Consider the following 72089-nt stretch of genomic DNA (forward strand, 5'->3'; position numbering starts at 1 on the left):
AATTGAAACAGACTATATGGCCTGCAAAGCCTAAAATATTTACTATCTGACTCTTTACAGAAAAAGTTTGCCAGCCCCTGTTCTAGAGTAAAGCCATAAATTTTACTTTGAATCTTGGCTTCCAGGGAAATAGAAGAATGATGGTTTGTAAATCAGTTTTCCATAACTAACATACAAACCAACAAAATCCTTATAGGTCATACAGCTCCTCTTGAGGATATTTTCTCCTGATCCTCTTATAGAAAACCCTGTATAATGTAGTGAATAACCTCCTCATCTCTCTCCTATTCTAAAATTATACTCAAGATTTAATATATAGAGGTATGATTGAGTGACAACATGGAGAGGCCAATGTCATTGAAGGAAGAATCTGTTACTTATATTTCCCAAGAGAAGGGGACACACCACGTCATGCAGAGTCTCAGAGGAAGCATTAGGTTTTGGTAGGAAGCAGAAGGAGGAGCTGGAAGAAAACTTAGGCCAGAGTTTTGTTTGGAAGCCAGGGCAGAATAAACACTTTAGAATTGGCTAGTGTTAATAATTATGGTCTTACATCAATAGAACTTATTTTTCCTAATAAGCTGTTTTGTGTCCACTTATAATTAACATAATTATTGCATGTTATTAAATGACTAGAAGAGAGGAGATCAAACGTCCTCAACACAAACAAATGATTACATTTTGTAATAATAAATATGCTAATTATCCTGACTTGATGTATACATGTTGTACACAGGTATTGATATTCAACTCTGTACCCCACAAATATGTATAATCAATTACATTTCAATAAAAAAAATAATTATTATGGTGGGCTTTGGGCTAGGGTGGTCTCCAGTTGCCCAGTTTGCCTGGTACCTGGCCTGGAGATCATTTAGGATGGGAACTTTGGCCCGGTGTGTAAGAGATTGATGAAAAGGTCCTTGGAGTCATAGTCTCAGGTTTGATTGATTTGCAATAATAGACTTGCTCCTGGCTAAACCCTATTATGTCTAAGAATTGACTAGCCCTGGGAAGGGCAGTCTCTCTCTGATCCAGTGATGATTTAGAATTTTACATTTGGGAGCTCTATGAAAAGGTTTTTAAGGGGTTCACAAACCCCCAGAAGTTATACACAAATTTGCATGCATATATATATATATATATACACACATATATGCATATTTTCATAGTGGTGGGCACATAGGATTTTATGTGTTGCAAAGTATTCATGAATAATCCAAACAAGTTTAAGAAGAAAAAAGAAAGGAAAAGCTATTTTAGAGTAGCAACATTCATGTTCTTTGCTTCAAGAGTCCTTTTACACTCTTAACAAGGTGTTAAGAATATGGGTAAGCTTTTATTTTTATGTATTTTTATATTTACTATATTAGAAATTAAAACTGATAAATGTTGAATTGCTTACTTATTAATTCATTAAAAATAATAGTAAACCAATTACATATTAACATAAAATAACATATTTTTATAAAAACAAAATTTTCAAAACCAAAGAAAATATTAATGAGAAGAGTTGCAGTGTTTTACAATTTTGCAAGTATTTTTAGTGCCTGATTTTCTGACTCATTTTTAAATATCTTCTCCAGCATCTATGTTTTCTTTTTTTTTTTTTTTTTTTTTTTTTTATGTTTTCAATATCACACATTATGTAGCCTCGGAAAGATGCTGCTGTACACTTGTAGGAGAATGACAGGAAAAAAGGCAAATAATATGTTAGTATTACTTTAAAAAATACTTCTGGACTCATGAACTTACAGAAAAGATTCCTGGAACCTCTAGGAGTCTCCAGACCACACCCTGAGAAATGCTCTTTAGCATTTTGTACGTTTTGCAGCTTTTGAGTCATTAAACAATTGTATTCCACACCTAGTTGTGATAAATGTAGGTAGTGGTAATATCAAGATTATATATTTTATGGTTTCTGATAAATCTCTGGAGAACACATTATCTCTCTCATAGGTTGGGTACAGTTAGCAATAAGTAACATTGCTATAACCACTCATGAGATCATTTTCACCTGCAATATTCACTGGATGAAATTGCTACTCATTCCTGTACTTCTGTATCAGGGCTACTTAAGATCACTGAGGGGCTTTGTGGTTTGGCTTTGATTAGATCTTTGAAGGGGTCATGGTCTCTGAGGCATTGCTATTATCCCACAAAGTAGGCAAGCTCTCCTGAGATCTTACCTCTGCCTGCCCCAAAGGAATCAAATAAGTATTATGAGGCTGGCCCAGGGCATCCAAAAGTCAGAGTTTAGGTGACCAAGAGTGAGGGCAGAAGTGCTTTATGGCTGGAAGTGGGGACACTCAAAGTTGGGCCTGGGCAGCTAAGACATAAGTTCACAAAAGTGGGAAGTCAGGATTAGAGCAATACAGCATCACAGAAGCTGGACCCAGAACCCATGCTCATGAGCAGGAGAATAGATTTAAAAATTATATTAAAGCTGTACAATGAGATATTATAAACCAGGAATATCAATTACCTATAGCATAGGAAACACTGTGGGTGAATCTCAGTAACAGAATGTTGAGTAAAAAAAGCGAATCCCAGAATGCTACATGTAGTATGATACCTTATGATAAAACACAAAACCCCCCAAAACCAAACCAAAACAAAACAAAACAAAAATTGTTTTAGATTAAATATATACATAAGAAAACTATAAATAAAAAAGCAAGAGAATTATAAACACATGAAGTTACCTTGCAAGGAAGGCATGAAAATGAGACAAGGAAGAATACTGGATAGATTTAAATAATTGATAATGAGCTAGTCTCAAGTTGTGTTCATTTATTATACAAAATAAAACAAGGTCATGAAAGAGCAAAAGAATCACAAATAACAATTAATCCAACTCTATGCACCTGGGGATCAAAAGATTAAATTACCTCTCAAATAGGAAATTTTTATTGAATGGTAATTGGTTCCTAAACTTAAAAAAATATATTATTGATCTGAATATTAATTCCTGTGGTATTCTTGCAGCCCAATAAAATGTTAACACGCAAACCAATTTTTAACTTGAAGAGTATAACCAAAGGAATTTTCAGAGCCTTAGTTCTCTATTGAAACAATTAAAAAGTGAAAAATGCCTGCCTACCTTTTATTTTCTGCTTCATTGAAAAATGGATTTGTTGAGATAAGTAATATTTAAAAAGTATGCTTTTAATCTTTGTTTGAATAAAATTAGTACTATTCTCTAAAGAGTAGCTATGTATTAGTTATTTTGCTATTGCAAGGGCCAAGGCAAGACATCTCCTTCAACCCCCTGAAGGTTCTCTGAAAAATCATCTGATAAACACAATTAATATGAAGAAAAGGCATAACAAATTTTGTTATATCATAATTTTACATGACACGAGAGCCTTCAGAATGAAGACCCAAAGATATAACAAAAATTGTCCATATTTATACTTAGGTTCTATGAGGCAGGCAAAGCCATGTAGAAATGTAATTGGACAAGAAAAGCATGCTCTAATGCTGACAAACTCAGCGGGGAAACCCAGCAAGGCCTGTCTGTTCAGATTTTTCAGTCTCTCTGTGTAGCATCCCTTCCTCCAGGGTGTGAGGAAGGACCCTTCCTGGAATGGGGGGTCTATGACCTACAGTCAGACAAGGTAGGTCAGAGAATGTTTTTATGGTTAGCTCCAAGACAAAGAGGCAGAAGGGGAGATTAGAGTATATTTATGACCTGCCATTGGGAACAGGGATTCTAGTTTCTATTGCTTGCCTCCAGAGAGAATGAGGTTGAGAAACTGGAGAGCAGGAGAAGGTCGCAGGAAAACTGCTTTAAAAAAAAATTATTCTTATTTATACATATTTATGGAGCATAGAGTTGACTATCAGTATTTGTGTATAGTACATGATGATCAAATCAATATTATTAGCATGTTCATCATTACAAATTGTAATTACTTTTTTTGTCCCTTACCCAATTATTCCTTATTCTCCTTCCCCCTCCCCCTTTCCCACCTCTAGTCACTATAAGTCTGTTCTCTCCTTCTGAAAGTTCAATGTTTCATTATGGTCTTTCTTTCTTCATATCTTAGCTCCCACTTATGAGTGAGAACATGTGGTATTTTTCTTTCTGTGTCTGGCTTATTTCACTTATAATTTTCTCGAAGCTTATCCATGTTGCTGTGAATGACAGAATTTCATTCTTCATTCTTTTTTTATGGCTGAGTAGTATTCCATTGTGCATATAAACCACATTTTCCTTAACCAGTCATCAGCTGATGCACATTCAGGTTGGTTCCATTCTTAGCTACTATAAACAGAGCTGCAATGAACATGGAATTGCAGGTATCCCTTCAATATGATGATTTCCATTCCTTTGGGCATACACCAAGAAGTGGGATTGCTGGATCGTATGGTAGTTCTACCTGTAGTTGTTTGAGAAACCCCCACACAGTTTTACATAATGCCTAATGTAATCCCATTTGTTTATTTCTTCTTGTGTTGCTTTTGCTTTTGGGGTCTAAATTCATAAGGCCTTTGCCCAGTCCTATGTCCTGAAGTGTTTCCTCTATGTTTTCTTCTAGGAGGAAACTTTGCATTTGAGGTTGCTTCTGAAATCTTCACTTTGGTTAATTGTGTTCTGATCCCCCAAACTATTTTGCTTTTTATTTCCCATGATGGCTAAGTTGCCAGAGACTCTAAATGATATTGATAAATAGATAGATAGATAGATGCAAACAAACACACATGCACACACATGAGAGACCTTCAAAATGTTCATGAAAAGATACATAATATCTTTTATCCTACTTTTCTATGAATGTTTTGAAGTATCTTCATATATACCTAGCATAAATATATTAATTCTCATAATATAATATTCAGTTAAAATATCTATTATCTAGTTAGGTAACTGGCCAAATAATTGACTATTTTGGATGATAAATAACTGGATTTTTCAATACAGGAAAGAAGAATGCATTGTCCAGGTAAAAAGGATAGTGACTGGGAATGAACCTGTGTAAAGATGGCAAATTAAATATCTACATCTACTTTTGTTGCCTCTAATAAACCCACTATAATGGCAGAAAAGTAGTTTTCGTGAGACAGAAACCCATAAAAAATGGGGAAGAAAAGAGAGGAGAAAATAGCAGCAAAATTTTGTAAGCTGAAAAGCAGAACAGTATTGATATAAAAAATTTGAAAAAAGGGATCCCTGTTAGCAGTTGGGAAAATTGAGAATTATATGATTGATTCCACAGAATCTCTAAGAGTTTTAAAAATATGTGACATTGTGTTCATTTGGCAGTAGGAATAAAAGGAGATGAAGGGATTTATATAAGGAGTACTCATTAAAAACCTATTTTAGCCTCAGAAGTCCTCTTTTATCTGGGCAGCCAGAAAACTGCCTGTCTTCCAGCAAAAAATTCTGAAAGTGCATTATCTGGGGAGAGTTAAACATGAGAACTCTAGGCTGGAAGACAGCAGGCACATTTAAGAACAAATGTGTTCGTGCACTGAAAACTTCTCATCCCATTTTGTTCCTAACCCACAAAGTCACTAAACAACCAATTATTAATAGATACCTGAAAAAAGCCTCTAACAAAAACACACAAAAAAATCAAGACAAACACAGAGAGAAAAGCACTTAAAAAATCAAGACAAACACAGAGAGAAAAGCACTTAATAAAAAAAAAACAGAGAGAGAAAGAGAGACTGCTTGGTGCTCAAAACTTTCGGAAAATTGTAATAAATATCCTCAGTGAACTAGGAGAAACTTCTCAGCAGTGAGCATTATGAATTTCTAAATGAAAAGAATCTACTGAACAAAACATCATAAAATTTTCAGAAGCTGAAAACAGAAGATTCTAAATGCTTTGAGACAGAAGAAAAGGAAAAATGGTGGGGGTTAGGCTGTGGACAGGAAACAGACTAAAGATGAGAAATCAGATAGGCTTCAAACTTCTTATTTCAAGCAATGGAAAGCAGAAAAACAGTTGTGCTATGTCTTTTTCTGATGGAAGGTAATTTCCAAACTAGAATCGTATAAAGACATACAATCAATGAAGTTTTAGAGTAAAATGCGGATCTTTTAATAACAACATGCATTGATTCACAATATCTGTCCGGCTCCTTCTTTCAAGAAAATATTTCATTAAAGTGCAGTAGGAGACCAAAAAAAAGAAAAAGAAAAAGAAAAAGGAACACATGGGATATAGGAAAGAGGAGCTTCAGCACCAAAGAATGGTACAAAGAATGCCCAGAATGAGAATAAAGAAAGGAGGACATATGTGACCTAGACATGCAGAACCAACCAGCCTTAAGATATTGCTGCCAGAAAGATGTTTGAAAACCAGGTGGTCTTCCATGTCTAGATGTCTTAAGGATGATGAAATAGATAAAATACAATATCTGCCACATTTGAATGTCCTTTAGAGGTGATTTAAATATTGGTAAAGCATTTGAAGCTGAATTAGTTATAATGCATAGGATCATGAATCAGGAAACAAATAAATGAAAAAATCAAGGGCAAAGGAAATATTTACAAGAAAAGTAATCATAGTTTACTACATGACTAGTTGGGAACACTGTTTACATATTGCTAAGAATTGAATTGTGTTCCCCCCAAATTTATATGTTGAAACCACATCTGCATTGTGACTGTATTTGGAAATGGGGCTTTCAGAAAGAAATTAAGGTTAAATGACGTCATAAGGGTAGGGTTCTAACCCAATAGGACAGGTCCCCTTAGAGAAAGAGTAAGAGACCCTAGACCTCTTTCTCTATATTCAGCGTGTGAGGACACAGGAAGATGGCAAATGTCTGCAAGTCAGGAACAGAACCCTTGCCAGAACTTAGACATGCTGTATCACCCTGATCTTGAACTTTCAACTTTCAGCCTCCAGAAGTGTGAGAAATTTCTGTTATTTAAGCTGCCCACTCTATGGTATTCTGTTATGTTGACTGAACTGACTAATACACATATTAATAATAATTTAAACGTTACATATCTATTCAACTGAAATTATATGAAAAGAGAATGCTTTTTTTGTAGTGACAGAAAGAAGGAAAAGAGCTAAATCATCATTTAATAATGGTGATAAATCAATAGACATTGCTTACTAGTGTGAAATCAAGAATTAATAATCTAATTATTTAAAGACATTGAAGTTGATTTCAAAACAAAATCAGAGAAGGGAGCCAAAAATGTTGCCTCTGGGGAGATGGAAATGAGTAAGGAGATGAGAATGGAATTGTATTCCATAAGCATATGCAATTATCATGGGTTAATTAAGAAAAATAAATTAGAAAGAGAAATAGAGCATAGAATAGTGGTTACCAGAGGCAGGGAAAGGTAGGGGCGGGGGGTATGGGAAAATGTTGATAGACCTGTACAAAGTTTCAAAGTTACAGTTAGGTAGGAGGACAAAGTTCTGGTACTCTAGGGTGACAATAGTTAATAATATTGTGTTGTATATTTCAAGATAGCCAGAAAAGAGGAACTTGAATGTTATAACCATGAAGAAATGATAAATAGATGATAGATGATAGATATGCTAACTACTCTGAATGGATCATTATACAATATATGCATGTACTGAAACAACGAACGTAAACATACACAATGAAAAAAATAAATTAAAAAAAATGCTTCATAGAAAAACAATTTTTTCCTAAAATTTAATTTATGAAATATGAAATGCATGAAACTGAATCCGGAAGCACTGTGACCTACTTTCTTAAATGAATCTGCTTCTCAATGGACTCCAATTGGCCTGCCATCTTTGTAGAAAGAGAATGGTAAAAACTACTTATTTCAGAATAATACTTTTTTTAGACCTGTGTATGACTTCAGCCTCACTAGGAATTAAGCATCAAGAGTGAGGAGAAAATGTTATCTCTGAAAGAAAACTGAAGTGAATGGATATGGGTGGACAAGACATACACAAAAATATAAAAAGAAAAAAGAAAAACAAATGTCAATTATAAAAGCCAAACTCAGCTTGTTCACAGTGAAATGTCAACTGGCTCTTTTTCCCAACTTTTTCATTATAGTAGTGTTCTCACTCTGAGCATGGAGGCTTGACATTTCCAAATTATCTTCAACTGATTTCTGTTTTTCACTCTCATATTTAAACATTTGCTAAGTTCAATCAAGTCTACTGCTTCAGTGACTCTAATTTATTTTAGCATCGTTATAGTTTAGTATATCATTGCTGCTTGCTTTAATTATTGAATTACTGGTTTAACTCGTATTTTTTTTTTTTACTTCACTCCAAAATCACATAGATCTGATCATTTACTGTTTTTCTTAACTATTTCAAATATTAAATATTTTTCCAACACTACAATAGGATAAAGCTAAAAACAAGATAAGTATTTAGATTTAATAAACTTCAGAACTTTAATATGATGACATATCATAAAGCTTTTAGAATTATAATTGTAAAGAATGCATATTATGGTATAATACCAAAGAGATAAAGAAGTATGAAATATAATTGTCAAACCATTACACATGGTGCACTGTGTGCGCCTGAATGAACAACAACAAAAAAAAGTCACAAAACAGACAAAATGTCTTAGGTGTGAAGCTAGAATTAAGACAAATGTTTTTGGGCCAGCCCGTGGCTCACTAAGGAGAGTGTGGTGCTGATAACACCAAGATCACAGGTTCGGATCCTATATCGGGATGGCTAGTTGGCTCACTGGCTGAGCGTGGTGCTGATAACACCAAGCCAGGGGTTGAGATCCCCTTTCCGGCCATCTTTAAAAAAAAAAAAAAAAAGACAACTGTTTTCTTCATATATTTCTTCAATACCAATGATAACACATTTGTGGTAGAGATGCCTAGTGCTCACACATATTGATTATCTGCTCCTATAGACATTTGAGAGGTTTATATTTCTCAGTTCTTTTGTAGCTAGGTGGGATCATATGATTGGTTCTGGCAAATGGCTTGTGATAGAAGTGATATGGAACATTTCCATGCTGAAGCATTTGTTTGCTGGGATAAGCCCCTCCAGTTCTTTCTTCCCTTATCACAATAATCAGAGAGTAATTCTCATGTTGAGATAATGGAGCCACAGGATCTAAGCTTCTTGGGTCACACAGTTACATTATGGAGGACAGTTGAGCCACCCAGACTCACTGTGCACTATGCACGCATAATAAATAAATCCTTGTTGTATTAAGGTAATGATTGTATGTGTTTATTTGTTTAAGCAGCATTACTTAGCCTATCCTGATTAATACATCTCTTAAAAGAGAAAAGAGATAAAGACAAAAATATTTGATAACCAAATGATGAAAAATTCTTTTACATGCTTAACTCAAGTAAATAGAAATCACAATTACAATTGTCCTGAGGTTTAAAATACATTTAGAAATGAAGTTTTCTAATTTGCTGATGAATAATATTAATTTTGATTTATTTAGTAGCTTCTCCAGTTCCCTAGTATACTTTATGTTTGTACCAGCCAATCTATGACTTATAGGATTATCATAAAAGACAGCTATAATTTCATTCAATTTTATCAATAATTCAGTTTTGGTGGTTTTTTTTTTTTTTTCATTAATTGATTTTTTTCTTAATTTATTCAATATGTCATAATTGAAAACCTTCCATGTGTCAGACACTGTTCTAAGTACTCATGATACAAATGATAGCAATAACCAAGGTAGCTGCACTAAACAAGTATCTTTTATTATTGATCCAGGCATTATTTGAAGCATTTTGTCTAATTTAATTCTCATATATTACCATAAGCCTGGTTATTTGAATTTTACATAAAGAATATGAAGCTCAGAGAGTTCAAGTAACTTGCATGAGGTCACACACCCAAAAAAAGGGCGGAACTAGGATTCAAGTCCACATCTGAACCCAACATCTGTCTTTGCATCATGCTATGTATTACCAAAAATCTCAGGTTTCAGTTTACATATATTGTCCTATTGTAATTATAAATAAAACATCCTGTCACTCTCCAAAATGTCCTGGTTTGGAAGAAAAAATATATGGTCACCTTACTCATACCACACAGCTTTGCATGGTCACTGCTCACAGGATAAGGAAAATTAACTCCATCAAGAGGTATTTTATTTTTTGTGACCAGTAAGGGGATCATAACCCTTTGCTTGGAGTCGCCCACACTACGCTCAGCCAGTGAGCTAACTGGCCATCCCTATATAGGACCTGAACCCGTGGCCTTGGCGCTCCCAGCGCTGCACTCTCCCGAGTGAGCCATGGGGCTGGCCCCGTCAAGAGGTATTTTAAAGAGTGATCAAATATGAAGGTGAAATTGCAAATCCAATAAATCTTCCTACATCATTATTATTCTATGTAGTGGATAGAGTCTCTACAGAAAAGAGTATTTTAGGAAAAAACAAAATGGAATTGGGAAATGACATGTAAGGAAATTCAGTGACAGTCAAGTAATGTCAACAAAAAGGAAAAATCGATCTACTTTGCTGTTAAAAAGGCACACAACTGTACTCCATAATGTTAAATTATTTGTAATTTTTCCCAGCTTGTTTATACACTGGATTATGCAAGAGTACCCAGATGGCCAGTCAAGGTCATATAGATAAGTAGGAAAGTACAACACTTCAATTGAAGAGAGAACTATCACTGCTACATAAGGATAATCAGTCTTTGAACATCATGGTCAGTGCATTTGTGAGCTAATGTGTAGATCAAGAATGAAAGCTTTGGAAGTTTATTTTGTAGTTACAGACATCAGTCATGGTGGACCTCTTTGTCACATTATGAATCAATCTCATAGCACTACCTTGAAATTAATGACTGTTTCATTGAAAAGTACTGGATTTACACAGATTTAATAAATATTGGAATCTATTTTGAAGTAATTTATTTTACATGGTCATTCCTTCCTCTTTGGAGAACCAAAATAAAGGTAGAACTTCATAGAAAGTGTTCTAATCCAGGAACAATCCATTTAAAAGTCATTTTGATATAAAACAACTATCCCGTGCCTTTCAGATGCAGTTCATTTTTGTAGGGCATTATGTAGAAAAAATATATAACAATGTGTCTGATTGCATACTGATTTTTAAAACTCAGAAACTCTTTGTATCATTTAAAGACTTCGAATCTCTTTTCTTTTGAGACTTCAGAATGAAAAACACTATGCTACTTTATGAGAACAAATTATTTTATCAGGCAATATTTGAAAATGTGAGATAACTCATGCTTAAAATTGGTGAATTAAACATAAATAGCATTTTTCTACACTATTTGTAATTACACTATTCATTCAAAAAATAAATGCATTCACTGTAATTAAAGAGGAGAAAGACATATCTTAAGGTCATATAGCTTATTCTTCTATCTTTGGACTACTGACAGCAATTCTTATATCTATAAATATATATAAATAAGAAAACTGCATAGCTTTCATTTCAGAAACTTGGACAGTTATCTTATTTTACTGGAATGAACAGTAGTCATGATCTAGTTTATGCTCACAATTGTTCTAGGTAAATGAATGAAAGAAGGAAGGGACGAAGGGAGGAAGGGAGTAAAGAATTGTAAGACAGTTTCTAGGGTGAAGACAAACTTGGTGTCAAATCTTGGATCTTAGCAGTTATGGTACATGGGGAAAATGCTTACCATCATAAATTGTCAGTTTTCTCATTTTGTCAGAGCAGTTGGGAGGATGGTAGGTGCATATGTGAAAAATTACACAAATTTTCAGAATGAGTCAACAATGCAATAAATTCATATAAGAATTTAATATTACTTGGGTTGAGTACAGTTTTTTATTAATATATTTATAGTACATACTATGGCATACAGAGTGATATTTCCATGCATGTATCACAATGAATGATGCTTCAAATCAGGGTAATTAGCATATCCATCATTGCGAACAGGTATCATTTCTTTGTGTTGACAACATTGGAACTCCTCTCTTTTAGCCATTTTGAAATATACAATAAAATGTAGTTAATTTTAGTTACCAAGCAATGCCATAGAATAGCAGAACTTATTCTTCCTATGTAGCTGTGTGTATCCATTGACTAACCTTTCTGTATCATTTATTTAACACATTTATTTATTGAATACTCATGGATTGAACTTGAGATGTGAGAAAAAGTGAGGAGTCAAGTATAATTCCAATGTTTTTGGCTTGACCAAATGAAAAGATAGTCACCATTAACAGAGAACCTGGACCCACCAGAAATCATGGTGCTACATGCATATTGCATACTTCAAAAATGATCAGTTCTACAATTTTTATACCATTTTGAGGAATTATGCAATTTTTTACCTTTCTCACACATGCCCTCCATTAGGAGAGGCACCAAAATTTGGAGGCATATCTAAAAGACACATCTTCAATTATTTAAGACAATGGAGGCAATCACTCTATCAATGCATGGAGGAGGGGATGTAAATATTTAAAGTTCACCTGTTCCTCTTTCATTGCTACTGCTGTTTTAGTGTTTTACCTTTTATTGTGAATAGTATTATAACCTAACCACCATGACATTTAGAGTTCCTCAAGGTTCACTGTGTTCCCTCACATTAAGCTAACATTGCGAATATGACACTTCTCTTTGTCAGCAATGGTGCTAAAGGGTCTCATTTTACATTGAGGGGACAGCTAGGTGAGGTTATTTCCAAAGTTCATCCTGTACTGAGCTTTTATTATTTCATGAATCATTGCAATTTCTCTATATTATTCTGAACCAATAAATTCAATTTTTGAATTATCTTTGAAAGATGTCTAGGGCTTTCTAAGAGCTTGCATGGAGGTATGTCCAAATGTTTACAAGTGGGTACATGGCATCCTGAAAAACACCGTGTGTTTAATCTGTTTTCAGCAGTTACAGAAAAATCAATTGTCAAAATGTCAGATAGATTTAAAAAACGAAAAAAGAAAGAAAAAATCCAACCAACTGAATAGGATCAAGTTCCCCTCTACTCATGTCACAGAGGAGATCTAATTCTTTTGTTTCTCATTTCTGCAAGAAACGTAGAATCTAATATAGAGCCAGATCAGTTGTGCTTGTGTTGAAATAGGTATTAAAATTAGCTTCCCAGTAGCAATGACAAAGGATGTTCAGTAAAATATCTAATCATTTGATGCCGGTTGTGCGATAGCCACCATACATTAGTTGGTTCAGGGCAGGAGTAAGAACCCAATTGACATTTGGCAAATTTTCTACACTGAGATCAACAGAAAAAAAGATCTTCACAGAGAACTCTCAGCTGTTTTGGTTCATTGTACAGAACACCTTACTTCGCTCCTGTCACTCCCAGCTTGAAAACAAACCTTAGTGGCTGCACAATGCTTACTGAATTGCATGCATATACTTTAACATAAACCCATTCTCTCCCACACTCTGGTTCCCATCTAGACTACATTTCCAAGCCTCTTTTTAATTAGGCAGGGCCATCTGTCTCAGTTCTGACTAATGGAATGTGAGTGGGAGTGACAAGCTCTGAGTTTTCAGGGAGTCACACATCCCTGAATAAACACATGAAGAATGACCTTGTTGATCTGAATCATAACTGTTCAGAACAGCAATGTAAGTAAAAAATAAATTTCCATTCTACTGAAACATTAAATATTGGGCTAATGTTTTAGCAGCTGAGCTATAACAAGTCCACATGGCATTCAAGGCTGCTTACATGTCAGACTAGTATCATCTCTCAATACATTTTGCTTTGCGGCATATTTTCTAGCCATAATAGTGTGCTCTTTATTCTTAATTCTCCAAAGTGATTTAATTCTCCCTTGTTTATACTGTTGCCTTTTGTTAAGAATACATTTTCTTGGATTCTGCTTAACTGCCCAAAAAACTCCTACTTGGCCTTTTCTAGAAACATTCCAGTGTTAGTAACAAAAATAATTATATCTCACAAATACTCCCACAGCACCTTTTGCACACCTCCTATGAATCTTATATCTTATCAAAACTTCCCAGTTGAAGAATTCACCAACAGTTCTCAGCTGAAAGACTAGCACTTAGTTAAGTGTCCATTAAAACCTGATGAATGCCTTAAAGAAGGTACCCGCATCTCTATTCTCTTATATTTCAATAATAAGCCTATCCATTGGTTTTCTGTTGTTTGAAATTTCATCTATTGATATTCTGATACTGTGCAAAAGCACATTCAATAGTTATAAATAAACCAAGAGGTTCTATGTACTTATGTGAATGAATGTGCTGGATTCATTCCTAAGGATAAGTTTATATGACAGAGAGTGAGAACAGAGCATAATATTTAGGACGGGAGGGGTGGATATAGGAGAAAGGATGGTGGGGCAGAAATAAGAAAGAATTGCCTAGAAAAGGCTATTTAAAAAATATTTTATTGCTGGTTTTTATACACTATTCTATTACTTGTTGCAAGTTGAACATTACAGCGTGTTCTGGATACCACATTTTAAATATGACTTTCGTGTCAAAAGACCTTTACTGAGTTCCCACTACATGTTGATGATGACAGAAACAAAAAATGAGTACAAAAATGTCTTTTGCCCTCAGTGATCAATTTAGCTAGTCAGGAAAATGAAGTTCAGGAAATTAGTGAACTGGGTATGGTTGAAGGACCTGTAGATACTCATTTTAAGAATGCAAGATGAAGGGAAGACCACACGTGATACTCAAGAAGCAGCTTGGGAAGGGTAGAACCCCCCCCCCCCAACTAGGATAACCAGGGAACACTTTAACTCAACATAAGAAACATCTTTTTGAACATGAAGTCACCCAGCAGTAGAAAAGAGTATACTCTTTTATAAGGCATAAGCATTTAATTTAATTTGGGGAGCTGTTTGAGTAGAAACCAGATGTATTTCCTGTTTCCAGTAAGAAATTAGAATGCATTGCCTCCGTAGGAATTCTGGTGAGAACTCACTCCATCCTCATGCCTTCAGGGCTCTGACTTAAATAGTTAGATTTTTTCTCCTGCACAAGTCACTTAACAACTGAAGGAGGGACAGGGACAGAATGCTATGCTTGAGATAAGGGGAGTGACATTGGAGAGTGACATCAGCAATCCCAAAGATAAGCAACAGGGGGCTGTGGAGTGCCGGGAATCTTGCACTTCTGCAGCCTTTCTCCATTTGTCATAGCTTCGTTTTGTCTCTAAGTCCCTTAAAACCTCAGGGTGTGGAGAAAGCAGCTGCACAGCAGTCAGATTGATTGATACTCCACCTGATCCCTGTAAGTAACTACACATCAATAATAGTAATAATAATAATAATACTAAACTTCTTGTAAACTATATGGAGTTCCTTGCTTCATTCTTTGGTCTAAGGATATCTTTCAGTTTGGTGGGCATTATTCTGTTAGCTTACAGTTGGACAGTTGACAAGCAAGCTAGGAGGCCAAAGAACCCCACAGGCATGAGTGACAGGACCATCAAGCTAGCATAGCCAGTGATGTCCATGAGAAGAGACCTGGCTAGGTTTGTTGCCTGCAGGGAAAATCTCATTATTTATGTTGTTTCTGAGGGGAATCCTAAGCTGGCTACAGCCTCCATGCGGAAGGGCCAGGCTAGGTTCAATGAGGTTTCAGACTTGGGCATGAGTAGAAGAATGTCCACAAAACATCTCAGGGATTGCTTGATACCTTAACCAGATCCACTGAAAGTGGTGGAGGAAAGAAAGTGAGTATGCTGTTGCAGCAGTTGCCTGCCCTCTGCTCTGTGCACTTAAATTCAGCACAGGACTGCAAACCAGGCAGGAGGGCTGCAGGCTCGGATGCTGGCACTGGCAAGCTCCTCATCCTAGGCAGTGTTGGTTCTGTAATCTATCAGAACATGTTTTAGTTCAAGTGGAATTCTTAGTTTTGGTTAAATTTTACCAGAGCTCTTCCTTTTAGCCAAAATCCAAGGTCACTTTATGTAGGTTCTATTTCATGGCACCCTATACAGCCATCTAAGCCATCTTTGGTGCTTTTGAGTGTAATTCAGAGATCTAAGTGAGTTGGGTACTTCCACTTCTGCTGGGATTACAACATATTTCCTCTGAATCTGCAACTGTCCTTTTTTCTCTTATTGTTTTTCTTGTTTTTTATATTTGCAATGTTTTTCTACTCATCTAGAACACTTAATTCTCTGTTTCTTAAGGCCTAAAGAAGTCTCTCATTAAGATTTAAGATTGGTACTAATCACAGAAGAATAAATTAAGAAGCATCTGTGTTGAAAAGACACAATCTGAAATTAGAAAACTCTTTGGAATTTCCTATTTATGTACAGAGTGATTGAAGTTATTCTATTTTATTCTCTCTCTCTCTTTCCCCCTCCACGCCCCCCCCCCCCCCTTTTTCTCCCTCTCTCTCATCTGGGCCTGGGCAATTACACACTGGGTGGTAAGGAGCAAACATTTATTTCTCACAGATATGATATGGAGGCTGGAAGTCCCAAATCAAGGTGTGAGAAGATTCAGTGTCTGTTGAGAACCTTCTTCCAGGCTGCAGAGCTCTTTGGGGTCCACTTTATTTCTTTTATTTCTTTTATTTATTTATTTATTTATTTTATTTTTATTATTATTATTTTTAAATTTTATTTTGTCGATATACATTGTGGCTGATTATTGTTTCCCCTTACCAAAACCTCCCTCTCTCCTCCTTCCCCCCCTCCCCCCCACCAATGTCCCCTCTGTTTGCTTGTCGTATCAACTTCAAGTAATTGTGGTTGTTATATGTTCTCCCCCACCCCCGGTTTTTTTTTTGTGTGTGTGTGTGTGTGTGTGAATTTATATATTAATTTTTAGCTCCCACCAATAAGTGAGAACATGTGGTATTTCTCTTTCTGTGCCTGACTCGTTTCACTTAATATAATTCTCTCAAGGTCCATCCATGTTGTTGCAAATGGCAGTATTTCATTCTTTTTTATAGCTGAGTAGTATTCCATTGTGTAGATGTACCACATTTTCCGTATCCACTCATCTGATGATGGACATTTGGGCTGGTTCCAACTCTTGGCTATTGTAAAGAGTGCTGCGATGAACATTGGGGAACAGATATACCTTCGACTTGATGATTTCCATTCCTCTGGGTTGGGGTCCACTTTAAAAGGACATTAATTCCATTCATGGAAGTTGCACCCTCGTGACCTAATTTCCCCTCAAAGACTAATTTCATCCTAATTTCCCCTAATTTCATCCTCATTGGATGTTAGGATTTCAATATATGAATTTTGGAGGGACATAAACATTCAGTTCATTGCAACAATGATACACTTTCTATCACACTGGATTTTCTGGACATGGGGAAGTAGATACATTGTTAAATAAAGCCTATACCTATCACACAAACAATAATTATATTGGCATAATATATAGAATGCTAACTTATAACTACATAATGCTAACTCAGGACACAATATAAGATCTGTCAAGACAAATGTTACATTGGTGTGATACATTTTCTGGTCACTTCTGATATATGCATCTTGTGTGGAAAGTATCTTTAAATTTATGGAAGAGAACTGAAATAGAAAAAAAAAATCACTTTTTGTGACTTTGCATAGCTTTTTTCAATATATTGGAACCAGGCAGGATGTATTGTTCCCATGGAGGGGGGGGGCAAGCATTGAGTCATTGATTAAAATATCCTAATCACAAAGGATGTGGTAACTTCACATCCATTAGGATGACTACTATTAAAAACAAAACAAAATAAAACAGGAAATAACAAATGCTGGTGAAGATGTGAAGAAATTAGGATGCTTGTCCACTGTGGGTAGAAATGTAAATGGTACGATCACTGTGGTAAACAGTATGATGGTTCGAATAAAAGTTAAAAATAGAATTATTTTATAATCCAGGAATTTCCTTCCTGGGTATACACCAAAAACAATTGATAGTAGGGACTCAGAGAGATATTTATTCACTCATGTTCATTGCAGAGTATTCACAATAGCCAAAGGTGGAAGCAACCCCAGAGTCCATCAGTGGATAAAAAAATGGGATATGTACGTACAATAAAATATTATTTAACCTTAGGTAAGAAGGGAGTTCAGACACATGGTACAACATGCATTAATTTTAAGGACATTGTGCTAAGTGAAATAAGCCAGTCACAAAAAGAGAAATGTTGCATGATTCTACTCATATGAGATACCCAGAGTAGTCAAATTCACAGAGACTGAATGTAGAATGATGGTTACCATGGGTTAGGAAAGGGATATGGGGAGTTATTGTTTAATGGGTACAGAGCTGGGGAAGACAAAAAAAGAATTCTGATGGTGATGGCTGTACAACAATGTGAATATACCTAATACCACTGAACTGTATCCTTAAAAATGGTTAAGATGGTAAATTTTATAGGCATTTTACTGCAATTAAAAAAAAAGTTTATGCAATTTAAATACTACATCTTCTTTTTGTTATTCCTAGGCCTGGGTAAGGAAAATGTGGTATATCTACACAATGCAATACTACTCTGCTGTAAAAAAGAATGAAATACTATCATTCACAGCAACGTGGATGGACTTAGAGAAAATTATATTAAGTGAAATAAGCCAGGCACAGAAAGAGATATACTGCATGTTCTCACTTACATGTGGGAGCTAATAAATAAATAAATAAATATACAAACAAATAAATGGGGGGAAAAAAGACACAACAATCACAATAATTCCTTGAACTTGTTAAGTTAAGTGAACAGATATGATATTGATGGGAGGAAGGGGGAAGAGGGAGGGAGAAAAGGTGGAATTGGTAAAGGGACATGAAAATTATCTACATTGTATATTGATAAATTAAAAAATAAAAAAAAAAAAGAAAGAAAGAAACAAAGGTTACTTAGGCTCCTTACTGGCCAAATGCCAGTAATTGCCAACTTAAAATAGCTAAAATTTATGTGGTGCCCATGGAAGATACAATTTTTAGAGCATGCATATTTTAATTATGAGGCTTATTTATAAAACTTCAAAATGTGAGAATAAAGGGGTAAATTATTTTATTTTCTATTCCTCCTGTCTCCCCAAATTCATTACTGCCACCTCATTGGGCTCAGCAGCTTCATGCACAGCCCACATCATGTCAGCACTGTTCCCAGTCCTCCATACTTGCCTGCATAGCTCCTGACAGTCAAAGTTGTTAGGCCAGTAATTTGCAGTTTCTATTAATACAAACTTTCTCTTTATCAATGGACATGGAAAAATTCAATATTTTGGTCAAAGTAGATGACCACAAGCCCTCAGTTTAGATTGTCTGGAGGTTTGTACTAATGGAAGCAAGAATTTATACCAAATAATCCAATTTCCTAGAAAATTGCTAAAGCTCCACTTTCTTAAGACTTTGAGGTCAATATTTTTAGTGGAGTTGTTCTTTTATTGTGAGGATAGTAATTTAAAGTGATGGTTCCAATTACAGTCTTTGACAGAGTCAGACGAGCCTTGGTCAAAATTTTGATTGAACTATAGGCAAGCTGAGTGATTTTAAACAAGTTATCATTATAAAATAGAAATATTTAATAGTACCTTCTTGCGAGATTACTGTGAATATTAAAGGAAGTAATGAATACAAAACTTTTGAAAATGCATGACATAAAATAAGAGCTTAATTAATGATAATGATTATTAAGAATTCTGAACAAGTCCTTTTCATTTATATTCACCAGCTCCTTTTTATCACATTTAAACATCCCCCTGATACCTCTTAGTTTTACTTCTCAGGGTTTGAGGAAAACTGACCATTTACTCTTTCCAGACTTAATCAGTTTGCAAGTTTCTGAGCTGTGATGAGGGAAGCAATGCTTAAAGTCCATTATTCATGAGCCACCAAAGGAAAGCGGAAGCAGTAAATGCTGTGGATAAGTTGATACAGTGTTGAGTTGTTGCTATTTAATTAAGAATGGAATAAAATAGAGCACATGCCCTTGAGACTAAACAATAGAATGGAACATCTAAAAACTCTGTAGTGTATCTTCCCTCTGGATACCTGTAAACATTTGAAAATTGTTGCAAAGATTCTATAACTTGAGCAAATCTACAAAGCATCTTCTTAATCTCCTTGGAGATCCTTTAAGCTGTGAAATTCATGCACTTTAGAATTTACTTTTATCATGGAGTTAGTTTCTAAATACCTTTTTTGGGTCCATTTTTTACCCTGTTTCTTTTCTCCTAGTCCATTATAATTCCACATATTTCTCAGATACCTCCTTTCTAAGAATGTAATTTATCAAAATGCTCCTGCAAAGGCCCCCTATGCAAGTAAGAGACTTTGATTTTACATTTTCTTTACTTTGCTGTGTCTGATTCTCCCTTTTCCTATCTGCTTATTTCTTTACCATTCTATTTTCCTTTGTATTTACCTTTAGTTTTTGTTTCCTTTGTCATAATTTTATATTCCTCTATTCTATTTCTTTTAAAGCATACATTCTTATCATCTGGCATTTCCAGTATTCTTCACTTTCTGTATATTCTCCCTTCCAGTTTATTTTTATCTTCTCTTTAATTTTATATTTCATGTCAATTACCACATAAAAAGAGGACAAAATAATTCATGTTTTTGATATGCTGTTATATATCAGTCCCTACACATGGCTTTTTTTTGTAGTAGATAGTATCATTTCTATTTTTCAAATAGACTCAGGGAAGTTATGACCTGCATCTAGATAATGATGTAGGTTTCGCCTGGATAAATGGGTGTCCAGAACTAACGAATGATAGAAGCGGTAGAACGTTATCCTAATGGGATATTATTCTTTCCTCTTTAGTTTTCAAGGAGCATTTCTAACATCACCGGTTACGTATGCAATGACTAGATATTTGGCAGCAGCTAGGAGAGAAGATATTAAGAAATGCTGTGACAGAGACCCCAGGTGCTTGCCAGTGGGAAGAATCCCTGAGCTATTATAGTGATTGTTAGTGACTATTTATCTTGATCTTGAACTCTTTAAGCATGCAGACTCATTCTTACACCACAAAATTACATAAATTATATACATGGCCTATAGCTTCTTGCCACAATCTAACTTCTATTCAACCCCTAATCAGTTCTTCTCCTTCTTGGCTTGTGACCCTCTTAGATTTTCTTACTATTTATTGTTTCATTCATCATTCAAGCTTGATACACAGCCCTTCTTATCTAATTTAGATTTGTGACTTTCTACCTCAGCATAATCAAATTCTCCCCAAGGTGACAGCAGTTTGGCTTCCAGTGGTAACTACTCCATTTATACCAGCCTAGACCCATAAACCATATGGTTCAGTTCAAGTCCTTAAGAGGAATTACCCTACATGTGTTGGTTTTGCATTCATGAGCATTTCTTAGACTGAGGGAAGACACTTGATTTTTATGGAACTTTTTTAGTCATTTTGGCAAGCAACAGAATTAGTGGTTGTTGCTGCTCTCCTGTTAATTAAACCAATTTCTATAACATTGCATTAATAGTTCATGAAGAAAAGGAATACTGAAAAATTCAAGAAGGTGCATTTTTCTTGCTTTTGTTAGATAGGTGGCCCTAAAAGTAAGTTAAACTCTTGTATATGTGTGTGTTCTAGGAGTACCACTTTTTCAGGGATTACTTAGCAATTAGAAAACAGGGAGAAATATAGTTTGAGACTTTTATAACAAGGTTGCATTAAAACACATTTTATTGAAAAATCAAACTGATAAATGATCCAATATATAATGGTGGTGTCTTTGGGATCCAAAGCTGTAAACATGACACTTTATTCTGCCCAGGTGCAGTTGACCACAAAGGTATCAGGTAAAGGCAACATTCCGTTAGATTCCTCAGCAAGTCCATCCATGACTGTTGGCGGAGTGTGTGCATATACTTTAGCTAAAAGACACTTGTAAGAAGTTTCTTTAGTGGATTTTAGAAAACTGGCATCTATAATTCATCAAAACAGCCATTTGGAAAATGAATAAAACATATCCACCTCACTTTTGAATCATGAGTCACAGATTGGCTTAAACATTTCTTATTTTGAAAAGATGTGAGTTGCAGTTCTGGTACGTAATTTTATTGTTTTTACAAATACTTTTCAATGTTTCTGCTTTAAGCTTTTAACTTTTATTATTATTATTATTATTATTATTATTATTATTATTATTATTATTATTGGTGGTGGTGAGACATAACAAGAAATAAATTAAAAGATAAAACTTATTTTATTTTATTTTTTTGGCCAACATCCCCCCTCAAAAAAAACCCCACAGCAGTTTGAAATATGTTTACCAATGAGCCACCCTACTGAAGAAATAGAAGCATGCACTGTGAATAAATACAGGTTATGCTTTGTATTGTACTCAGTAAACAAATAAAAACCTTTGAAAAGAATTAGAACTATAACTAATTTTAGCAGAGCCAAAGAGATTAGGGAAGAATAAAAGAAAGGATAATAAAAATATAAGAAGAAAACTCAAATGTCAGAAACATTACACTAAGATTCAGTGCTAACTTAGGCTGAAGAATGACAATAGAACAATAGAGGGATTCCTCTAGCAACAACAGCAAAATTTAACTTTTTTAATGTTACATTTAATTACAGTTGTTTGACCAAAATCCTCAATGTGGGATTGTGACAAAGTAGAAAGAATACTCAGGATTAGGAGTTGAAAGCATATCTCTAAATAGCCAGGTATTTTGTGCAACTGAATTTGACTATTGTTACCCACTTTTTATTTCCATAATGAGGAAACTGGTTCTTTCCAGAACAATAGCTCCATTAATATAAAGGTATTTCAAAAAGTTCATGGAAAAATAGAATTTAAAGATAATACAAATCTTTCCATGAACTTTTTGAAGTACCCTAGTATACCAATAATTTTAATATGTATATAAACACACATATATAAACACAAATATATACATATATATATACACACACATTATACCTATACACACACGTGTGTGTGTGTGTGTGTGTGTGTGTGTGTGTGTGTATGGATATTTGACTCCTGAGAGCTCCAGTCAAGTGATATCAGTAGCAACTGAAAAAAGAAAAGGGGAATGGAGAGAGAGATATGGTAAACTATAAAGCTACCTTCTTGTGCAAGGAAAAATTCTACTAGCTAGCTCAAAAGAAAGAACAGTCCTACACATGCTATCATTGCAAAAATTTTCTGGAAAGAAGAGATTTTTGACTAATAGTCCAGTCTTGTTAAATTTTACTGAGATCTATGGTTACTACTTGGAGGCTGATAGTTACTCAGAAAAGCCCTTAGGATTTCTGTGGTCTAAGAAGGTTATTGTTGGAACCTGGTATTAATTTGGTGTCCTATAGATAAGCCCCTGGTTTCAGATCCATTGATCTCTTTGACAAAGCATCATCTCTCATTGTCAGAATGCTGAGCAAATAATCTTTCTTAAAAATCCCTAAACATCAAATTCAATTTCAGACAATTAATATAATCCATCTCCAAATATTCTTATAGGAGATATAAGCAACTTTGAGTTGAGAAAAAAGACAAGCAGCATATAAAACCTGAAAAGGTCAATTGAGAAAACATAGAATTTTGTAATTTCTGAGACTGATAGTACACATGTGGCCACAACAAGATGTGGGGTTTTCCTTCATTACTTAGGCAAGTGGCCCCCTTAGTTTGTAGAATGTGCTCCATCAGGCATAGCTAAACCTAATTTGAGTAATACACTTTGTGTTCATAAGGATACAATATTACAGCCCAGGAGAGTGCTTCTAATTGATTATTATGACAGTAATTGTTCATATTATTACGGAAATCTGCAGTTAAAGTCTCCAAATTCTACTCCCTCCTCCCTTACTTATGTCATATGGTGTGGTAGATACAAACTATACGGAAGCAGACAATTAAAATTCCACCTTTGTCACCTACTAGCTTGTGACTTGGACATATCAATTAGTTTTTTGGTTCATACTTCCTTCATCTGAGAGATGTAGAAATAATCCATAATTCACGGAACTGCTAAAAGTTTATACACACACACATCTACAAAGTGCAAGTGGTCAGCAAAATTGGGACCCACTCCTCTCAACAATTTATAAAAAATCGTATTTGTCAATCGCTGGTTTATTCTAAGATTCATCATCACCCAAGCCATGCTCTGGGAAACCAGTACCAGTGTTATTTCTGTAGGATTAATAGTTTCTGCTTTCCTAGCTAGACCTCCTTTTATACAATCATTTAATCTCTCTGTGAAAGATTATTAGCATAAATTTTTATTTTAATTTGGTTTTACCTTCTTATTCCCAGTGGATCTCATTTTACTGGTTAGCATAGGTTCATAAGAGTTGTAACAAATTAAGTGACTGGACGTTTTATTTTTTTGTTTGCACATTAGAAAAAGCTTCACAAATCTAATTTTACTATATTTTAGTTCTGTCACATCTCCCTCTAATTTGTATTTACAAGTAATTGCACATGGTGGATAAGTACTAGGACTATTTTGAACCATACCTGTGAAATCACATTCTCATTCTATTCTCATTTTTAAAAAAGTATATTTTAATAGTTTCAGTGCCCTCAAATTCATAATAATTTAATTCTTTTGTATATATTGTGCTTACTTTTTATTGATAATCTATTTGTCCTGTTTAAAACATCACAATTAATTCTTCATAGGAGTTAATGAATTACTGGGTGGAAAAATCCTCTGATGTTGGCTATTGAAGGACTGACTGGATTACTTTCAGTGAGAAGAGTGCAGATGTTTACACAGGTGCCCATTAAGTTCCATCTTACCTTATGGTTTGTTGGCTGGATTTCAATCACTCTTAAATTGAAGATAGCTTTGTTCAACTCTTTGCAGCTGATTTGATGAAAATGTTACATGCTGAGCATTCAGAGTAAAATGGAGGGGTTATAGAGAGGCTATTTATTTATTAGTCAAAATAATTAATACTAGCTGCTGCAACACACCCTGAGATCTCAGTGGCCTCTGTCTCTCCCCCCCTTTTCTCCCCGCCCCCCATACAATTATTCTTCATGCAGGGCTTAATGAATGCCAGTGAAGGTTCTCCTCTATGCTGAGACACGTGAATACAGGCTCCATAAACTTATGACTCCACTAGCTCAGCATACACTCTTAAATCAGTCTAAGGGAAAAGCAAGCTGGGGTTCCAGACAAGATGTTTCAAAGGAGCAGGACTGAGAGTAGTTTACTGTTGGGTCCACCACCAGCTGACCTGAACAGCCCTTGCTGTGCTATCAGTCTCTCCCTTGGTGTCCCTTCTGGTGGGCGGGCGGATTGCCCAGATTCCTCTTTCCCTGGTCCCCGTTGAGAGGAGATGGAGGAAGAGAGCCGTGAAGAGAGGTGAGCACAGCCACCGCTCCCAACCAAACCATTAAAGAACACTCAGACGCGGCGGGAGTTCTGTTGAGCAGTTCCGTTTATTATCACACAAGCACTTGCTTTTAAAGGCAAATGGGGAAGGGAGGTTTTTACATCCTCCAGTCAGCTTAAAGGTTACGAGAGCATGCATCCTGTCTCAGTGCCTAGCTATTGCAATCACGCAGTGTTCACGAGCGCGGAAGCACGTATTTGGCCAATAAGGGCTAAGCAAGGTTCCCGGGGATACTCCCACCCTACTTCCTCCCGGTGCCATCTTAGGCTGCCACATTAATACGCCCTTGTGGGTCCATAATGGCGCTGCTTGTAATGTCACTTAAGGTGGCGTTAGTTTTTAAGGCCTGACATCTCCCCCTTTTTGTTTTAATAAGGCAGCTGGAGGCGGCTAACTTTCCCAGCCTCACCTCCATTCCCTCTGGTGGCTGTGCCTGTCTTAGGTTGTTTCCCTCAAGAAATCTTACCTGTCATTTACTATCCAGCCAAGCGGGGGTGGGGCGGAGCCTTAGAGATTGGTGTTGATTTTTTTTGAAGGGCCATATTGACCCAGAGGCTCTCAGGGCTTTCATTATGGGCCACCTCCTCTACCACCTGGGTGAGCATTATGAGAGAAGTGGTGTTGCGTCTTATAAGGGACACAACCTGGCGAATGGCGTAAGGCCCCAGGATGATTAAGACAAGGAAAATGGCTAGGGGGCCCACCAGGGAGGACAGCAAGGTGGTGAGCCACAGGGAACTTGAAAACCAGCTTTGGAACCAGTTACTGTTGGCTTCTCGCTCTTTTTTGTGCTTTTCTAGCCCTTCTTTAAGCTTAGCTAGGGAATCTTTGACCACTCCAGAGTGGTCGGTGTAGAAGCAAGTTCTTCTTTGAGGGCAGAACATAGCCCTCCTTGTTGTAGAAATAGCAGATCCAATCCGCGTCGGTTCTGTAGTGGCTTGTATGACCTACCAGGTTTGGTTGGCTGGCTCGTGGGGACCACCCCCGGTGGCAGAGGCCCTTGTCCTTGTTGACCTGAGGAGGGCGGCCACTTGGAGCATCCACAAAGGGTTCATAATGCAGTCTGAAACATACAAACAATAAACTCCTCAGGGTCCTCAGTACCCTGGGTGTCTGGCAAGAACTTAAGATTTTTGGCTGGGACCCATATAGGGGTTGACTCACTGAGGGGGAAGACACAGCCAAACCCTTGACCCATAGTTAGCAACGGGTCAGGGCCCCTCCACTGGCCTGTTAAGGAGTCTTTCCACCGCACTTGGACTTCCGGGCGCGGTGGTTGAGCTGACCAGTGTTTCTGGAAGGCAGACAGGGATTCATTTTTAGAAAAATTTAGGATGTTTAGAGTTAGGAGTGTCTGTCCCAACTGCTGATGAGGGCTGGTGACTCCCTCTTTTTGTTTTAATAATTGATTTCTTAGGCATTGGTGATGCCGTTCAACAATGGCTTGTCCTTGGGGGTTATAGGGAATTCCTGTAGTATGTTTAATGTTCCATTGTATTAAGAATTCTTGTAAGGCTTTGCTAGAAAAACAAGGCCCATTATCTGTTTTAATTTGTGCTGGCAGCCCTGAGGTGGCAAAACACTGCAGCAGGTGATTTTTTGCATGCTTGGCAGCTTCACCTGCGTGTGCTGTGGCCCAACACGTGTGTGAATAGGTGTCAATGGACACAAAAACATATTTGAGTTTCCCAAAAGGCGGGAAGTGAGTTACATCAGTTTGCCACAGCACATTAGGCTTGAGTCCCATAGGACTGACCCCTGGCGGTTGTAAGGGGGGTACTTGCAGATAAGGAAGGCATGACTTGCATGTGTGCACAATCCTTTTTAGCTATGAAATAGGTATATTGGGGAACCTGCATGTAGACCTTGCCAGTTTACATGAGTTAAAGTGTGCAGTTGGCTGACACTATCTATTGTATATATTTTAGAGCCCTGAGAGGCAAGAGTGTCTGCCTGGGCATTTCCAGTGGCTAGAAATCCTGGCATCCCTTGATGACCCCGAAGGTGTTGAACAAAAATAGGGTTATTGCGGCCTTGTAAGGTACTCCTTACTTGTACCATAAGGGAGGAGATGGGATTACAATCTAAGCGAATGTGGGCTCCCGGAAGCCCAGGGGGAAGACTGGCCGCATATAAGCTGTCTGTAAAACGGTTAATGGGGACTGGCACCTTTTGCAGGGCAAGGAGTAGAGCGAGCAGCTCTTTGTATTGTGCCGACCCATCACAGGGGTGAAAATGAGTAGCGGGGGCCGCCTGTGATGTGGTGCGTGGGGGGTTGTAAATAATTACAGCAGCCCCTGATTTGCCACCGTCCATGAAGACATTGTAGGCGTCTACCAGGGGTTTGGCGGCAAAAAGCTGTGGGTTAGTCCATGACAGCTCTTTGAAGGTGGAGACCCATTTATTGTTGCCATAGTGGCAATCAACAACCCCGAGATACCCTTCTAGAGCCAGTGCCAGCCGGTTTTGATATTGAGCTAACCATGTAAAATCTGCCAAGCGGAAGGGGACGACAATGTTCTGTGGTTCCTTGGTGAAACATCTCAGTGAGCATTCCCTTCCTTTCATTATTAGGTCAGCAGCTTGGTTCAGAGTGGTGTGCACCCGGGGGGCCCCTCCTAGGGATAAGTGTACCCATTGGAGTGGCTCGCTTTTGGTTAGGGCAGCCATGTATGTGGTGTTAGTGGCTATGAGCCATAACTCTATAGGGGACTCAGGGACATAGCGTTTCAACTGGGCGCTGTTTAGGAGATCTTGGACTGACTTTAAAAGCTGATGGCACTCAGGCGGGAGCATGAAGAGGGTCTGGGGTCCGAGGCATGCAACAGGGCAAATGGGAACGAGCTGGCCGGTGGAAAGGGGAATCCACGAGCATAGCCAATTTATTTCGCCTAGAAGCTTTTGTAATTGAGGGAGAGTATACGAGTTTAGATGGTTAGCTGAGGCTTTAGTGGGCTAGCCTTTTCTAAAGTTAAAAGTGTGCCCAGAATTTTAAATGGGGGTATGGTCTGGACCTTACCGGCTGACACCTGTAACCCCCGTTTAGTCAAGCAGGAGAGAGTTAGGCTGAGCGCATGAGATAAGTGCATGGGCGTTGGTGCCCCAAGAATTATGTCATCTGTGTAAAGATAAAGAACTGCATGTGGCAGCTGTTTTACAGGATTAAGCAACTGAGAGACAAACATTTGGCAAAATGAGGGACTATTATCCATGCCTTGGGGAAGCACCACCCACTCAAACCACCGATCGGGACACTGAAAGTTTACGGAGGGGATAGAAAAGGCAAACTTTTCACAGTCATTCGGGTGCAGTGGAATGGATAAAAAGCAGTCCTTGATATCTATAGTCACTAGGTATAAGTTGCTTGGTATAGCGGGGTCCATGGCAGTCCTCTCTGTGGCGTGCCCTGAAGGATCATTCTTTTATTGACCTCTCTAAGGTCTTGTAGCATTCTCCACTTTCCAGAGGCCTTTTTGATTACAAATACTGGAGTATTCCAGGGGCTAGTGGATGGGCGAATATGCCCTGCTTGGAGCTGCTCATCGACAATTTGTTGTAGGGCCTGCAATTTATTATCAGGAAGTGGCCACTGCTCTACCCAAACTGGGGGCCCACTTACCCAACGGATGGGGGGCACCGGGGGAGCAGTGGTTTCTAGGATTGGGGGTGACCGGCCATCTGTTTATGAGGGGTTTCCGGGAACTTGACCCTGGGGAGAGGCAGATGGTTTCTTAGGTCCCGAAAAATGGGGTCCCCCCTATAGTTTGGGAAACAGGGGAGATTAAACTGTTGCTGATACTCCTCCTCATCTAGGGTGTCTTCATAAAGGGCCTTATGGTCAGTGGTAATGAAAGCGTCTGCTTGGCCTAGAACATCTTGGCCTAACAGGTTGGCTGCCAATCCGGCTGCAATGAGAGGTTTTACTTCCCCTTTTGTGCCATCAGCATCTTCCCAGTGAAGGATTCCATGGGTTTCCCACGTTGGGGTTTATCCCCCTACCCTCAAAATTTGGGGGCCTGGAACTAACTTCCAGCTTGAAGGGACTTCTTCCCGTCTAAGGACTGTTCGATCCGCCCCCGTGTCAACAAGGCATCAGAACTCTCCGCCTTGAATTTTAAGATTCATTTTTGGTCTTAAACCAGGAACTATAGGTATAGTCCAATGAGCCTGGAGTACTGGCTGCCTGGTAGGGCATAGAGGCGCTGGCTTTTATCCCCTTGGGGTGACAGGGCTGGGATTGCCCCTCCTCTAGCTTAAAGGCTTTCTGTCCTTGTCAAACTTAGACCGGCACTCATGCTTCCAATGAAGCCCCTTACCACACCTAGGGCACGGTGTAGAGGGAAGGTTTTTATTTTTCCAGTTGGGACAGTCCCTTTTGAAATGACCTTGTTCCCCACAGCCATAACATTGACCCCTATGGGAGAGTTGGCTGGGGCTCTCCTTAGGGATCCTGACACTAAGAGCCTGGGTCATAGCACCTGCAAGGGTTTCCGTTTGAGCTTGTAGAGCGGAAGTTAAGGCCCTGGTTTGTTGTTGGTAGCTTCCAACATCTCTACTGTCAATGACCCACTTTTCCATAGAACGATCTTTGAGCCCGGCACAGACAAGCTTGTGGTTGACAGTCATGCCGTCCCACACTAGCATTTTTACAAACTGGTCCCGGAGAGGACCTGGGGGAAACTTTCTCTGTATGCTCTGTTCCACCCGAACTATGAAAGAGGACAGGTCCTTGGAGGGTCGCTGGGTGACCCCGGCCTTTGTGGGCTCACTGGGCCCTTCAGCCAACTTTTTCCATGCGGCTAATGCTGTTGCCCTAACCTGGTCCTGGTAGGGGGCTGGGACAGCAGCCTGTTGGATTCCAGTACTAAATTGATCTGCTGTTCCAGACAGCATGCCTAAGCTGATAGGGATGGGTGGGATGGCTGCTTGATTTATCTCTGCCTGCACATGGCACTCTTATTCAAAGAAGGCGCTGAACTTGATATACAAGTTTGGGGGAGGACAGCCTTACAGAGCATTTTCCAATCTTGGGTTGTGTAGGGTTGGTGCGCTAAGCCCTGGAGGATGGTTTCTGCCCATGGGGAATTGGGCCCATCCTCTGCGACAGCCTTTTTCAGCTCTTTAAGGTCACGAGCTGCCCAAGGGTACCAAGCAGCCGGCCTATTTCCACCAGGGGCAACGTTGACCGGATAGGCCTGAGGGGCCGCTTCCCCCCATGGGCTGTGGACGGCTGGGGGTTCTCAGCGAGCCATGACAGGAAAAGCCTGTGGCTCTGCCGGGGGTGGTTATAAAGGGGGGGCTAGCCTCCTCCACTTCTTCAGGTGCCCTCTTCTCTCCTTCGGCTAGGCTCTGGTGGGAAGAGTATGCCGGAAGAGGAGGGTACAGGGTAGGGGCATAGGTATCACTCAATGGCTCAGGGCCTTGCATTGGCAGCTTTGTTTCCTTTTTTTTCTCCTCATCGAACTGTGCCCAATCCCTTTCTGTCCCTTCCTGATGCTCAGGACAGAAGCAAAGCTTTAGGGCAGAGATGGTTGGGTAGAACCCTAAGTGGGGGTCTAGCCTGTGACTAATCTCATTCTTTCTGGCCAGAGTCTGAACGTGGTCCCAAGTCTCATATGAGAACAAGTTGGACGAAGGTGCCCAAGAGGCCACCTACACCAAATGATGCCAGGCATTGGTGGCCGTGGAGTCAGATATTTCTAGGCCTCTGCTTTTTAACATGTACTTTAGAGCCTTGCAGGCTGTCTCGTCACTCTTTCCACACACGCCTCCCATGTTGTCCCGTGAGGAAGGGACAATGGGAAGCAACAGGGCAGAGAAGTACAGGGACTTCCCCCTGTTATGGTACTCACCCTGACGTGCAGGCAGATTGCTTCATGGTGACTACCATGGTTGCGGGGGCCACTCCGTTGGTTGGTCACCCTTCATCGACCTTTTTTCAGGACAGCGCAGCCGAGGTCCTCACTCGCTCACCTTTTACCCACGAGTTTTAAAAAACTCCTCACACGGGGCACCACTCTGTCCCTTCCGCCACCAGATGACCCAAAAAGCCCTTGCCTTGCTATCAGTCTCTCCCTTGGTGTCCCTTCAGGTGGGCGGGTGGATTGCCCAGCTTCCTCTTTCCCCAGTCCCTGTTGAGAGGAGATGGAGGAAGAGAGCCATGAAGAGAGGTGAGCACAGCCGCTGGCCGCAACCAGACCGTTAAAGAACACTCAGACGCGCCGGGGATTCTGTCGAGCAGTTCCGTTTATTATCACACAAGCACTTGCTTTTAAAGGCAAATGGGGAAGGGAGGTATTTACATCCTCCAATCAGCTTAAAGTTTATGAGAGCATGCATCCTGTCTCAATGCCTAGCTATTGCAATCACGCAGTGTTCACGAGCCTGGAAGCACGTATTTGGCCAATAAGGGCTAAGCAAGGTTCCCGCGGATACTCCCACCCTACTTCCTCCCAGCGCCATCTTAGGCTGCCACATTAATATGCACTTGTGGGCCCATAATGGTGCCGCTTGTAATGTCACTTAAGGTGGCGTTAGTTTTTAAGGCCAGACAGTTTACGTTATCTCTGCCTGATCCATTGATCAGCACTCAATATTATTTACCTAACCTAATTGCAAGGCAAGCTGGGAGAACACAAGGAATACCAAGTGAATGCTCACTATGTCTACAATGTCCACCAACAGATGGGGAAGGGCATCAGGAGACAAACCATCTGCATATCTTTACACATCAAGTTTCTTCTTACTGGAATTCTTAGCCTTCCTGCTTTCCTAAAGAATTTCTACTTAGCTCTTTCACTGAGATTTGAAAACTGTCTTCTCCTTGAAGCCTTCCCAGATACCCACAGGCAGTAATAATTGCTCCTTTCCCTATATTTTTCTACTTTATTTTATATTATGACTATCAATAATAAGAGCTTCTGTTTATTGGCATTTACTCCGGTACTCTCTGCTCTAGAACTTTACATTTGTCCTCATTTAATTTTACCCCAAATTCTACAATGTTTATATTATTATTATTCTTTTCTAATTTAAGACATAGAAATTTTTTTTAGAATTAACTCATGGCACAATATGGAACTAATACATTGTAGGGTAGGAATTGGAGCCAAGGTCTGTGTGATTCTAAAGTAAACATTCATTCCTACTGTGTATCTGCCTCTATCATCTTGAAGGCGCAATTAAAAACATTCGTTACAATCCTGCACACATTCTCTTCTGAGAGAGAGTGCTTAACCTTTAAAACTCCTGGGACCAGCATGTTTGCAGGCTTTAAAGAAATATTAATAAATGGAGGGATACAACTGAATGCACATGAGAACTTACCACAACTAAGCTTCCTTCCCATTTTCAAAGGTTGTAGTGCATCTCAGATAAGCCAGAAAGTGCAGAAATTATTTCATTTTGAGCCCAATAATACCCTTCTGACAAGAGCTTAGGGTAGTTTACAAACTTGACTCAGTTCACACAAGCAGTCTAAGGAAAAGTGCCATTGTCTCTTCCATTTGTTCCCTTTCTATTATTGCAACTTGCATTAATTTCTTAGTGCTGTACAAAGTACCACAAACTGGGAGGTTTAAAACAATATTTATTGTCTCACAGTTTGGGAGGCTAAAAGTCCAAAATCAAGGTGTCAGCAGGGCTGTTCTCCCTCTGAAACCTGTAGAAGAGAATCTTTCCTTGCCTCTTCCTAGCTTCTGGTGGTGGTGGCTATCAATGCTTGGTGTTTCTCTCCTTGAAGTTGCATCATCTAATCTGCCTCTGTCATTGCATGGCACTTTCCCCATGTGTCTCTGTCTTCACATCATGTTTCCCTGGTATTATAAGGACACCAGTCATGATGAATTAGCCCCTCTACCCCCCAATAACCTTATCTTAACTTGATTACATCTGCAAAGACCCTATTTCCAAATAAGGTCATGTTTATTGGTATGGGGGATTAGAACTTCAAGATATCTTTCTGAGTGATACAGTTCAACCTATAATATGATTTATGCTCATTTCCCTGCTTAAGCCCCTTTTCCTGTTACTGTCAGTGCGTTCATTCACATTCAGCCTGTTCACCCTTAACTTTCTGGAGCTTTTATAAATGATTACAGCTTGTGTTTTACTATGCCTCTGATCTCCTCTTCTTTCTCATTCTGCTGTGTGACCCAAGCCCCTCTAGATCCAGGAGACAAGATCCCTGCATGTTTGTGAAATCTCGAGATATTTCTAGTTGCCCTAAAACATCACAATCTCCATTGGCTCTGGCTCTGTGACCCCTTCATGATAGTGTCTGAAACCACCAAGCCAAGAGCACATTCTTTCCATCACCCTACCAGTGTGGAGCTCCAACTGATTCACACCATACTCTTTTCAGCCTCAGAATACATATGCTAATGATAGCTGAAGGAAACACTGCTGTCTTTTAGACATTTAGTGATATCACGATCAAGCTTAAGCTTTGTTTTAGTTTTAGTTTTAAAAAAAAGCCACAAAAAGACTTATTATTAGATAAAACTCAAAGCCAACTTGAGGCAATTACCGATCATCCTCGACACATTACCCTACCAATATCCTTCAGTGCAATGTTGACAGGGTATTACCATTTCTTTCTTTTTTTTTCTTAATGAATAAACAAAGCAGATGTTACATATTCATTTGCATAAAAATGGGGGCCATTTTGAAAGTGGAAAAAATGGTTTATAAAAGTGAAAGTGCACCAAGAGTGAAAAGCTACACAGATTCACTATCCAGCATTCCTGAGCTCTAGTTTGCAGCTGGTGAGTTGGGTAGATGGCACCCATTCCCTTTCCCCACAGTCCTTTGTTCCACATCCCCTGTTGGCTCTTTGGTGTATGCAAGTACTTGTACCAGCTATAAGAGAAGACTTTCATGTGTCAAAGAGCAAAATAGAAGGATTCATCAAGCAAGATTCTTGTTATTGTTTGGTTTCTGTGTGTTTAAAGACTAAAGGAAAAAAGAATAAGGAACTTTCATAGATGTCCTGGTATAAGAATTAATATTACCAAAGTTTACTGGCTTTCCAAAACCATACATTACTGCATGTTCCAGCCACCATTTGGGAAGAGATGCTATGCAGCAAAGAAAACTGCTTACAGTATTAAGTACATAATTTGGAAATTCATTGTTGCACATATGAAAAAGTGACGTGAAAGAGAATAATGTTAATGGAGAAATTCTTGAGCTTCTTAGCTAAAAAGAAATTATTACAATTTCAGAGAGATGATAAACTTTAATATCTGCTTTCCTGCAAATTTTCAGCAGAAAAGAAACTTTTAAATTGCATAAATGTACATTTCTTGTATATGTCAGAACACTCTGCCAAAATTTTAATAAAAACCTTTAAAAATTATTATAAATTATTACTTTTGTTCCTATGGTTAGGTGAACCCATGAGGTCCTCTTCCTGGTAAAATGGAGGGTATTTGGGGAGGCTGTTTTAGATGAATGACACATGTCCCATCTTACCATATTTGTAAGAAAGCATAACTTGATGGTCCAGTAAGGTAGCTGCTTTATATGATGCATCAAAGGCTCTAAATGTTGAGAACTCTAAGTAGGAAAAAAAGTGTAAAATGCTGACTTTGGTGACAATACAATAAACTTTGCTCTTTCTTTAACCTTTCCCAATGACAATTAACTATTAGCTATGAGAGAGAAAGAGGGAGGAATGAGATATCTAGGGATTACATTGCTTTTTTGTGGATTGGCAGTAATCTACATCAAATCTTGATAAAATTTTCCCAACTTTTCTTTCAAAAAACGTAACAGATGTAACGAACTAGTTTTTGGGATCTACTATTGGAATGTCATTTGAACAAGATGTAGATTCAGGAAAAAAAAAAAATTTAGGCCAAGTATCATTAACCTGGTAATTGCTCACTTCAGAACATAAGAATATGAAGATAATTAGAGGGACAAATAATATCTTACTGTTTGATATACTAAGATGAAGTAATTCATGCACTCATGCATTTACTCTTGTATTCATTAAGCAATTGTTAGGAATGTATAATAGAGCAAGCACATTGTTAGAAACTGAAGATTTAAAAAGATCTTTTGGAACATTTTGTTCTAGTAGGGAAACCTGGCATAACATACAATTTCAATACAGCAGGAGCATGGAGCTGTGGTCAAAGCACCTCAACAGTGCTCACTGGCTTTACTACCTCTACAAGAAAACCTGTTCATGGGAACACCTTTATAAATATAACCATTTTAAAATGTTTTAAAAAATGCTTTTTGTAATTGTTTTGAATAGAGCCAAAACAGGGCTCAACTTCATAGCAGGAACTTAATAGTGAACCATGTGAAGGTAAGAGTCCAGACTGTGATTCACTTATGTATCGGTGTGTTTGCTCAAGGCTGCGCTGGGCACTGGAAGGGAGCCAGAATGTTACACTTTCTAGGCTAGTCCCCAAAACATTTAAAGTAATAAATTTTGAACACTTAGATTTTGAACTCCTGAAGGTCACCGTCTTCTCCTCCTCCTCCATCTTTTGTTTGGTTAAACTTGGCACAAAATAGATACTCAGCAAAAGCTAGTTAAATAATCCCATGTATCCTAGTAAGTACAGAAGCACGGGAAAAATTGTATTCCTTACAACTGTGACCAAATATTCTTTCTTTTCTCTGAATCTCTAGTGGTTTAATACAGTTTCTAGAATACAGTAAGGGCAGCTCTAGTTTAATGAGCGAATTAGTTACATTTATTTTATCAACATTGCCTAATTTTAAAATGTGCTGCAATCTGTTCTTGTCAAGAATCTAAACTCACCATCTTTGGTTAATAACTCACTTAAAAAAACAAAAACAAAAACAAAAAAACCAAATCGAACAAAGAAGTAAAAAAGAAAGTTCTCTTCCACTGAACTGCTTTTTAATCTTAAGAGAAGCCAGTTGATAAATTCCCTACTTTAGTGCTTTGTTTTTGGTACATTTTCTCAGGGCATTTAAACAAATACTATCACCACTAGGATTGGCAGCATGTGAGCTCAGTGAAATAATTTTCGCTAATTACATTCAAAGCTCACTGTCTCCTTTCCACGAATTTCTTAAAGTTTAATAATTTTCAAAGTAATTCAAGAGCATCAATCAAAAGAATGTACTTCTTTATAAGAGATTTGGTTTAATTCACTGTAATTGGTTCTTAAATTTCTTTTCAAAAACTGTTACATAGATTTCTATTTTGACTTGCTTTATGAAAAATACTAATCAGTAGATTGCTTCTTAGAAAAGGGGGGGGTCAAATCACCCAATTCTTTGTGAAAAGAAAAGAAAAGAAAATGTATTTATTAATAAAGAAATGAAGTCAATAATTAAATAATTTCAGTATATACCATTTTTTTTCAGCAGCATTGGGTTCATTTAGCAACTACTTATAGATTTTATGTTTGAGGATTCTTTTCACAAATCTTAAATGAGGGCAGAATAAAATGTGTACATAATATTTTAACACTAGGATTCTTAATGATAAGACTGACTGTAGAATTTTAAATTCACATATAGCTTGAAACAAAAGATACTAACAGACAATAAAATCGAGTGATAATAAAATTCACTTTTATTTCAGAGAAAATAAAGAGCTTTGCAGTGTAGAGATTTATATTTGTTATTACAAAAATAAAATCTGTGAATAAAAAATTATAAAAATAGCATTGACTATAATCAGTCTAAAAGCATCAGACCTCAATTTTAGTCAACCTAATTTACTTAATGTTCCTCCCCCATCCTGATCCAGTCTGGGCTTTCCTGTCCATGTGTTTTAATGCACTCTATTTTCTCTACCTGGGATATTCTACTCTGTATCTCCCCCAAATCTGTCAAGGACTCATCGAGGCTTAGTTCAAATATTCACTCCTTAATCAGGGTTCCATAGTCACTTCCCAACACTTTCTGGACAGTGGCCCGTACCATGTCGTATTTTGGTCTCATATTTTCTTTTTATTCATATTTGTGTAGCTATATGTCTTCCTTTGGGCAAACATGAGCTCTTGAGGATAGACTTGGTAACTGATAAATTTCTTTCTCCTAAGCAACTGGTTCTGACAGCATGGGAAAAAAATCTTCTACACCTCCAGCTAGAAATGAAAACACATAGTCCAGCCAGTCAGTTTCAAAAACATAGCAAGTTATGTCTCTATCCTTCTGCCTCCCTCAGGCTCCATGCTATATTTTGATATATTTTGTGAGCAACTTGTCTCATTAAGGGATAAAAACATCTAGTGATAAAATCATTAAACTGTGCCAGCACACTCTGTCACACATAGTGTGTTATGGCCACTACTCTATGCACATTAGATATTACCAGAGACCCCTAAAGTGAAGTATAGCTTCCTTTAAAAATAAAAATTCTACTCCTTAGTGCTTCAAGGCAATAGTAATAGAATGTGTGATTTGAGCAAGTGAGTTTCTACTGAGTTCTTCTTAGTACATTTGATTGTTTTTATACATTTTAGATTTTCTGTTTATAATTTTCATTCCAAACTTATATTTCTCATACCTTAAATATTTTCACCTTATAATCATTCTTTTAAATCACTCTGAGAGTAATTCTACATCAAATCTTTATAGTATAAAAGCACGTTTATGTTTCTAATACAATCCAAGTGTGAAAAATATTCATAGATACAGAAGAGTTGCATTTGTTCTAATCTGTCCTCTGTTTCATCTGCAAGTTCATTATTTTAAGGTATCCTTTTAGGTGAGGAATTTCTACCAGTTTTCAATGAGCACTCCCTATACCTCTCCCAGCTCCTATTGTTTACATTATAAACTCTGGACTCCTTTATTTTTCATTGAAGACTCTCTAGAACAAATTCTATTTAAATTTTATTCTTATCTCCTATTATTTCCTCTTTGAATCTGTCTATTAATTATCCCTGGGTAATACCTTGTGCCTTATTTTATGCTTCAAAAATCTAGATGCCCAAGTTTGTGCAACTACTACCCCAGCAACTGAACTTCTACTGTAACTTCCAGTGTTCTGAAACTGTACTTTACAATTTCAGAAAACTCTCACTTACAGAAGTATATTCATATTGTATTAATATACACCCTTTTCCTAAAAAGTTTTCCCACTAAACTTCTAACCTCTAAGCATCTAATCCAAGGTCAAATTGAATGAGTTTAAGTAGTCTTCACAAATTTACAGCTTACCTTTTCATCTTCTTAAAGCTTGACTTCATTATGATAATTTCAGTTATTCCAACTATGTGGTTTCTATAACCTAACATTATCTTTTCAGCTGTGTATCTACTTTAAGATGTGATATTCAAAACTGAACACTATATTCCAAGGATGACGCTATATTCAAGATACGCTTTTATTTAGTGAGTCTCAAGTGGGCAACATGACTGTCTTCCGCACTGCCAAATTTCAGAGCTTCTATTGCTGTTTTTTTAAATATAGTAATCACCATATCAACCCCTCCAGTGTTGAAATCACTGTACGTAATGACATCTGGTATTGATGGAATTGTGTTGTCCTGTAGATATAAGTTCAGAAACAATACTTTACATAAAATACTTCTGTTAATGCTCTTCAAAATCACTAACTCAATTCAGATTACAATTTACTAAAAATGAGTAGGCTTACTGCACTTAAATCAGGCTTACTGCATTTAAATCATAGTTATTACCACTTGGTCTTCTGTAGTTGATTTTACAGTAGAGAGCAGGAATATTAAATTTATTACTCATGAAAATTTACTAGAATTCTCTAGAAAAATTGATAGTATAAGAAAAGGCTTACAACATACTTGCCAGAAACTAATAGAAAAGACTGAAGAACAGTAAAGACCCAAAATGGGTCATGGTACCAATCTTATTCCATGCATTTCAAGGTATGACTAACTGTAATGTTGGGATAAAATTAAAGGAAGATGTCAGAAACTGATTCTGATAGAACAGAGAGAAATAAGCAAGGGTGGGGGCAGGGGATTCTTAAAAACTAAGCCTATACCTTAGGTTTGGGAGAACAAAGGCCGAAGTCACAGGTAGGTTTTGTATGAGAGGTGGGCCACCATAGATAAAGCCTTTTTCTCTACCTCAAACCATAAGCACATAAAACCTGAACTGACTTTAAAGGAAAGTCAAATACAAGGCCTTTTACTGATTGTGAATGACCAGATTCTGAGCTCTCTTCTTCACTCTTGCCAGGCTGCCAAAACACAAAATCGACATAACCACACCATCATTATAACCACACACATATGTAATAATGTGTCAACTATTATTACAGTTTAAATTCTGAGAGCAAAATTGCTCATAGGGACAGACAATGGAGAAAGAAGAGACCCATGCAACTTCTTTTGTAAACAGAAGTATTGGGTTAATGCGTGAGCAATAAAGACTGTGAAAACAGAAGAAAAAATACAAAAACTTTCAAAAACTTCTCAAATAAAATATAGGAAATAAACATACTATCAAAAAATCAAATGGAAATTTATGTCAGAAGATTTTCCCTATGGAAAAGAAATCCATCATAAAACCATTTATATTCTCAAAACATTTTTTTTAACCATGACCTTTATAAAACAAGAGACAGTAAATAAAATTAAAAGATTATAAACCAAGATGAAAAACTGGAAGATATAAAATTTTTAAAAAGTAGCATAATAGTTTATGTCATTGGAAAATTTAAAAATGGGAGTAAAAGCAAGAAAAATTAGACTTAAACTAGAGAAAATAAAATCAGTGGTGTGAAAGAGAGACTTAAATAAATTACCCAGAAAACAAGAGAAGGGGACAAAAAATGAAGTAATCTAAAAGAAGGTTGAAGATATGAAAGATAGTTAATATATATTCAAAATATAGCTATAAAAGGAACAAAAACAAGATTCTGTTTCTGTAGATATCCTAGAATATATATTGACTAAATTAAGGCTTTGCTTTGCACATTACCACATGGTAAGTGAAGTGCTTCTCATATTAAGAAATTCATGGTAAAATTTCATTGAATTTAAAGATAAGGAAAGATTCCAGTAAGCATCAAAGTAGTGTAAACAGATTCCTAAAAAGGAAGAAATAATTTCATATATCAGCCTCTAATCTCTTTGCATTACTTTTTCTCCAGGCTCCAGTAGTTTCCTTACATGCATGTTGATCAGCTCTGTAGACCTCTGAACACTAGCTTTGTGCAATACTCTGTTCTGCAAACTCTTGCTCCCTTGGCTTTCCAGGACTCTCTGCTCTGTCTCCTCAACTCAGTGAATGTGTCTGAGTTCCCTTTCCCGGCACTACGGCCCAGAAACTTTTTACAAACAGTAGATTGGGGCAATCCTGGGGCTCAGTTCATTTATTTCCTAGTTATCAGAAATCACTGTCCTTTAATGCCTGATATTCCACATCTAAAAAGCCATCGCTTCGTGTATATATATATATATATATATATATTTTTTTTAAATTTATTTATTTTTAGTGTTTTAGATGTTTCAGGCAGGAGGCTAAATTTAATCCCTGTTATTACATCTCAGATGAAAAGTGAAAATCCCCATTGTATTTTGTTAGCCGTCTTTCTTAGTTTTATTTTGTCCTTTCTGCTTTTTAAAAAATATACGCTTTTGAATTGTTTTTATGACTCATATTTTTATCTTTAATGAGCTTTATCTCTCTTCCTTCCTTCCCTCCCTCCCTCCCTCTTTCCTTCCTTCCTTTCTTCCTTCTTTCCTTCTTGTCTCTCTTCAAACTAAGTCTAGCGACATTGCAGTTACCCCACCTAGTCTGGATGGGATCACTAATTAGAAACTACATCTTATATCTTATAATGGTACCTCAGGGTACCTTGCTTTGGTGATATTAAATATATCAGTGATGCAATCACTAAGCCAAGAAAAAATTGCTAATATCCTGGCTTTGAAATTATAGTTTTCATCATCCACTAAAGAAATACTGTTAGCCTTAGTCCCAGTGGTTTAAGATATCCACCCCAGCAGCTGATTTCAAGCAATATACCTCATAGGCAACATAGTTATTTCATCCCACTACAAGAGTTGGGCTTTGTTTACCAGCTGCGGAATAGAGGGCACCTATATTTTTCAGCTTCTGAGACTCAGAGATCTTTATTTTGTATACTTATTATTTTAAAATTTTACTGGGGCTAGCTTCTCTGTAGCTAACTCCATTATTCATAAGTCTATCTCCTCTCTTTAATAAACTGTTGCTTGCTTTACTGTTGTGCATTGTTCATTTCTATGACTTTGAGACACAAGAGGCTAATTCAGTAAGATTTCTTTGGCAAGCCAAGCCAGGAGTTAAGGGTAATCTCAGTGCCAGGGATGTCCCTAGGATTTTCTCCACACAATCTATGTGCTACTCTAATATATGCACCAGCAAAAATTGGAAAACCTTGGGTGCCAGAGGAGACCCCAGCTGCAAGAGGCAAGAAGCCACTGGGGCTATTTTGCTCCTGTGTCTCTGCTGCTAGTAAGTTTTTCCTGGAGCCCCTGGCCTAACTTTTGACAAAACAATGCTTTATTCTCTTTTACTCTCCCTTTCTCTTTCCTTTTTTCTCTTATTTAAAGTGACTACCAGACAACTACAGCTTAAGCTCCTCTCAACCTTTGAGAAGGATGCATCCTCTAGCCAGCAACCGCTTGCCTTGACAGGTGACTAACACAAGTGGAAGGGCCAGTCTCGCACGGCACAGATCTTGCTTGAACAGGTTCTCCCTGACAGGGGGTTCATGGGAGTTGAGTGGTGGGGATTCATTCCCATGCCACTCAGTGACTGGAAGTCCAGAAGCCATTAAAATTCTCTTTACCTTTCTCTGATTTTCCAAGCCATCTTCTACTGTTCAGTTGGATTGTGTCCTCTGCTGTATAGGTGCACCCTGGAGAGCTCCAGGCTACACTTTGTTTCTGCTTTTCCAAGCCACTCCCCCCTCTACCCCCCACCAACTGTTGTAAGTAACTCAGCCTTAATCTCTGGTTGACTTGACCACAGTTGGATTGCTTCCCATTGCATCCTTGCTGCTGTATAGGTGCACCCTGGAGGGCTCCCAGCTGTTCTTTGTTTCTCTGATTTAAATCTAGTTGGTACTTTTCTTCTTTGTGCCAATGAAGTGGGGAGAACTGTTTTTATCAATTAGTGTGCTGGTGGAATAAGAACAAGTAAGAGGACGACCCTACTTGTTGAGACCAGGATAGAGCAGAGCACACTGTTCCTTTTTTCTCTTTGTTTGCTTGGTTAGACCTTCAATTGAGTGCTTTAAGGTAGAGAGGGAATTGGGGGTGGAAGTAAATATAACTTGGACTTGGTGATGAGCTAAGGAGGTTCCCTCCCTGCAGTCTTTTAATCTAGGGAGTTTCCCTCCCTGTAGTCTTCTATTGCTCGACATCTCTCTCTGTGCCCGTTCTAAGTGAGATGAAAAGAAGTCTTATAACTACACTGGTGCCTGGTCTCATGGACTCCATCCCACCTCAGTGCCCCAATGGTAGGATACCAATTGTATCATAGGAGCAAGATGGGAAACACCACTGGAGACCCCAAAGAACCTCCCCCACTGAAACTTGTGTATATTTTAGGTAACTGGAAGGGCTTTAAATAAGATGAACTAAAATGAAAAAAAAAAAAAGTATTTCTTTGCAACATTGTGTTGGGGCCCAGAAAGCAGTACTCTACAATGAAGTCCTCAAATGCAAAGTTTTCATCTGACCTTTTCTTGCCTTCCTGTTTCTCAACCTCATTCTCCCTTGTGGCAAGACATAGAAACTAGAGTCCCTCTAAGCCAAGGCGGGTCACAGACATACTCTAATCTTCCCCGCTGCCTTTCTGTCTTGGACCTGGCCATAAAGAAATTCTCTGACCTACCTTGTCTGATTGTAAGTCATACGACCCTCATTCCAGAAAGGGTCCTGACCTGGAGAAATGAATGCTACATAGTGAGAAGAAGAATCTGAACAGACAGCCCTTGCTGGGTTTCCCCACTCAGTCTATTAGCATTAGAGCACACTTTTCTTGTCCAGTCACATTTCTACATAGCTGTGCGTGCTCCATAGAACCTAAGCATAAATATGGACAATTTTCCATATATCTTTGAGTCTTCATTCTGTAGGTTCCCACGTCACACATAACTATGCTGTGTTTCTCAGACGATTTTCCGGAGAGCCTTCAGATGTTTGAAGGGGATGTCTTCCCTTGACCTCTAAGTTGTGGAACTACGAGCAGGATACCAGAGCCTCCTTGCTCTTCTAGAATCCATAGGTGAGGGAAACCAGAGCTTGAAAGCTGGAAAAATGGTAAGCCTTTCTTACCTGTCAGACTCCCAGTCTCTCTCTCTCTCTGTGTGGAATCTGGTTGAACAGATGGAAAAAAATCATTTAATGTTTCTCTCATTTTCCAAAATTTTGATTAATAGAATGAAAAGGATTTCTATGACTACTCTGTGGTGTAGCAACTATGATGTACATTTGGTATGAATATTCATATTGCCCGATCCTCTTCCTCCCAGAAATAGTCTTTATTTTTCCTTGGTCCTTGCCTTTCTGTGTCATTTTGTCATAAAGAGGGGTACCATATGATAGGACACAGGCCTAGAACCCCTATAAACCTGTTTATTTGAGCCATAAGTAAATAAATAATTGTGAGAGCTGTTTTTCTCTTGGATGACTGGCCTAGGAATCAGCTTCTATGTTTTGTCAAGACAATTTCTTGTGATTTGTGCCTTTGAAATTTTTTGTCACTTTGGCTTTAATACATAAGGATTTATGATCCTATTTAACTGAATACTTTAAGCCTTTGCTATTTGACAAACTTCCCAAAATAAAATTCTAAAAATTAAGACTTTTTGACTCAAACTAAGCTTGAGATGTTGCCAGGGCCTTGGAAATTCTCAAAGGAATTATAAAAGAGAGATATCAAAACTAACTGGACTTATCTGATAGATCAAATTAAATGGGAAGCATCATCAAAACAAGAAATGGTGTTTGAACTTCTTTTGGATTTATATATATGTCGATATATTTGTGTAAGCTTCCTAGAAATCTGTGTCTCGGTATAAATACTATCAGTCATAACCTTGGTTCAATTATGGGCTTAAAGTGTTATGTCTTCAAAAAAATTAATTACATAAAACTGAATGAACAGAATAACAGAATTATGTGTTTTGAAACATTGCTGATTCTTTTAATGTTTTGTTTTCCAGACTTAAGAAAACCTTTTAAGCTATAACAACTTGGTAAAGTATACATTAATGAGCAAAAATTGAAACATTTACTTTTCTCTCTATTTGATCCCTCCAGAACTTTGAAAGTATTCATTAGTACTCTTTTATGACAATATTTAATTGCATAAGTTCTATAAGAATCTGTGCTTCTTGTAATAGGACACAATTGGAGACACTGGCTATTTTACCAAGACTTTGATTGGAATATCATATCTTCAGATGTGACCAGACTGCCTTAAGGAATTGAGGCTGATCTTTTTTTGGAGCCAATAAAAAGCCCTTGGAAAGACTGGCCTGATACCTTGTCTACATGATTACAACATTCCTGGCCTTGCAGTTAGTAAAGAATATAACTTTCTGTCAGGCTGGAACCTACATATTTTGGGGACCTCTAAAAGAGAGGAATTCACCCAATTCATACAGTAATCAGAGAGTAAGTCAAATCGTTGGCTTGGCTTCCTAAGACCTGAAAGGCTTTTGAAGGTCTAGTGTGAGATTCCTTATAAGTCCCTGCAAAGCCTACTAAGAAAGCACTTACATGATAAATCATTATTTTTGTCACATTTTATGCAAATAATCTGGCCAGAAACTAAACTTATTTTTCAAATGAATTAGTCTTGTCATAAATATCTTTGGCAAAAATAAGAAACTTGGAGAGAGAAAATTATGTTTCAGAAGGACGCTATACTACACCTGCATTAGATTCTAGCCCTGTCTTTTAATCTCTTAGTAGAGCTTGTATCTTCAAGGCTACAACAGTTCCACATGAAGATGGTAGTGGCACAAGGATTCCAACCCATCCCCTCCCAAGAGGAACTGAGTCCCTATAAATTACTAGATCAATCACTGAAAGGTTTTTACACCTCCAAAATGCAGGCAGGGACTATGCCCACAGCCAGCAGGAAGTAGTTTCAGAAGAATGAGACCTCCAGCCTCTTTCTCTTTAAGAATAAGGAGGATAAAATCTCTCAGGGGAAATGAGACAGAACAAGGCTAGGGCTGTGAACCAAACTGATTCCATTTTCCCTGCAGAGGACACTTTGTTACTTTTCCAATCCTTAGTCATGAGACCTCCAGGGTACATCATTACCCCATGGGCTGCCCTGATAAAATAATCTGAGATAAGAGAGGAACAGATATTCACTATATTGCAAAACTCCTTCCCCAAGGCTTGTTAAAATATAACTGTTAGCTTTGTTTAAAACATACTATTATCTACCCATTCTTTCTTTTCCCATAATTGTAAAAATTAAAGTACAGATTAAATTAAGACCCCTTTAGGAGTTCCCACATGCACACAAAGCTTCAAAGTGACTGTGACAATGACCCTCCTGGGGTGATGATAATGACCAACACCGCCATCTTGGAACTACTGAGCAGGCACAAGGACCAAAGCCATAAATTAACATGTGCCCATGACACAACCAGCAAAAACAGAATGGACAACTTCTAGAGTGCAGAAGGATGACACTGGCCTGCACCCCTTGCCCTATAAAGGACCCTGAACAGCTCCCTTCAGGGGGCTAGCTTCTCTGTAGCTACCTCCCTTATGCATAAATCTATCTGCTCTTTTAACAAAGCATTGCTAGCTTTAATTTTTTTTTTTTTACCTGTATGAATATTAAAGGTAAAGCTATAGTTTAAAATGTGGCCACACAATGACAACCAAGACATCTTACCCAGAAACCTCCAGATTTTTCTTTTCTAATACCTTACATTATTCATCCTCATACTTTATTGTATTTATAGTTAATGGGACATGCAAATATTTCCTTCCTAAATATGCCAGTTCCTAAATAAGCTTGGTAAAGACCAAGCTTTATTTATCTCTGTATTGTTTTCACTCTATATTTAGATCTTTAAGATACTTTAAACTTCCTTCTTACCCAATGAGCCTTATTAATGAGCTACAATTATTAGTGCTCAAGAAAAGTGTCCTTTAATAGGGAAACAACATGGCTATTTTCAGTGTTGACCACAGAAATTTTTGTAGAAAAATATGGTTATCTATTAAATAAACTTCTCAGTGAATATGTTGATGTTACAACAGTTTGGGTGACTTACTTTGGATAAGAAACGGGCAGAGATTTGTGATGGCAAAATGAGGATCAGAAGTCACACAGGGAAAAGAAGGATCCAATTTAAATGGCTTTAGGTCATGTCTCTAAAGGAAGAAAAAGCTGACAGTTATTTAAAAACAGGCTTGACTAATAATCCAATTTAAGATCGTTGACTATGATTTATAATGGAGATCCTCTTTTGTTCAATAAGACTCTGAAGAAGTATCACTACACACATAGCTTTATGACAACATATTTGTTTTGCTGCTTTTCTTTTGGTGAGAGGGTAAAAGTGGTATCTACTGAAATGGCAAATAAATAAGAAGTGTAGTAGGCAAAAGAGTGAGCAAGAATCAAGAACTCATGTCATTGTAGTGACAGATACCAATAATTTCTCCATGGATATTAAGAAAGATGCTCGGGTTTTTTTTTTTTTTACTACATAAGAGATAGGATCTTTGAATCAATTTCATTAAAATATCAAGCATATAGATTATTCCATTTGTCTAGAGGATTTGGAGACATCTGGGTAGCTGGCTACTGCTTCACACTCAAGATTAAATCTCTCTAAATTGATTTTCTTTGACCTAGTTTTGCTCATTCTGTATTCTTGTGTTTCCGAATCTGAACACAATTTTAACTCTGGTCTTTATGTATGGTATTCAGTCTTGACTTTCTTCATACTTAAATTTTCTTGTCTATTAAATAGCTCAGAAAATAGTGACACTCCATAAATAACTGAGTTAAATTAAATTTTAGCAGCAGAGTTTTGGAGACATTAAACTTACTACTGTTAGTATTTCAATCAGATAGTAGACCCTGGTATTGCAAGCAGGCATTTCATTTTCTCTTCACATCATATTCATTTTCTCCATGGGTATGAGGATTAACCCATTTCAGCCATGCCTCTAATTATTTGGGGAGTTGCAGCAGTAGTGGGGAGGTAAAGATAGGGTTGCAGGAAGAAGCCCTTCTGCGTTGGTGGTATGGGAAGCTCCACAGACCCACTCCCCAGTGAATCAAACATAACTGGCAAAAATTATTAAAGTAAAACAAAAATTACCGATTATTAATTTTCTGAACATTATTCTAAGGGCATACAGCAAATGGGTAACATTTGTTTAAGAAAACTTACATAAATTTCAGTGAGAGTCTCTGGCATTTGAGTCATGGCTCAGTCTCCATCCCCAAGTCTAGTGAGGTAGAAATTCTACACCAGGCAGAAGCAACCAAAAAGATGGGGTTCCCTAGCTTACTAGTTCTCTATACAAAGTTACAGCTTCTCGCTGGAAGAGAAAGGCTTCTGGGATTTTTCATCTCCCAGCCCCAGCCCTATGTTGCAGAAGCTCTATTTCAGGCAATTTCAGTAGAGAGGTCTTGAGCTTTGTCTTAGTCCATTTTCTGATGTTACAACAGAATACCACAAACTGGGTAATTTATAAAGAATAGAAGTTTATTTGGCTCATGGTTCTGGAGGCTGGGAATTCTAAAAGTGTGTCACCAGCATCTGGTGAGAGTCGCCCCATGGTAAAAGGGTGAAAAGCAGAAGCAAGCACATGAGACAGAGGAACAAGATGGGGCTGAACTTATCCTTTTATCAAGAGCCCACTCCTGTAATAACTAACTCCTCCCCATGATGATGATATTAATCCATTCGTGAGGGTGGAGACCTCATAACCTAACCACTTCTTAAAGGCCTCACCTCCCACTATGATTACAGTGTCAATTAAATTTGAACCTGAGTTTTGAGGGGACATCCAACCATAACAGGATCCCTTTCATCACAACGTACCCATTCATAAAGCAAAAGCTCTAACCTGGGTGTGGCAGGCCAAGAGTAATAGGCCCTGATTGCATTCACCTCAGTTCACTGAGAGGATGGGGATTCCACACTGGGAGAAGCAAGTAGAGAAGATCAAGGGCTACTACTACTGCTCAAAGAGTAGGGGTGTCATTCTAAGAAAAATGGACCACACTCCCTATTACTAGCCCCCCAAAATGGCACAGAGTTTTTTCCCAGGAGAAGTGGATGGCCATAAGACAAGAGAGCTCTGTAGCTCTCCCTGAGGAGACTGACTTTATTTGGACCAGAGTAAGCAAAGTTCAAGCCTAAGGGTGATTTTGAGAACACTGAAGATTTTTGTAGTGAGCAATTAAGAGGAAACTGGTACTGCCATGATAGCAACAAATCAAGGGGTAGACAAACCAGAAATTTAACAGAGACAACCAGGAAAATAGGTAGCTAACAAGAACCTGCATATGGTATGAGCCAGTCTGAAAGACTGGCCTCAAAGACTATCTCTGCAAGGGGCAGGATCTAATTGGGTCAGACTGTGGTAAAATATATGTCCAAAAGTGTTGTTGAAAGTAATAATGAAATTAGTTAGCACTAGTGGAGGCTCAATGCTAGGTGTGATATCCTTAGGGGCAGACCAGTTTGAAGCTGAATGGGGAGTTTAGGACAATAGAGAGTAAAAATGAGTCTAAATAAAACCATTGTATACCTTGGGAATGGTTGGGAGGGGGATCAGTGTGACTCTGTCTATGTCAAAGGCTGCATCCTTTGAGGACAACTATCAGAGGCTGTACTCTGCAGATTAAATAGACTTTACTGAAGTAGTCCAGTTAAGTCTCTAAACTAGTAAATAAGCAAACAAGAATTCCACAACACAGCCAAAACCTGAGAGAGAAATCAGCACCAAGAATTGCTTCAATATATTATATTATGTCCAATTTTCAAATTAAAAAAAAAAATTGAGAACTACAAAGAAAGAGTAAAGTTTGGTTTATATGCAAAAACAAACAAACAAAAAGCAAGGCAAAAGAATCTGCTGTGAGAGGACACAGCAGTTATTAAAAATATGCTTCAAGTATTAAAGTTAACTTTGCTTAAGGAAGTAAAGGAAGATATGATGATTCTCTCTTATCACGTAGAAAATACCAATAAAAATAGCAATTAGAAAGAGGAACCACAGGAAAATTCTGAAGTTGAAACATACAATAACTAAAATTAAAAAAAAAAATTACTAGAGGGATTCAACAGCAGATTTCAGGGAAAGATAAAAGAATCAACTAACATCAAGATAGATCAGCAGAAATTATGTAATTTGAAAAACATAGATAACAAAGATGAAGAAAACAGAACAGTGCCTCAGAGAAAGTGGAACACGGTTGAGCGCACCAGCATGTATGTAATGAAAATATAAGATAAGGGGCGAGAGGAAAGGAACAGAATAATATTCCAAGCAATAATGGCTGAAAATCTCCCAAATTTGATGGACAACATTAATCTTTACATCCATTCTTGAGAACTGCAAGTAGGGTGAACACAGAGATATCCACACCCAGACACATTCTGTCAAAATGTTGAAAGCAAAAGAAGGAGGGAAAATGTTGACAGCAGTAAGAGAAAAGCAATTCATCAAACATAGGGAGACCCCAGTAATACTAACAGCTGAATTCTTATCAAAAACATTGAAGACCACAAGGCAAAGAGATGAAATATTCAAAGTGCTGAAAGAAAAAAAAAAAATCAACCAAAAGTCTTATATCAAAAACTTAAAAAAAAAAAGATTTCTTTTAAGAAATTAAAATGCTCCATTAGAAAATATTGACTGAATTTGAAAGAAAGCAATAAAGGAGACAAAGAGGAGGAAAAAAAGACCTTAGATATAGACATATAAAAAGCAAAATTACAGACATAAATCCATCTATATCAATAATATATTAAGCATGAATGAACTAAGCATTTAAATTACAAAGCAGAGATTTTTCAGACAATACAAAAGCAAAGTCCAACATTTTGCTGCCTACAGGAGAAGAACTCAAGATACAAATAAATTGAAAGTAAAAGGATGGAAAAACACCAGAATGCAAACAAGAACTAGAAGACAGCTGGAGTGGTTATTGTAATCAGACAAAATAGACTTTAAAATAAAATACCACTTCACATGCAATAGAATGTCTGTATTAAAAAAGGCAGATAATAAGTATGAGAATGTGAAGATATTGGACTCCTCATGCATTACTAGAGAGACTTAGTGCACCACTTTGGAAAACATTTTGTTGGTTCCTCAAAAAGTTAGACATAGAGATAACATATGACCCAGAAGTTCCACTCTTACAAAATTTTGTACACAAAGATTACGACAGCATTATTTCTAATAGCCAAAAAATGGAAGCAACTCAAATGTTCATCAACTGATGAATGAATAAATAAAATGTGGTATATTCATGTAATGAAATATTATTCAGCAATGAAAAAGAACAAACCACTGACATACTGATATGTGCTATAACAGGGGAAAAACATTGAGAACATTATGCCATGTTAAAAGATCCAGATATAAAAGATCACACAATTTATTAGTCTGTTCCTGAGAAATATCCAGAACAAGAAGATCTATAGATAAAAATGTAGATTAGTGGTTGCCTAGGGACATGGGATAAGGGTGGATGGGAATGAGGAGTGACAGCTAATGGGTGCAAGGTTTCTTGTTATGGTGATGAAAATGTTCTAAAATTAATTGTGGTGCTGGTTGTAAAACTCTGTAAGTACACTAAAAATCATTGAATTATACACTAAAAACAGGTGAATGATATGTGAATTGCATCTCAATATAACTGATTTAAGATACGATTGTCAGATAAAACATAGTATGCTCAGTTAAATTTCAATTTGAGATACACAGTGAATGATTGTTTAATATAAATATATCCCGAATACTGCATATGAGAAAATTATTTCTATCTTATTTTGTAAACAAAAATGTTTATTTTATAAATAATTATTCATTATTTACTTCAAATTCAAATTTAACTGAGTGTTTTGTATTTTTATTTGATAAATTTGGCAACCCTTCATCAAGACAAAATAACCTAGGCCTAGATATCACTTTATCTGTTTTTTTTTTTTTTTTTTTTTTTTTTTTTTTTTTTTTTGCAATAACTGCTTAAAGCACTCCAAAGGAGTTTCACATCTAGATATTTTTACAGTGTTTACAGTGTATAATAAATATTTCAACTTGCATAGCTTGGCACATTAAATGCATTATCTTGCTACTACTATATTTGTAATATCTGTTCAATATAAATAATTTAGCCCTTGCTAAAATAAAGTACAGGATTTTAATAAAGAGATTTTAATAAAGGATTTTAATAAAGAAATAATTATATCTTTCTTGGTTATATTTTGGGTATATTGTTGAAGGAGAGATTTTCTGTATTAGAAATGAAGGGGATCTAAAATATTTAACTTTGGCAACTTGAGAGCTAAATCTTTGGAGATCAAACAATCTCAGAGTATAGCTGAGAATTTACATAGTAGTCAGATTGAAGAAAAAATACTATCGCTTAAGTATCCCAATAGATTTTGGCTATATCCAAATAATCCATCTTAGAAACTCATATGTTATTTTTTGTTTAGAACTATCTGGGGTTACCTTCAAAGACAACATAAAGATTTAGAAACCTAGAAAAATAAAAATCTTTATTTTCACACCTCAATCCTCATTTTAATGACTTATGCAATTTATATAATCTCTAGTGTTAACTGGACAATGATGTTTGCCTAATCTTATTATCACTCATGTGATAAAGATTTGCCACCACTGAAGAGTGATTCTAAAAATGTTGTGAGCGATAGAAACATCATTGAGATAAAAACAAAGCCTACCAATGTGCCATTTACTTATGTGGATAAAAATCTTAATATTTTGAAACTCACAGAAATAAGGCAACAACTCTCAACTCTGTGAAATACAGCCTAACAAAAACACTTATTTTTCATGTGTCAAGCACAAGATCTACAATAAAACAAAACAAAAACAAAAACAAAAAACCCCAGCAGATATGGTATCTGTTTTCATTAGGCTTAATGCTCAGGAGAAAAAACATAATATGCAGGCATAATTACAAAAAAAGATCATCATAATTATTAAAATTATTTGTGAGTTTCCTTCTGAGTGTTTTAGAAAACTTCGAAAACTTTGCCTTTATTTTATTTTATTCATGTATTTAATTTTAGGAGTTTGCTTGGATCTGTGAATTTTAATTACTAAGCATAGATACAAAGTTTTCTGTCTCATAGCAGTTCAAAATTTGCAAACTAGAAACAGTATAGAAAGTAAAGCTCTGATAGAGGCAGACATCTAACAATAATAGAAGTAATGAGATAACTGACAGCAAGGAAGAAAATAAAGTCTACAGGTGTCAAAATGCAGTTTAGCTCAGTATTCTGTGTTCCTCAAACTTTTATCTTTATACATCAAGTGAAATTCATTCTTTGAAAGAAATCACTTCTGGAGCTTAAACAAAAGAAACTCATACATTTAAGGCTACACTTAATGGAGGGTAGAAGATGGACGGGGGGGCAATTGAGAGGAATGAAAGCCTCGGGTTTCTGCCTACTCACATACACTTGTTGAGAGGAGGGAAGACAGGAAAGCGCACAAGTGCCTTCCCATCTCAGCTTGGAAGCAGATCCTGCAATCCAAGCAGGTCTTGGAATCATGACAGCCTCGCCAACAACTTTACTGCAATCTTGTGAGAGACTTGAGGTAGAGTAATCCAGGTAAACTGCTCCCTTGGTCTTAAAACTGAAGAAGAAAAAGAACTGAACTTTCAGATTTGTTGATAATTGCAGGAAATTATCTCAATAGATAACAGCCATCACTGAAAACAAAGCTTTTCAGAAAGACATATTCCAAGCATGTCTGACACAACTGCTTTTCTTTTCTACTCAATTGACTCTATGCACGTAATGTAATCAACAGTCATTTATCATGCTAAGTGCAAGCAGCATGGGCACTAGTTTAGGATAAAAGGATTTTAAAGACTCATGTCCTTTCTTTTTTCTTTATCCCTTCCCTTATAGGAAAAAAGCCATCATTTATCAAAAAGATACTGCTGAGCAATTTATAGCTTTTCCCATTATGAGTAGGAAAATGTACTCTATGGCAATTTTTAATCAAATGATTTATTTATATGTTCATTTAATTAGCTGACATAGATTTTCTAAGGCAATGTTTCTCAACCTTTGTTTAAATCATGCATAATCACCTAAGATTTCTCTGAGCTCTATATTCTGTAGATTGCATTTTGAGAATGATGATAATTTTTCCATATATAAAATTATATTCTAAAATTGCATATGATCTTTAAAAGGTATATATGTCACTCTACCTTACCTCAACTCTTTTTATTGTATTTTTTCATCCTCTTCGTTTGTCTTTGAGAATACCTGTTGAGACACCAAGACATTCATATTAACAGTCACTTTGTTCCTCTAGCTTCTGTCTTCACTCAAATCTGCCCTCCACACTTGCTCCTCATTTAATGAATCTTTTTAAATTCCCCAGTATTTGAGCATTTTGCTCATAAAAGTAAAGTTTATACTTTCACAAATTTATTCTTTCTTCTGCTGGGTAACATTGACAAGTTTTCTTATTCATTGGGTGTGTGTGTGTGTGTGTGTGTGTGTGTGTGTTTGTGTGTGTGTGCGCGTGCGTGCGCGTAGGCACAGAAAAACGACAACAAAACTCAAGCATACAAACCCTATCCACTTTGCAATTTTTTCTCCAAGAAAATTAACAATTAGGTTAAGTGTTTCTAAACAGATTCTACTGAACCTGAATATTGTATGTTTTCAAAAGTTTGCCAAAAATGAAAGAAAATAAAACTCAGTTCTTCTGTCTGCCTTGGCAGAGAATAGCTTTACTAGATCTCAGTTTTTCTCTTCTGAACCAATTATTTTTAGTAGCTTGCAGTTTTATGCCTGAGAAGTTGCTGGTGCTCAGGGAAAGTGGACTGATGAGTGCTGGAAAGACCATCTCTAAAGTGTGTGGAGGGATCCTGAATGCTAGTCTTTAGCTGCGATGTGTGAAAAAGACTCAGAACGGGGTGAAGCTGCATGTTCCTTTCAGGGGAGAAGGAAAGTGACAAGGTCAACCTGTGGGATGTCAGTGGCACTGGAAAATTCAGTCATGGGGGAAGAGATGAGCGAACTGGTTGAAAGAAGGGCCTTAGCAGAGGTCTGAAGTGACAGATATGTGTGGGGAAATGCCTCATGAGGAGGGGTGTGCTTATTCTGACAGAGAGAAGAAATAAATAATACTGACCCCATAAGAACATTATGATTATCCACTGCTATGTGAAATATGGGACTGCAGAATTAACTGGAGGTGGTCACATGAAAAGATCAAAGCATAATTTCACACTTACATAGCTATGAATGTAGTACCAGCTTTAGTCACTTACTGGTTGTGTCTCTGCTTGAGACAATTTTATATCCTCTTTAAACTTTAGTTCCTTTATTTGAGAAATAGGGATTATAAAACCTGTTTCATAGGATTAATGAGATAAATTAAATTAAATGATTTATAAACATTCCTTACTAGCACATGAGAATGAATCACTCAGTGCTAGCTACTTTCATAATTATACAAAGATGTCTAGTAAGGTGACCATAGGACAAATGTTGTAAGATAAGAAGGGACCAAAGTGCTTAGGTACCACCACCTGAGAAAACAGAGGACAAATTTACAAGAACATTTTTCTACTTACTTATTATATGGCAGGTGGTAGATACTCATATGGTAAAATATTTCTTACTAACAATAATATTTTTGAGGATATCCTTTATCCAGGCACCGTTCTGAGGTTTCAGGTATTGACATGTTTAATCTTACCAACTGAGACATATTCCATTACTATTTTTATTTTATCGGTAAACAAACTGATGAATGAAGAGATTAAGAATTTGCTCAAAGTCACTAAGGTAAGCACAATGAAGTTTGAAAGGAAGGAAGCTAGTTTAAGGGTCATCTTAATCAGCTCATAATCCTGCCTCTCAGAGTGGTGATCTAAGGATAAATGTATTTCATAGTTACACACTAAAACCAGTGAATTAATGTTGTTTTATATTAGTTAGATGTATGAATTAATAATGTGGATAGGCTAACTATATTTTGTTGTCATCTAAAATGTCGGGAGTAGAATAGAGAATATGGCCACTCTGCAATACTTTAAATTTGCTTTTCAGTCTTCAGTATCTTTGTAAGTGCCATCACTGTCCATCTAGTTGTTAAGTTCCAAATCTAGGAGTCATCCTCATTGCTCTCTTTCTCCCACCCTCTCTGTTACAATTCATTAATAATCCTAATGATTCTACCTGGAATCATATCCCAAATCAATATATTTTTCTTGATCTCTAATACTACCACTTTAGTAAAAGCCACCATCATCTTTCATGCTCATAAGTGTAACATCCTCCCAACTAGGCTCCCTGCCAACATTCATTCTCCTTACAGCAGCCCTAATGATCTAGGCCGTATATACATCTACCCCATCTTCCACCACCCTTCTCTTTGCCCTTTACATTTTATACACACTGGCTTTTTTATGTTCCTTGAAACAAAGCTCATTTCAACCTTCAAGCCTTAACTTTGCATTACTATTGCCTTTCTTGACATTCAGTTTTCAGATTAAATGCCACTATCCTAGAAAGAACTCTTACAACTACCCAATTTTTAGCAAAATGTAGTAAATAAAACTTTTATTACAAAATTATCCTTAGAATTCTTATAAGAATGCACCAAAGAAAATGTTGCAATAGAAAGAGGCTGTTAATCACTCAGATGAGAAACACTGGAATAGGAAAGGATTTAACTTTCCTATTGGAAAGTGGGATTGGTTCAGCTGATAATAAAAAATTGGACACTAGTTTGTGTGTTTGAGGCTTACCTGCTCCTTGAAGTGTGAATATGTTCAGAAGTGAGAGAGTTATTCAGGATCAGTTTTGGACATTGCTTTATTTGGCTTCAGCAGTAAGAGGTACTCATCATAAGTCTTGAATTTAGAGAGGTACTTTAGTGCTTTGAAAAGAATAAAAATTACTTAACTTCAGAAATAAATGTGGCTTTTTGCTTAGCTGTCTCCAAAGTCCTCTATAGGAGTTAATTAGGCTAAAGCGATAGTTGGGGATTAGGAAGAGAAAATACAAATAAGCTAAATGGCCGACAAAGAGTATTTTGTTTTCTTTCTTTTTTCACCCTTTTTTACTTCCTCTCACTCACTCTCTCTCTTTCTTGTTTTCAATATAGCTTTGGGAAAGATAAAGTACAGGAGGGGCTTGGGGCTCTGTTCATGTGTTTGTCATTAAGAAGTTGAGATTTGCTGACAGGGGTTATTTAAGAAGCCAAGTTACCTTTTTGTCTTCTAATTTTTCTTGGTTTGTGGGTAATAGTCACAAAGCTAAGGCTAGATAATCCCCTTTTGGGGAAGGATATAAAAGCATTTCATGCTGTCAGGGGTATTCTCCTCTCATTAGTAGCAGTCACAACCTCTACAATTTATTTTGCACTCTCTTAATGCCAGAAATGTGCCAATTTCTTTACATGGTCTGTTAGATACGTTGGATTTAATGCAATCCTTGTAATCCTATAAAGTTGATATCCTCATTTTCATTTTATAGGCACAAGAACAGAGGCATAGAATGTTTTTTATTGTAGGGGCCAAGGGAAAACTTCCTCTTCACCCCTAAAGCTTCATTAATAAAAATCATTGACAAATTTAGATCAGTATGAAGGAAAGGCATAAAAAGTTTTGCTATTTAACATGCTGGGAAGGGGCAAAGCATGAGGGAATCACAAGAGAGTAATGAACCAAGTTTCCACTTGGATAAAGAGCTTATATACCCATCTGTGCACAGAAAGGGGAAATGGAGGTGTAGGAGTACATGATTCTTAGGAGGTGCAGTGGGACTGGAGATCATACAATGGCCTGGGACAAAGTCTACTTGACCCAGAGAAGACAATGACTAATAAATGATTCTCTTCAAAATACCAATGGGACTGAAATATAAGACAATGGTCTGTGACAAAAGTTAGTGCAGATGTGTTGACAGACTCCAGTCTTCCTTCCTATGATATGAGATCAGTTAATGAAAACTCAGGGAAAGGACCAGAGGTAGTTGTCTTCTTCTTTGGCAGGTCTGGACTTTAGGCAGATGAGAGAACAACTTCTTCCTGTGCTTTGGAGAGTGACAGAGGATTGAGAGACAGGAGGGGCTGTGGGGATGTCAGAGAGACCTTGAGGCTGCTTCTTTATTCCATCATGTCAAAGCACCAGTTTTGGGGGAAATAGCTTTTTTCACCCCAAAACATTCACCTATACTCAATGGAGTTGTATGCTGAATTAATTTTATGTGTATTTAAGATTCTTAGCCTTAACTATTTCATTGTGTTGCTTTATATCTATGCTGACCAAAGTGGATTGATTAAAGTCTCCAAAGTTTATTTTTCCAGATCTTAAACATTTTTTGTCTGAGAGGTAGGAGTCAACAATTCCTTGTTTCTACCTTCCTTCCTGAATGGAACCTATTTTTGATAATCCACATTTCCCTCTCAGAATCAAGATTTCCTTTTGCCTGCTGACTGTTTTGTTTTGTTTTTCTTCATTCTTTACAGTTGTTAGAAACCATCTTAAATATCTCTCCTAGTTTTCTTGAGTCTTCATTTTTTTTCATGGTCTTTTTGGGGAAATAGATACGATACTTGCATGCACTACTTCCTTAAATATTTTTGTAAAATATATATTATTAGGAAGGGACATAAATAAAATTAGTCAATATTCCTTATTGTAGGGAAGAGGAAGTAGTGTGGCTAAAAAACAAAATAATCAGTACAGGTTCTTAATGTTAATTGAGTCGGATCTGGGATTAGAAAGGGCATAACTTTTCTCTGTTACTGACCTAAATGTTAGCAGTTTACACTGGCCTTCTTGCCAGATGCATTCTTCCCTTCTGTTCTATTTCCAGAAATCTTCTTGGCCAACTCTCTCACCTTCCTGAAATCTTTGTTTAAGTCTAACCTCTACTTGAGGTTTACACTCATCAGGTTCTTTATTAGCGCATCATGCCTCTCCATCCTACCTCCATATTATTGACCTACCTTACCTTGTTCTACTTTTACTATTTTCCATAACACTTATCGTTTTCTAACATGAAATTTACTTTCTTCTTTTTCTCAATGTCTGTATCCTCCTCAACACCAGCATGTCAATTTTAGTAAAAACTTTTTCCATTTTGTTCATACAAATGTTCATAGTAGCATTATTTTTACAGCCCCTCAGTGTATACCACTCAAGGGCAGATCCACCTGTGAATTAACAAAATATGGTAAACTCACATAATGAAATACTATTCGGCAATAAAAAGGAATGCAATACCAATACATGCTACAGTGTGGATGACTTCAAAAATATTACGCTAATTGAAAGAAGTCAGACAAAAAGATCACACGTTGTATAATTCCATATATAAAAAATGTTCAGAATAGGCAAATTTATAGAGGCAAAAGTAGATTGTGACTTGCTGGGAATGGGGATCAAAATGAGCATTAACTGTGAATGGGTGTGAAGCATTCTTATCAGGGTGATAAAAATGTTTTAGAACAAAAGTACTGTGATGGTTGCACAACTCAGTAAATTTGTTAAGGTTTTTTGAATAGTACACTAAAAATGGGGAAACTTTATTAGATGTTAATAATAATTTACCTAAAGCATAAGGTAAACTATGTCTCAATAAAGCTCTTGAAAAATATGGTATTTGTAAAGGTTAGTATGAAACAACAGCAGCCCCGACCAATTGACGATGTAGAATAGGATATTGGCAGCACAGTTTTTTGCAGATTCCTATCGATGGGTGCGGCCAAAGATCTGCAGCCCCTGTTATTATTCCCTAACTGAAGCCTACTCATGAATAAGCAGCAGCAAAACTTAAAGGCCCCTTCCTTTTCAAAGTTTAGATATTCAGTTTCAATAGTAGGTTGCAGGTAACGTTTCTCTGTGCCTGTGCTGTATATTGCATTTCTTTTTCATTTTTCAGAAGTGTTTCCTTATCTTTTCTGAGTTTTCTCTATGTTTATGTCGTACTTTTGACAGAAAATCTAACCCAAAGTCTTTTTGAATGCTAGCATAGACCAAAGAACTAGCATGTAATGATTGTCATTTCATCCTGTGTCTTTTGGCCCTACCTCACAGAATCCCTCTTGTTCTTACTTCTACATACGTTTAGCTATAAGCATTTTTCTTATTTATCTTCCTTTTTCTTTTCACCTCTCCTATAGGGGTGAGAGATGAATGTGAGTATGAAAAAATAAAATTTATGACTGGGTAGTTCATGATTTTCACTCTTCAATGAGAATCATAAACTTTTCTTAAGAGCTGTATTAATTGTGATTGCTATTTGGCAGGAAACATCTAAGTGGCTTTTCTGGTATCTGTTTCACTACATTAATGATTGGCAGTCTTATATTTAAAAAGTCTATGCTATCAACCTCAGAGCAGTTTTATCCTTCTAATCATTTATAAAGAAGCTTTTACTCCATCATTCATTTACTTAACAATTATTTATTAAGCACATACTCTGTGCTGAGAACTGAGGATGCAGCAGTGAAGAAAATGGACAGGAAGTCTTACCCTCATGCAGCTTGCATTTTAGTGTGGATGAAGGGCTTCTGCATGTAGACCAACAGGGTGTTCACTACATAGTCGTCATACATATAAATAGCACTCTTGGTTGACATGCAATTTGCCAGCCTTTGGTGGGAAGAGACAGATAATTTACAAATAAATGATTAACAGGCAATGGTATGGACACTTTGCGTGAGACACAGTTCTAGGAACTTGGACTGCATCAGTGTACAAGGCCAAGAAAGACCCTAATGCTCATGGGGCTTCCATCTAGTTAAATATGGCATTAGAACATAATTAGCACAATTAATGCTGTAAGAAAGAGTACATAATGCAGCTTAAGGGAGGCAGTTTGCAATATTAAATATATAGTCAGGGTAGATATTTGAACAAAGACTTGAAGGACATAATAGAAATAGCCAAGTAGAGGGCCGAGCCCGTGACGCACTCGGGAGAGTGCAGCGCTGGGAGCGCGGTGACGCTCCCGCCGTGGGTTCGGATCCTATATAGGAATGGCCGGTGCACTGAGTGCCGGTCACGGAAAAAGACAAAAAAAAAAAAAAAAAAGAAATAGCCAAGTAGATATCTGCAGGAAGACAAAGCAAAGGCCCTAAATAGTAAAGTGTGCCTGTCAGTTTCTGGGAATAGCAAAGAGAAAGACCAGTGCTACGGAATTAAAGAGAGAAAAAGTGCTAGGAGATAGGATCCGTGGGGTATCAGGAGGCAAGGTTAGAGCCTTGTCAACCTTTATAAAAACCTTGGACTTTACTCTGATTGAAATGAGCTCATTGTTGATGACATAGTCTGACTTACATTTTGCAAACTCAACCTGACTGCTGTATTGAGAAAGGGCTACAGAGGTCAAGAATAGAAGCATGGAGTCACAACAGATGTAACCCAAGTCAGACGTAACAGTATCTTGGACCAGGGTGGTAACACTGGAGGTACTGAGTGTAGGACTCTGAATAGATTTGTGGTAGAGCCGACAGGATTTCCTGTAGGATTGCATTTGAGGCATGGACAAGAGAGAGAAGTCGAAGATGGTGTTAAAGTTTTGGCCTGAACAATTTTTCATAGATATTTCCAACAAATTAAATGACAACTGTGATAGGGTACACATTTTAGAAGGAAAATAGGGAATTTAGTTTCAGATGTCTATTAGACATCAAAGGGGATAGGTTGAGTAGATGGTAAGATATGTAAGTTTGGAGTTTTGGAGAGAGTTTTGGGTTGAACCTAAAAATGTTGTAGTATTTTAGAAGGTGGTACATGCAATGGAGAAAAATCAGAGAAAGGAGATAGGGAGTTGTGCATATAATGAAGAGAGAGTTGCGATTTTAAATAGTGTGATAAGGGAGGGCCTCACTTGTAAGATTACAGTTGAGAAAAACAAAGGTAGGTGAGAGAATGAGCTACATGAATGTAAGTGAGAACAGTATTCCTGGAGATAGAGATAAGATATACAAAAGCTCTGGATAGGAATGTGTCTGGAGTAGAATAAGCATGGAAGATAGTGATAGGAGATATAAGTCAGAGAGGTAAGTGTGGGCCAAATCACCTAGTGCTTTTTAATCTATTACAAGAACTTGAGATTTACATTGAGTGAAATGGGAAGATAGTGAAGCATTTTGAGAATGTTGTGGCATGAGCCAACTAACATTAGTAAGGATCACTCTGCGTTGTGTGTTGACTATAGACTGAAGAATAGCATGGATTTAAGAGTAGTTAGGGAGCTAATGCAACACTAGGAGAAAGACGATTCTGTCTTGTACAAGGGTGGTAGCAATGGAGGTGCTGAAAAGTGTTTGGACTCTAGACATATTTTTAAAGCTAGAGTCTAATCATACAAACACAAGTGAGATATATGTATTTGATCAAAATTAAGAAATTCAGAAGAACTTCAAATATCTCTGTTTTATTTTCTGAGTAAATATTTGCTGAAATTTACGTGGTCCCTACCATGTAACATCAAAAGGAATACATCTGAAATCTAGGTCCCTAGTTTGGCAAGGGATAAAAGATACTAAGACATACAATCCAAGGGCTGTGAGTAATGAGAGTTATTAGGGATTGCCATGAAAAATAGAAGAGCTTTTATTGGAATTAAGATAAGAGGGCATCTGCTCCAATAGGGGCATTCACAGAAGGTTTAATATCTACCTATTAAAATTCTACCCTCCTATCAGGACCTTTCATAAGAATCCTGAAAGATTAGTTAAGATCTTAAATAGGTGGATACAGGAGTCTGTTTTATTATGCTTTAAGTGGAAGGCATAGAAGAGTAATGAAAAATATCAAAATCCAAAAACGAAAGACTTTGATGTGTGGAAAACTGAATTTGTAAATTGCTATGCTAAGCATCTGTGCCTCCTAACCATCAACTAGTCCTCGTTCTCAAGCTTCAGTAATACCAGTATCACTTGGACAATTGTCCCACTACTTTATAAGCATTCCATGTAACAACTTTTCACTCACCAACCATCACCATCTCTATCCCTCCCTCATAAACTTCTATTTTTTGAGTACTCCCCCATGTTTATTCATTCATTAAACATGTATTGAACATAATATGTGTGCCAAGCTCTGGGTAGGAAGGTATAACTGTAAAAAGAAACAAAGAAATCCTCCTGCTTCTGTTAAACTTTCCCCATTCCCAGAACAAATGCTTTACTTTAGCATCTATATGTTATATTTTATTATATTTCTCATCATATTTCTCCTGTAAAATAGCTTTTTATTGATCTTCCTGCTCCTGTTTCCTCTACCCCAGTGTATTCTTTCTGACATCAGAGTGACAGCGATCTATATATAAAACATAAACCTGATTATATTACCGTCTTCATTTCTTTTAGCACTTTTTAAAATTGCAAATAATACAAATAATCCAAATCGGATTAACCAAAAATGAATATTGTTTGCTATATACAACTGAAGAGTCCAGGGATATTTTGGGTTTAAGAAAGGCCTTATTCAAATCTTCAAATGACATCATAGGACTCAGTCTCTCTCCATCATTTACTTTCCTCTGCAGCATGTTGGCTTCATCACTGTGCAGGCTACATCACATCGCATGATGTCTGAATTTTTCTTATATCAGTAACTTTTATTGAATTAATAAATCTGGACTAAAAGAATGATGGAACTTTTGACTTGATCTTATAAGCTGTGATGGTAAGACTAATTTCAGTTTTTCTTTTCTTTTCTTTTTTTTTTTGATAAATTACTCTGATGTTTGTGGAGAAATAAAACTTCCCCAAATACTACTAACACTAAATCTCATTTATGGTTCCCTGTGTTTGTATCTATTATTTTCCAGTGTTTATATACAATGTATTTTCCTGCTGTTGTGACAGAGTTGTCAAAGGTTAGAAAGGGTCTTTATTTCAATAGCTTCAATAAATAGAAATAGATTTCCCTAAAGGCCTTTAAGGCTGGTGTGAAAATATGCTGTGCTATTTGGCCAGGTAGCAATCGTGATTCATCTCTTCACTGACCCAAAAAGCTATTAAAGAAGGGGCCAAAGACAAACAATTATTACAAGTTTCCTTCACAAAGTATCCTTCCAAACCATGTAGTAAAAGAAAATCACTGTTATTTTTGTTCCCCTCTTCTTGAAGAAACGAGGGAAGGGATTGATGAAGTCTGGAGGAAAGAATAGAAGGTCAAATGGAGTAGCTATTCTTACATCTGATAAAATAGACTTTAAACTAAAAACCATAAAAAACGACAATGAGAGACACTACATAATGATAAAAGGATTGATCCATCAAGAAGACATAACAATCATAAATATATATGCACCCAATATTGGAGCAGCTAGATTTATAAAACAAACTCTATTAGACTTAAAGAAGGAAATAGACACTAATACCATAATAGCAGGGGACCTGAACACCCCACTGTCAATATTGGGCAGATCATCTAGGCAAAGAATCAGCAGAGAAACACAAGATCTAAGCAATCCTCTAGACCAATTAGACTTGGCAGATATGTACAGAACATTCCATCCAACAACCTCAGAATTTTCATTTGTCTCATCAGCACATGGATCATTCTCCAGGATAGATCACATATTAGGTCACAAATCAAGTCTCAACAAATTCAAAAAAATTGGAATTATCCCATGTATTTTCTCAGACAACAATGGATTAAAATTAGAAATCAATAACAAACGAAATTCTGGAAACTATACAAACACATTGAAATTAAACAGCATTCTACTTAATGACATATGGGTCTAAGAAGAAATCAAGCAGGAAATCAAAAAATTTATTGAAACTAATGAAAATAATGATACATCATACCAAAACCCGTGGGATACTGCAAAAGCAGTACTAAGGGGGAAATGTACCGCATTAAATGCTTACTTCATAAGAATGGAAAGATGGCAAGTGAAAAACGTAACACTTCACCTTAAAGAACTAGAAAAACAAGAACAAGCCAAACCTAAAGTTAGCAGATGGAAAGAACTCATTAAGATCAGAGCAGAACCTGCTCCCCAATGTTCATCGCAGCACTCTTTACAATAGCTAAGAGTTGGAACCAGCCCAAATGTCCATCATCAGATGAGTGGATACAGAAAATGTAGTATTCCTACACAATGGAATACTACTCAGCTATAAAAAAGAATGAAATACTGCCATTTGCAATGACATGGATGGACCTAGAGAGAATTATATTAAGTGAAACAATTCAGGCACAGAAAAAGAAATATCACATGTTCTCACTTATTTGTAGGAGCTAAAAATAAATAAATAAATAAACAAAAAAAACGGGGGTCGGGGGGAGGAAGACATAACAATTACAATTCCTTGAAATTGATACTACAAGCATACAGAAAGGATATTGTTGGGAGGGAGAGGGGAGAGGGATATGGGAGGGAGGTTTTGGTAATTGGCCATAATAATCAACCACATTGTATATTGACAAAATAAAATAAAATATTTTTTTTAAAAAAAGCCTAGGTAGAGGTAAGGGGTTGTAAGAAAGGAGCTACTAGGTTGCTATACATCTGCAGGAGATTACCAAGTATTTTTTTTTTAAATCTAGATTATAGGCTCCAAAATTGAATGCAATATTACATATTACCTGTTTTATTATCTTTATTTAAAACACTCGACACCCATAGACCCTAATCAGTAATCCAATGTTACACAGCAAGTGACAGGCAAAAGTCTCTGATTTCTGGTCTGATAGTCTGTTACTGCTTTTGTGTATTTACTTATAAATTTTATTGTACTACCTGAAAGGACATGGAGTGACATTCAGCACAATGTCCATAAACAAATGATTGCTAAAATAGGAGTAGAGGAATTCCATTTGAGGAACTAGAAGATTGGAATAGAAGATTTGGGCCATTGGTATTTTACGTCCTATGTGATACCAACCTAATACTCCTTTACGTCCTATGTGATACCAACCTAATACTCCTAAGTGTATGTTGGGGTGTAGAAAGCTGTTACTCTAAGATATGGTGCTTTGACATGCTGGAATAAAGCAGCAGCCTCAAGGTCTGTCTGACCTTCCTCCCCCTCCTGTCTGCCAATCCTCCTTCGCTCTCCAAAGCACAGCAGGAAGCCATTCCCTTATGTGACTAAAGTCCAAACTCACCAAAGAAGATAACAATTACCTTTGGTCCCTTCCCTGAGTTTTCACGAACTTAAGTCACATCATAGATAGGAAAACTGAAGTCTGTCAACACACCTGAACAAACTTTTGTTACAAACCATTGTCTTCTATTTCGGTCCCATTCAGTGCTCTGAAGAGAATCATTTATCAATCATTTTCTGCTCTGTGGGCCAAAACAGACTTTGTACCAGGCCACTGTGTGTTCCCCAAGCCCACTGAACCCCCCTTAAAATCATTTAATTTTACACCTCACCCTTCCCTTTTCCTGTGAAGTGTAGCATATAAGCTTTGTACTCAATGGGAAAATTGGGAAATTACTCTCTTGTGTTTGCCCTGTGTATCCACCCCCCCCAGCACATTAAAATAATGAAATTTGTTATGCCTTTTCTTCATATTAATCTCTGTTTATTAGCTGATTTTTCAGAGAACCTTCAGAGGGTTGAAGGGGACGTTTTTCCTTGGCCCCTTCAGTATCTCAGATTTCTGGTAAGAGGTTACAGGGATCCTGCTACAAAGGATTAAACAGCTTTGAGAAAATGGGGGATGTTTGAGGTCAGTGTGCAGAATGCACCCTATCCCTTCACATTTTTGCCTATAATGTCAAACTAACTATCCATAACAAACTGGAAAAAGCCATTTCAATAAATGAAATGTCCTTTCTTCTCTTTCTTCTGTGTGTGTGTGTGTGTGTGTGTGTGTGTGCATCTGAATGCGTAATTTTCACTACTCCTACTTCAGTTCAAATCTGCATTAAAAATAGTAAACTTTATGACACGATTGAAAAACATAATGTTGGAGCCAGAAAAGGTCGTGGCTCCATGAGATGACTTTAAAATATGACATTGGATGAATCACTTTCCATAGTAGGATCTGTTTCTCTGGAAGTACAATAGGAGACTGGAGAAAATGATCACTTAGGCCATTATTTTCACAATTTTGAAGGTCCTGTGAGCATGAAGTTAGCAGACAGTGCATGTATAAGTCCCGCTGCAGCTGGGCTCTGCCTAGCCCCTGGCGTTCCATGGACTCACCGGTGTCTTTGATCACTAATGATGGTGTGATCTTTATTTTAATCACATCTTTCATTTACTCGTGGAAAGTGTGTGCTGTGTTTTGGTTCCTCCCCCTACCATCTGCTTTTTCCAGTAGTTTGAATAAAAGATTAACTTTATTTTTAGCTCTTCTAAATTTTATGTCAATAAATTGCAGTCAATGTCAGTTTTATAACCTTATTTAAAGATGTGTGACTGCTGCCAGTCTTCTCTGGGCCTCCTTTTATCACTCCCCTTTGTCTTTGTTCTTCCTGCACTTCTTCTGAGTGCCTTACCTTCCTTCTGTATGACTTCATTTCACCCCATTTCCTGCCTTCTCTTTTTATCCTCCAGATTCTTTCACAAAGTGAAATGCCCTGTCTATTTTTGACCAAGAGTAAATAGTCCATAGTGTATTAAGAAAATATCCTGGATTCTCATTCTAGCCTTTGTTAGGTAAATAAATATTTCCAAGATAATCTCTGGTGTCCCTGGCTGTCACCTAGAGATATCTCCAAGATCTGGATCCTTATTTTACTTTGAAATGGAAAAACATACCTCTGGAGTTAGTAAATCTCTCTGAGGTTCTGGCACTATCTTGACAGTGTAAATCAATTTCTCAAGGCTTGCTCTTAGCCCAGGATTTCAAGTTCTCAGCAAAGTTTATTCAGATAGTCCCAATTCTACAAAAACAAAATTATTTTATTTATAACCTAGAGTAATATTCTGTATTAATAATACACCTCAGTTTGTTTCAGTCACTGAAAGACAATTGAGTTGTTTTCAGCTTTTAGCTATTACAAATGTAGCTGCAGTGTACACTTATATGTTGGTTTTTATGTAAACATAAGTTTTCATTTCTCTGGTATAAAGACTCAGGAGTACAATTGTTAAGTGGAGTAGTAAATGCATACTTAGTTTTAATAAGAAACTGCCAAACTGTTTCCAAAGTGGCTGTGCCATTTTATATTCCACACACTTTGTAAAATATTTGAACCACAGAAGTTTAGATCACTGTCTGCAACTGATATCTCATGCTTTCCCCTCATGTTGAGGAGCAATGGAGCAGTTGTAGGAACTTGTGTGATCTGGCTAAAAAACAGTGAATGAAAGATATCTGTAGATTGAGTCAAGTAAAGTATAATTATGTAGCTCAAAATCATATCCATATGTAATTAGGAATTCCCGTGCCAGAGTAAGAAATGCTTCCAGGAATACTCTTACTGATTTGTATCAACTCACCTGGTGATTTTTAAACAAGGTGAGTGATATGACCAAATTCTATCCACTAGAAGTGTGTGTAGAGTAGAACAGAAACAAGGTTTAATACATAGGGACTGTTAGTTTGTGAAAAGTTCTCTGAGATTGTATATCTTATATATTTAAACAACTTTTTATAAAGTTTTCCAAATTTGGCAACATATCTAAAATGTTAGAGGACTAAAAATTGAAGTTGTATAATTATTTAAGAAGGTGAATTCTGCTTTTATAAGTATCAATTATATAAAAACAATTTCAATCAACTATTCTAAATAAAACACGTATTTTATTATCTTTATAAAAAGAGAAAAAACAAAATTGTACTCATATCAGAAGGCAAAAAACATGTAAATGAAATACACGTTATAAAGGTACATCACACAGTTGATTAATAAAAACATTATGCTGTTTTTTCTTCTTTTGACTTTGTGTTATTAGTCGGCTTTTTATAATTTGTAATTTGTTGTAAATTATTTTCTCTTATTGAATATATATTAACTTACATACTTAATTTCATAGTCATAATTTTTCATGCTCTTTCTTAAAATAGCCCCCAAACTTCACGAACTCTAGGCCACACAAAACCTGAGCAACCCTGCTTATAATGTTCAAGTTGTCAGGAATTAATAAATACTAAAAATAGACAAAGAAATGACCAAAATTAGGTAAGCATATGTTGGGGAGCAGAAAGCTGTTACCCCAAAATACGGTGCTTTGACATGCTAGAATAAAGAAGCAGTCTCAAGGTCTCTCTGACCTTTCTCCTAACCCCTACTGTCTGTCTCTCAATTCTCTGTCACTCTCCTAAGCAAGCACAGATGAAGCTTTTCCCTTATCTGCTTAAAGTCCAGACTTGCCAAAGAAGATGACAATTACCTCTGGTCCTTTCCCTGAGTTTTCATTAACTTAATTCATATCACAGGAAGGAAGACTGAAGTCTGTCAATGTACCTGGACAAGCTTTTGTCACAAACCATTGTCTTCTATTTTGGTCCCACTCAGTATTCTGAAGAGAATCATTTATTAATCGTGGTCTGTTCTGTGGGCCAAATAGACTTTGTCCCAGGCCGTTGTATGTTCTCCAGTCCCATTGCATCTACTAAGAATCATTTACTCCTACATCCCCATTTTCCCTTTCCCTATGGAGATATTTTATAAGCATCTGTATCCCAATGGAAAATCGGGACATTACTCTCTTCTGATTCCCCTGTGTTTTGCCTTCTCCTAGCATGTTAAAAAAAAAAAAAAATTGTATGCCTTTTCTTCATGTTGATCTAAATTTGTCAGTGATCTTTATTAATGAAACCAGGGGTGAAGAGGAAGTTTTCCCTTGGTCCCTACACATACTAATTATTGCAGATTCACTGAGAGACTTTAGCATCCAACATACCTTAGAATGCATAAACCCGCCCATGTTACATAATTAGAATGGGAATGCATAAAATGAGCTCTTAAATTTACAAGAAACAGTGTTATTACTACTAGCATTGCTATTAAAAATTACTTCTAATAATTAGTATTTATTGTATTTTTAATTTAAAAGATTACTTCATTTCTAAAAATCTAATTTAATCATTTAAAAAACCTCTCTGGGGCAGTATTAAGAAACCATTATAACAAAACCTTCATTTTACACATGATAAAAGAGAGATTTTGCATGATTGAATGACATTCTTTTGGCCATAGAATTAGTATGGAACAGAAAAATGACTTAAAATCTCTTGACACCAAAGCCCATGCTTAATTCATTATTCCTTATAGATCCTGATAAAAGAAGAAGGAATTACTGCCAATATCATGACAGATAACAAATTATAAGGTGAATATCTTTAATTAAAAATGTTAAAATCTTCTTTTAGAATGAATGTCAAAGTTGACTCTATTACAAGACTAGATTTATTCTTAGACTTTTTATGTTAAATGAGGCAAGTAAAATATGGTGTTCATTATCGTCTAAAATGGTGTGAAAATGTACATTGGGGATGAGTTGACTAATTCGTAGGGTTTCATTAAGATCTTAGATGATTTTAATATGAAGTAAGAAGATACAAAAAATTAATCATCTTCCTAGAGGACATAGAATTATTTTTGCACTAGCTCATTTCTTTATTTTCACACACACAATTCTGAAGAGTCACTAATCTCTTCCATTCTTTTTCTTCATTTGCCTTCTTTGTATCACTATTACAGTATTTATCACATCCTGGTCTATATGATACATTGTCCATCCATTCATTGATTCAACAAATATTTATTGATTATCCACCATGTTCAAAGCATTGCATTAGGCACTGAGATAGAGATGTAAATTAAACCAACAGAAATTAGGTGGAAACAAGAGCCCCTGTGGGCTGGGACTATGCATTCTCCCTTCTTAGTATCAAAACCTCTGTGGAATATCTCAAGAAAATTAAAGCACCAGATGTTGAGTTGTAGCTGCTAAGTTGAGAACAAGGCTGAACAAAACTGAGAAGGATTTGGGGGGAGAAAAAATTGAGTTCACTATTTTAAGATCTTTCCATACATAATCTTTACCACTGCTTTATGCAGAAGGCAATATTATCTCCATTATGGATATGAAGAAGATGAGGCACATAAAAGTTAAATGACTTGCTCAAGATCAAAGAACTAGTGAATTTCAGAGACAGTATTTTAGCTCAGAAGTCCACACTCTTAGCCAGACCTTATTTAAATAATAGATGACAGAATGAGGACAAAGCCTTTCGATTGTCAGTGGTAAAAGGTTTGACCTAGTTGACCCATGTTATTGAATTTACTAAGCAAAAGAAATTACTCTATACGGGAGTGGCAAGTGCCATTAAAGTTTTAGGAGGCTGAAACTGGTAGTGTGTGCAGGCTGGGGAGTCTCAGGGCTGCCATCTAAAAAGTAAAAGATCATCACCAAATGTTGACATCTGTGTGTAATCCATCCTTTGTACTAGGTATTTCTTTGATCATTACGTTTATCAATAATGCTTCCTACGTTTTCATTTTTTCTTATAGTCCAGGATTTTTTAAATAAATGTTTATTGTGGAATTCTCAAATACGTATCTGAAAATAAGTTGCCTTTGACAAATGGATGATGTTTTTTTGACAGAGACCTAGTTTTGTTTTTTTAAGCTATAGAAAAATTTTACTTTTTCTTAAAAAAAAGGTTTCAAGGTGATTCTCTTTGCCACTGCTAAGAACAGTAGGTTCTCCAAAGCCTAACTCCAATTTCAAATCTTCATTAAAATCTGTTAATTGTGCCTTGTATGTTGGTCTTTTGCTCTTCTAGATTCCCATAGTATTTTTAGTGCTGTGGCAACACTTAATAGAGTGTGTTCAGTTGTAGATATCTGTATGATTCAAGGTCCTTTCTTGAATAGGAGATTCTTCAGGACAAGAACAATTAATCTCTATTCTCAACACTCAGTACAAGAGAGATACTCAATAAATATTTAACAACTAAATTGTTGAAAAATGCCATCAAACTGGGCAGCCACACAATCATTACTGACAAAGAAATGATGGGATGGTGAGCAATGAAAGCATAAGTTTGGTGCTATAATTTTTAAGTAAGAATTTTCCCATAACACTTGCTGAAGGAATTATTATCACTGTGTTTTGCTCTCACTGTAATTGAAAATCACTGCTTTTTGGCTCACTCTCCCATTGTCGTTATTAAAAGCCTCTACTACTTCATAACTTAGAGCAATTATACACAATTGAAGGTTTAGCTTTTTTGGTAGAATGAGGTGAATGTTCCCATTCTTTTAAATGTTGCTATACTTTGTCTTAAACTTTCCACCAATAGAGTTGAATGGAAGAGTAATCCCTGTAGTCCGAGCTGTATCTCAATGTCGGAGCATTTTGTTCAACGGAGAATTTTTACCAGGTCTTTGTAGCTCAGTGTCTTTTCATCCTTTTTCATACTATTTGAGGTTCAGAAGGACTAATTTTTTTCTCTGATCCCATATGTCCCTTGATCTCAGATTTCTCTCTAATCCTTTGATCTTTGCTTGAAAACCTACAAGTTCTTGCCCAGTTCTTTTCTTGCTGAACTCAGTCAAAAGTAACCAGTATATACAAAACTCTTACTCTTTCTAATAGCTTCTCTACAGCCCTGGCTCTTTGGGCCTGTTGTCTACATTCCAAGCAAGCAAAAGTGTTTAGTTTGCCAAATATTTTTCACAAGACATAATTAGTTTCTCCCATTTGCCACCCTGTTTCGTAAGTAACACACACACACCAAAACTAGAAAAAAAA

This window comes from Cynocephalus volans, chromosome 4, assembly GCF_027409185.1.
Source record: "Cynocephalus volans isolate mCynVol1 chromosome 4, mCynVol1.pri, whole genome shotgun sequence".
Lineage (NCBI taxonomy): Eukaryota > Metazoa > Chordata > Mammalia > Dermoptera > Cynocephalidae > Cynocephalus > Cynocephalus volans.